The sequence below is a fragment of the Limanda limanda genome, chromosome 1 (genome assembly GCF_963576545.1).
Source record: "Limanda limanda chromosome 1, fLimLim1.1, whole genome shotgun sequence".
Classification (NCBI taxonomy): Eukaryota; Metazoa; Chordata; class Actinopteri; order Pleuronectiformes; family Pleuronectidae; genus Limanda; species Limanda limanda.
Window position 1 is genome coordinate 37,815,049 of NC_083636.1, and position 71,294 is coordinate 37,886,342.

Here is a 71,294-nt window from a genome sequence, read left to right on the forward strand (position 1 = left end):
AATACGAACGTCAGCCTCCTCGCTGTAATTCAAAGTCCCAAAATATCTGGAACATCTGACAGCGATGATATCCTCCACTTGGAAGAAACCCAAAGCACCCAGCTTCAGCTTCAACAGAGGGGGAATTATCCAGCAACACTTGCTAACAGGTAGAAAGGTTTTTAATAGGTAATAATTACATGATTAAGATTTCCGGAACACTCTACATGAACAGTTACTTCAATCCTGCCTCTTGTAATTAAGGAAGGACACGTGGACACGCCCCCGTCAATTTACACACCAACCAAAAGAGGTCAGTTAGGTTTGGTTTAAGAAACGTTTATTTTAAAGAAATCAATGTATTGGTCTTTTACTCCAGTAAACTTAAGGGCTTAAAGACCCATCATTCTCCAGTTTGACCTTTTACACAGCAGACGTGTCACTGCTCGGCTGTGACTTCTGTTTTTTCTGTGTGTTATCTGTGTTTCTGTAAAGTATTAATACCAGTGTAAAATAAACATTTATTGCTGGAAGGTGAACTGTCATCATTTAAACATGGCCTCCATGTGTACCAGCTCAGGTCTGTGTCTCTTGGTTGAGGACAATCTGAGAGTGATACTGATGTTGAGAACCAAAAATAATAAGCAGTACGAGATGTTGTGTCTTTTGTATCCAAGCAACACGGTTTGTTTAAATATAACAATTTCAATTGTTGCACAAAGCTTTCAGAGTCAGGGCATGTAGGGAGAACAAATAGGTTTCAGAAGGAAACACATTTCAACACAGAATATTGCATCTGTTCCTCCTCATCCCCCGACATAATAAAGGTCTCTTGTGTAGAACATGCAAACTACTTTATTAAGACTGGCTTTTTGAAGCAAGTGACAAAAGACAGAGGATTGGATTTTTATAAAACGTCTCAAAAACGGAAGAATAAAAATCATATATTGGTATCAGTACAAAGTATATTAACTGAAGCAGGACTGCAGAGTTGGAGGAATAAAATATTAAATGAAATATTGGTGAGTTTGACTATCCACAAATCCACTCAGCCACTTATGCAGTAAATAAAGGCAGCATATACAAGGTTATGTAGGGTGTGAGATTTGGAGGATGGAGACTCCAGGCAGCCTTTCCTCTTTAGATTTCTGACATCTGACCTCTACAGTAAGTTTCATTTCAAAAGCCAAACGCTGCCGTGGAGATATGAAACAGACAGACCTGGAAAAGACATAAAACTGCTCCACATCACTTGGTTTTCAGATGAGACGGAGACTGAAGCTTTGTGTGAGATGTTTTTTTCCCACAAACTGACAGTTTTATAAAGTTTCTTCAAGCTGTGCTCTCCCAATGTTGTTTTTCTGTGTGAAGATAGTTTTTTTTCTTCAAAATCATTCCTGTACTTGTCTTGGAGGCAATTCCACCACATGTGGCTTCCCTGTACGAAAAGTTGAAAACCAAAGTTTTGTTCACGTTTAAAATTTCCTCTATAGAGCATCAAAGCATCAAAAACAAAGGATTTTCAGTAAGAATGTAGAGAAACTGAAAGAACGCCCTGGGTAGTACTGCTCCGCCAACCAGTACAGTTTCAGTCTAGATAACAAAAGTGTCAGAATCATATGAGGTCACTAGGACCTTTAACCACTGTAATTGTGTCAATTAATCTTCAAGTCTAAATGAATTGTCCCACGTTCTTAAGATAAGGTTTTCACGAGGAAGTGATCTTTACCTTTGACCAAACAAATTCAAATCAGTTGATCCTTGTGACCCAGTGGATATTAGACACAGTTGTAATGAAATTCCCTCGGTTGGTTGTTCCTGATGTTTCCAGGAGGCGTGTTAAACAGTCGCGGAGCAAGCCTAACCAATCAGAGCAACAGAACGTATACAGTTCATCTGAATACTGTTTAGATAGCAGATTCAAAAGACTTCTCCTCATCTGCATTAGCAGGGTTGGTATAGATGTCAGGCTTTCCAAACATCTGTAACTATACTTGTCTCGTACCACTGAGCTTAAATTAGCCTTTAGAATCTCTCTAAAACCTTAAATTCCAAACACAACCCTAATTTGTGTGATCACCTGAATCCCTAACGTATCTATGAAGAAATGTATTCAAAAGTAGCTGTTATGTCTTCGGATGCATTTTAAACCTGCGGAAAGATGTCGACCTCTGTAAATAAGTAAAATGAGTCTAGAGGGAGAGAGAGGGAGAGAGAGAGAGAGAGAGAGAGAGAGAGAGAGAGAGAGAGAGAGAGAGAGAGAGAGAGAGAGAGAGAGAGAGAAGGGCATACATTTAAAGATGTGTGACTCCTTATGCTTTTTTTCCTCTGGGGAAAAAACTGAATAATTTATGAAGGAAAAGATGAATCTGTATGAGTTATTCATTTGTAGTTTATAATATACTACATTAGATTAAATAATTTAAATGTGTGGCTTTATTACAGTGCTAATTAAAACCACAGAGAATGCAAATATTTGCTTTAATACCAATGAGGAAGCAAATAGGCACGTTTTTTTTACCAGATAAGTATCGAGTGGATGGTTTAGAGTTAGAAGCAGCCTGAAGTGAACATCTCCTGTGTGACGTGCTCTGTGCAATGCAACTTTAAAAGCTCTCTCAGAAAGCACATGACGTTTCAGCTATGGTTGCCAATCTGAAAACAGAATGAACAAAGAGGTGTTAGTGTCTCTGTCTCTATCTGCTACAAACTACATCTAAATGCATTGCAGGAGGACAAAGAGTCATCTCATCTCATCGCCCTCAGTCACGATGCAGGCTGGGATAAGAAACACTTTTCGCACTGATGGCTTAGTTTTCACTGCCCGACTCGAGCTGGTGTTAATGTACTCAGTGTCTTTTTTTGTTTTGCAATTTGTCACAGCTACACGCCTCTGGGGATTCGATGGTGTAAAGATGGTCCAAGCCTTCATCGCCTGTTCATGCATTGAGGCGAGCTTTGGTGAACTCAGTGGTGGAAGGTGCTAATGCAACACCTATCCCAACTGGTTTCAATCCCATGATGAGGCTGACACACCTCCACCCATATTGGGATTGCTGCGCTGCCTCCTATGCATTATTTCCAGTTGAGTTAACTCATTGCTTTTACCTCAAACTTCTGATTACCAATAGATCATGTCATAGATAAATAAAGTAGAAAACTTCAAAATGAAAATGAGAGTTAAGAGATGGCCAGTATGGGGCTTGAACCCATGACCTTGGCGTTATTAGCACCACGCTCTGACCAACTGAGCTAACCGGCCCTGTGCACGTTCTGCTAGGTATTGTTATATCGGAGTTTGGTGAAGTGGAGCTGGCTGAAAAAGTTTGGGCTCGACTCCGGTTTGGGGGGGTAGTGGGACTGCTGCACTCCTTCCATAACATTGGTTTCTGTAGTATCCTTCCTCTAAATTTGAACTTTAACCACCAGAATACTATATGTACTGCAGAATTGTATGAAGCAGATAACTTTGCAAAATGTTGGAGGTATAAATTCAGTAAAATTTGCGTTTTTACCTTGCTCCTAGGAAGAGCTCCCTCTGCTGTCTGACTTCTGTTTATCTTCCAAATGGAGAGCATGATATGAAATGCATGAACAACTGAAAAGTTAGTTTATCATTTCACTTTAAATGAACACGTGGCTTGAAAATTTTGATATGTAATTTGGTTCTGACCCAATCACTTGTTTATTAGGGCCCGAGCATCTCCGGTGGGAGGCCCTATTGAAATTGTAAGGATTATTCTGAGCGTAGTGAATGGGCTTTTTGAGGGCTTTCCCATGCTCAAAAATGTTATAAACATTGCAGTAAATTAGAAATGTGTGAAAATTTACGTATTTGGAAATGGGCGTGGCAAAATAGCTCAACAGCGCCACCTACGGATAAGCCCCTCATTTAGCATTCACCGATCCTCACGAAAAAAAAGACGTTTGTGTATCATGACCAGACGCACAAAACAGTCTATCAGTGCATTATGAAAAACGCAACAGGAAGCCCGCCATTTTGGATTTAGCCGCCATTTTGGCCATATTCCACTCTTTTTCTTTGATGTACTTGTCGTAGGGCTTTCATCAGATCAACTTAAAATGTATAAGAGTGTCATCACAACAAGATGGAGATCTAAAGTTATCAAAATATCATTTTTTCGTCAGAGTCGCGACCTAATGACATTGACACAGAAATCGTGACTGAAAATCACAGCGCCCCCTGGCGGCAACAGGAACTGTCTTGTTTTTGGAACGTCTTACACTTGGATGTATTCCTCCTCATCCACTTTGACAAACCATGTCAAACTGTATCAAATGGGTCTCAAGACATTGATAATGAAGATTTAAGATTACTGTGACTTTTCGTTAAACACCATATTAATGGCGTAGCATCAAAGTTCATCAGCTCGCCATGACACGCGAAGTCGCTGTAACTTCCGTGTTCATGTGTCCATCTCCCTCAAACTACATGTGTGTATCAACAGCCCCCCCGTGAAGACTGTCAGATGAGTTTAAGGAATGGGTGTGTCAAAAGAACTGACTAGCGCCCCCTAAAGGGCAGCCCCGGCACTACGATACACCTACATCTACAAAAATCAATAGGGACATGCGCCTTTCATGACAAAGAAGTGTCTCTTGGATACATATGCTAGACCAAACAGGAAGCCCGCCATTTTGGATTTAGTGGCCATTTTGGCCATATTCCGCATATTTACTTTGACATACTTGTCGTAGGGCTTTCATCAGATCAACTTGAAATTTAGATGAGTGTCTTCACAACAAGATGGAGATCTAAAGTTATTGGAATTTTAACTTTTCGTCATACCATGTGACCGTGGCCTGGCGTCAAAGTTTGATTACATGCCATCAAAACACGAGCGTCTGTATCTCATGCATATTTGGTTCAATCTAGTCCAAACTAGACAAAAGACAAGAGACAAGAGTTGTGACCTGATGACATCTACAAAGACACCATGACTTAAAATCACAGCGCCACCTAATGGCTACAGGAAGTGAAGCGTTTATCCATGCCCCGTTGGCTAACACATGTAACGCGGAGAAGAGCGCTTGGTCATCAAACTCACTGTCTTCCTGACCGCATCAGACTAGAAACCGCCTGTGTGCTCGGGCCCGTTAGTGCTACAACGTAGCCCTAGTTTGTAGTTGTGTTCTATTCAAAAACAATAAAGTCTCTTCTGATATCGCTCATGTTGCAGGAGAAGGTTTCTACACGTGGCTTGAAGGTAAATACCCCTCATGTTTTTATCTTTCTGCTTATATATGAATGTATAAATCTGTAAGTGTTAATTTGTATTTATATATATATATATATACATCGATGGTCCAAGTCACAGTGAAAATGAAAATCCACTAAATCCTTGAAGCAGAATCCTGGTGTGTTGAACTGTTGTGTTTGCTGTGGGCTCCTCAGAGCACTGGGGCCGCTCGGTGTGGGGCCCGAACATAAGTAAAGTGGAAAAGACAGAGGACTTAAAAACAACCTTAACTTTTCATCTAGCGCCAGAATATCTGGGTCTAGCTTATTATCTGGGTCAGAATTTTAATTTATAGTTTCTGTTAAAATACAATTATAATTATAATAAATGGCCAAAATGGACACCAAATCTAAAATGGCGGGCTTCATGTTTGGTCTAGCACATCTATCCAAGAGACTTATTTTTTTGTCATGAAAAGACACATGTCCCTCTTATTTTTTGTAGATGTCGGCCAATCGCAGTGCGGGGGCTGCCCTTTAGGGGCGCCAGTCAGTTATTTTGCCACGCCCATTCCTTAAAACCATATGAATGTCTGCAGGGGGGGGGGCTGTTGTTACACACGTGTAGTTTGAGGGAGCTTGAACCTGTAACACCGAAGTTACAGCAATTTCGCCCTGAAAAAGCCCAAAATGGAAATGCAAATCCTTCGAAATACAACAGGGCCTCCCACCGCTCGGTGCTCGGGTTTTTTCAAACACATTCATATCAGTGTAACTATAGATTTCTGTCTTTACAAAGTGAGAACTAAATATGTGTGATAAAGGAAGGTCAGTGTTTGATTGACAGCTGATCTCTGTTCGGAGCAGAAACATCACCACGACGAACTTTGATCAACAAACATGGAGACAAAAGAAGTTAAAGATTTAAACACAGAATCTAAATCACTGCTTTTAATTACTCGAGTCTATTTGAGTTTACAGAACTCAGCTGTGTCTCCAACATAACAAACCCTAACTCCAGCATAGAGAGGCTGAGTGAATGTGGTCTGGACTCTGTGGAGGAGAGTCATGGTGTCAGAGACGCTGTAGAAGGACAGAACACCTGCACTGTGATCCAGGTACACTCCTACTCTGGAGGACGTAGGACCTGACACTGGAGTCTCGATGCTGTTGTAACGAAAGTTATAACTGTTTCCATAACAAGATAATGCCCAAGATGTATCATTGAATCCAAATATACATTCATGTGAGTGTCCTTCTCTGCTGATATTCTTGTATGCGACTGCTTCATGAACTCCTCCCCCCCCCACCTTCACCTCCACCTCCCAGTAACAACGTCCAGTCAGACTCTCTCTACTCAGGACCTGACGCCAGTAAGTGAATCTGTCTGGGTGATCAGAATAAGACTGAACTTCACTCATCCATGTTGCTTTTCTGTTTCCCTCAGATAATAACAGATGTGTGTTTACTGTGTTTGGATCCATTGTGATTTCCTGTGAATATATTAAGAAGTCAGCTCTGGTCTCTGGCTCTGGTTGTCGCAGTAAAACATCCACTTGAGACACAATCTGTAAAATCTCTGTCTCTGTCTCACTCAGAATGTCCTGTAGTCGACCTATGACCTGTGACACAGCTGCTGTCACGTCCTCAAAGTCCCTCAGAGGACGGATGCTGAAGCTGGATGAGTGTGTAGATTCACTGAGTGGTGACAGTGAGGGGTAGTTGTGTAGAAACTGGTTGTGATCCTCTGTGTCTAAGAGCTGCTTCAGTTCATGGTCTTTCCTCTTCAGCTCAGTGATCTCCTGCTCCAGTTTCTCCTGAAGCTCTCTGACTCGACTCACTTCAGTTTCCTGCTGGGATCTGATCTGCTGCTTCACATCAGAGCTTCTTTTCTCCAGCAGACGGATCATCTCAGTGAAGATCTCCTCACTAACATCCACTGCTTTATCAGCAGAGCCATTGACGGCCTTCTCCTTCTGTTGAAGCAGCTTCACATCTTTCTCTGTGTCCTGGACTCTCTGCTGGATTGTTTGTCTCCTCAGCCCGAGCTCTCTCTGCCTCTCAGTCCTTTCTGCTGCTGCTGTAACTGTGTCATGGCCTTCATGTTCATCCACAGAGCAGAGATAACAGATACAGTGCTGATCAGTGCGGCAGAACATCTTCATCACCTCGTCGTGACGAGAGCAGATGTTCTCCTGGAGTTTCTCCGAGGGCTCCACCAGCTTGTGCTTCTTAAATGCAGCTGACTGAAGATGAGGCTGGAGGTGTTTTTCACAATAAGAGGCCAAACAAACCAAACAGGACTTGAGAGCTTTCAGTTTTCTCCCAGTGCAGACATCACAGGCCACATCTTCAGGTCCAGCATAGCAGTGATCAGCAGGAGCAGCTTGGAGTCCAGTCTTCTTCAGCTCCTCCACTAGAGCAGCTAACATGGTGGTTTTCCCCAGGACAGGCCTCGGTGTGAAGGTCTGTCTACACTGAGGGCAGCTATAGCATCCTCTCTCCTCCCCTTCGTCCCAGTGGGTGTTTATACAGCTCTTACAGTAGCTGTGTCCACAGACAGTAGTCACCGGATCCTTCAGTAGATCCACACAGATCGGACAGGAGAACCTTTCTCTGTCCAGGTGATTTTCTTGCTGCTCCATTTCAGCTGCTGCCAGAGACTGTAGAACAGATTCACTTCCTCTGCACAGAAACAGATCTCTGCTCCTCCCTCTCTCGTTCACTTCCTCTTTTTCCCACGTTTTAACACACGTTTGAAAAGAGCAACAGTATGGTCGTACCTCTCCTCAGAAGTGATGACAAACTGTTTAAAGGCGGCTGCCTTTAGACAGCTCGTTTAAAGGCAGTTGATCAAAGTATAAAACATGTCACTTCCTGCAGCCAGCAGGGGGCGCTGTGATTTTAAGTCATGATTTCTGTATAGATGTCATCGGGTCACGACTCTTGTCTCACATGTCTAGTTTGGACTCGATCGGACCAAATATGTCTGAGATCAGTGGCGATTTTAGCCTGAAATTTCTGGTGGGGCAATTTTGTATGACGTCATGTCACCGTCACAAAAATAGAGGTAGCTGATTATTATAAGCAGTAGGCCTACATAGACCAGTAAGATATACCATGGGCTGCATTTTGAGTGTCAGCATGGAGCAGAAATCCTATTTCAATCACATTTCACATGCTTTAGCGCTCAGCCCTACACAAAGATGTTGCCTATAATACAGCATTAAAGTATCTAAAGTCATTTGAATTTTAACTTTTCGTCATACCATGTGACCGTGGCCTGGCGTCAAAGTTTGATTACACGCCATCAAAACACGAGCTTCTGTGTCTCATGCATATTTGGTTCAATCTAGTCCAAACTAGACATGTAAGACAAGAGTCGCTACCTGAAGACATCTGCAAAGACACCATGACTTAAAATCACAGTGCCACCTACTGGCTACAGGAAGTGAAGCCTTTATCCTTGCCGCAGTGTGCAAACGCATGCAACACGGACACGTACGCTTGGTCATTGAACGCTCTCTCTTCCCGACCGCAACAGACTTGATACCGACGATGTGCTCGGGCCCGTTAGTGCTACAACGTAGCCCTAGTCTTAAATTGGTTTTAGAGCCTATTTGCTCTTTTTTTTATTATATCCCTGCAACAGACTTTATTATCTTTATATTGTGCATAGTTGTTCCTAAGCCGTAGTAACTAACATCTTTAAAAGCTAAATCTTATTAAGGATTTGAACAATCCCCCAGTAATCTGTGTTTAGAGATTAGGGCAGCAGTTGTTGATTCATTAAAAACATTTAAATTAAATGTTTAAAAAATTAAACAACAATTTGCTGTGTGTTTGTGTGTGTGTGTGTGTGTGTCTGTGTGTTTGTTGCCCCGTGCCTGTAACAGTGTTTGTTTCTGTGTCTATTTTAATGATTAATGATGTGTATTATCTTTCAAGATATTTGTCTTTTCTTTCACGTCCCTGTTTGTAACCATTGTAAAAAAACTATTTTTGAATATAAATGATTATTTTCTAATATATTAAAACTATTGTTATTATGATTATTATAGTATAATGAGGTTCCAGTCACTCATCTAAATATTGAACCAGGTTTTGTGTTAGTCAGAAAAAGTTTGTTCCACCACCTCATCTTTCTTCCACTTGGTGAGCAGGAGAAGTCAGTGACAAGGACAGAATACAGATTATCACCTCTCCCAGTACAGGAGGACTAATTGATGATAATAGTGATGAATTATGTGCACACAGGTTTTAAACAATAGACTCCGAATGTAAATATAACAGATGGTTTATGGCGACTTTATGTCCAGCTGCTGCATCATTCACTGTGATTGACACCTGGTCTCAGAAGATGGACGAGAGGAGGGAATGGCTGCAGAATAAAATTAGAAGAGCCAGATGTGGGAGACAGGAAGACGGGAGAACAGCGCTGAGAAGTGATGGAAACCATTTAATGCAAACAAGTAATATTGTTGGAAATGTCATGTTATTATTGGACAACTGTGAAAAATTTCAGTAATTATAATTTTCTAAACAGAACACGAAGATGACGTTTCCCATGACTGCATCTCAGTGTCGAGACGCAAACACAAAAAGCTTTTTACACATAAAGTCACAGACAAAAACCAACTGAGTTGAACATCTTGAGCACGAAACTCATCCTGAAGCAGTGCGGGTCCCTTTCATGAATTCTGTCACACACGTGTGCGCACTCTGCATACAAATGGTCCGTGTGCATTGTCAGGAGAATATAATGAAGCTTCATGACGGCAACAGGCCTGATCTCACAGGACCACTACAATGTCGTTAATCATAGGAGCTGTACAGCTGTCAGAAAGCAGTCAAACCCCTGTGGTCTCTAGTTACGCTAAAATAATTTACATTAATTTCTCTTTGCTCTATACCCCATTGTGATGAAGGGACAGAGTGACTTTGAGGGTCACAAGGGAGCCAATCCCAGAGGACATGGAGTCTATAAGGGCCTGAGTTCACTAAAGCTGAACTCCATGCAAAGCCACGCTTCACCACAGGAGCAAATGTTTTTATTTTCCAATCTGTCCAGTTGTAACTTCTGGACCTTCACTCTGTCCACTTGATCTTAATCATGCAGGTTTTAGTTCCTTCTCATGGTCTGGTGTTGCCATCCCTGCACACGTGGAAATCACAATCCAGACTGTTCCTGTTTCTGGTTCTCTGGTGGTGGAATGAGCTGACATGTGCTATAAGCGCGGGAGCGTCCTTTTCAATCTTCAAGAATCTCTCGAATGTCTTCTTCTGAGAGCAGCTCCTCCAAACTCCTTCAACTCTGTAATATGTCTAGGTGCCCTTACTCAGGTCAGCTTTTTTACTGGATCTACACTTCAATTCATTGAACACATTTTGCACTCAGGGCTTGCAGCACACTTTCTAACTGTGCTCACACTTTAGTAATACATTGTTTTCCTAAACAAGCATGTTATTTGCAACCCAAATCTTTTATATTATAGCCAAACAACGACAAATTAAACTTTTATTTCTACTTTGCTCTTAAACCCCAATAATGTTTGGGTAAATTTGACCAGAAGAGTAACAAAGAGTCAAAAAATTCAAAAAAGTCCACGTAATATGCCATCTGAGTGTTGTAGTTGTTTTTAACCTACTGGCAGTTTCCTGGAGATCCAATTTGAAGTCCTCCCACTACTCCTCATGGTTGTGCTTCTACTCGTGAATCTCCATTTAACTCCACAGGACACGACAAGACAGATTGAAGCGACAGTAGCAAACCCTGTCTGCCAGTGCAGAAAAATCTGTCCAAGTTAGGGAGAGAGCAGGGAAACCAAGCAATGCCAAGGCCCTGTCAATTCATGTGAGGATGATAAACAAAGAGCTGCAGTCCGTCTGCCATCATTATATCAGAATCAGGCAGTGATCTCTGTGAGGAGGGAGGAAGGATTCTGCTCGGTCTCTGTATAACTGGTTACGGCTCTGGACATTCACTGAATTGCTCGATAACAAGATTTTACATGTGCTGGAATGTATATTTTAAGGGGGGAAAGATTGAGAAGATCCTCACATGTTTTCTTCATTAAATTCCTAAATTCTAAATTATTCAGAATATTTAAAGCAACACTATGTGACTTTTAATGAGCAACAGCGCCCTCTGAAGGCACGTGTGGTGATTAATCCTGTTAATTGGTTAATATATATAAATAAAAGAAATCCTCAAAGAGCTAATTACAACAAAAACAGCAATGGTGCACGATCAAATGTCCATGGATTGATCCCAATGAACCACCAGGTGCGTCCTGAGTCAGTTTCCCTCCCTCATATCTTCATCCTGATCTGCATGAGAAATCATTTCAGTCAAACTGACAGTTATCGTGAGGACGGCTGGAACTCTCAGAGGGTGAATCCAGGAAATTGAGCTCACCCTCCACTGGAATATGAGCAGTGTGGTTTTAGATCGCTGTTGTCGTTGCTTACAGCCTGTGGGTTTATGCAGAGGAGAAGAAAGTGGGCAGTGGGCGCCCAGCAGAGATCCAGCCCCGGAACATCAGAGGGACCGGAGAGAAGCGTGTCATCCGTCTCCGGGGATTTCCACCAGCAGCCAGAGCAACAGTGATGATCAGAGCACCACGTTCATTTGTAAACATCGGGTGTTGCTTGATTTCACTTCAGAACTCATCACACTTTGTATTCCACTCGTACATATATAAACAGAGTCCAGACGCAGTTTAATATTTTACTCAATCCAGCACTGCACCTTCGTCGTCATGGCAACAACCATACAACGACGCTTGACTCCTCACCCGTGTCCCAGTATAACATGTAGGACACACTGGGCTGTATATTGTTTCATCCAATCCTCTTTTCTCCGCCACTTATTTCAATGATTGATCCTTTTTTGGGGGAGAATCTCTGTGAAATGAGTAAATAATGAGACTCTGTTGATATCTATAATGCCCAATACAAGTGTAGGACAGACACAGACACAGACACATGCACAGACATGTGCACCAGCAGTATCACAGTATATAATGGTGTAGCTGTGGAAAATGCCACCATGTGCACATATTGACATGATAACAAACATCAGCTTTGAACGACATTTTTACACAAGACAATGTATTGACTGAGGATTAGACACAGATTGTCTTTCCTGTAAATAGCTCAATACCAGGAGTGAGTAGGTAAGTAGCCAGAACTCTGATGAAAGTACAATCAACTGGGTGCGTCTCTCTTCTTCTGTGTTTTCTCTATGTGACATTATCATTTCGATTATCTATACTGCTTATCCTTTGAGGGTCGCGGTGGATGGAGGTGCAAGATCGATTTTTTAAAATATATTTTAATCGGCTTCCCAGCGAATAATTCAACTGAGCAAGTAATCAGTTACACGATTATCTGCCCATGTTATCTTTACCGTCAGTTCTCCTCCGCACTCCCAGTCCTTCATATTCAAACATGCACATATGGATTTTCTTGCACAGCCCCCAGACGAGGACAGACAGGAAGAGGGTGATGAATGGTGTTTGATATGTGAGAAGCAGCTATAGACTTTCTCATACACCTGTCGACTTCAACACCGGCAAGCACTGCTCGGGGGGAAGCTCCATGTTTTTCTTTCTTTTTCCATCATGTTCCATTTGCAAATATAACCTCTCTGCTTTCCCCTGCTCACCACACACAGGGGAAGTGGGGAAATGATTTCTTGTCTATGCACAAACACCCTCTCTACAGCCTCGCACATAGGAATTCAGGTTTTCCAAAGGTGTTACCACGTATTACCACATCGACTGCTGGGGTGCAGGTGGCAGTTTTACCTCAGTGGTCACACGTGGAGGGTGACACAGGATTGGATTTTCTCAGTACTGGTATGTCTGGAACACCCTGTTTAGGTCGCTGCCTCTGCAACCTGATGTCAGAGAAGCAGGATACAATGAATGGATGGATGGACAAGCAGAGCAGTGGTAGGAGGCAAGTCAAAAATCTGATCAACAGACCCCAGGAAGTCGGATTTGAAGTGACGGCTGTTTAAAAAAAACACCTCAGAGTTGCACTTCAGAGAATCAAAGGGCGACAACAAAATCCAATGTTAAGCCCTGATGTTTCCAAATAGATAAAACGACACTTTAACATTGTCGGATATCGTTCTGCAGCGACAGGATATGCAGGAAAAGCTTTGGTAATTTTTTTTCCCAATAGTTTGCATCATTTGTTCAGCATTTCAAAGGAAGACAGTTGAGTAAAGATCATTAAATACAGCACCTTTCACAGAAAAGGACAGTTGTAGAAAGGATTCAACAAAAGAATCAGACAAACCACTTACACACATAAAGAGAACTAAGCAGTGCTTAATTTGTAAATCACAAGGTGCCGGAACGCAAAGTACATATGACAGCGCAGGGGTGACGAGACGGGCACAGGTCCCGGAACGCATACAGAAAACGGTGCTGAAAAAAACATGCAAATGCCCACTGACAATGCTGTGGGACTTACAAGCCTTAACTTCAATTAATATCCATGGTATAAATTTTATGACAATAATTTACAATTATTTTAGGCTATACAGCACAGGCAAATGCCCACATCAACACAGGTGGGACTTACAGTCAGCAATTCATTTCTCAACATATCTAACTTGTAAAACATAAAAAATAAAAGTTCAAAGCTTACAATAAATCACATAAATCTTCCATTATTATTATTTAAAGATTGGCACGGCGGCCTATTAATAGACAGTATGCTCATCATATTTAGTCCAAAACACCCCACATCACGACCATGTCCGGATTCTCCTCCTCCCTGTTTCGGGTTTTACTGCGTGTGTCTGTGGCAGTTCTGTGTCCTTTGGCCACCCACGACCTCACGTACGGGACTGGATTGAATTTAGCCAGGGGGGGTCCAACAAGATTTAGGAAGAGTAAAGATGATATGGTGGATGTGAAATTAAGTTCATTTGCGAAAATCCGCGCTCACATTCAGCACTCGCAATAGGAATGCTGTTGACAGCAACAAGTCACTCCATCAGTTCATCGGGGATGTCTTTACCTCCGAGTCTCTGTGTTTCCTGTAGACCCGTATGACTGCGGGCGGGTTGGTAATGTTAAAGCGCTGGCACAGCGACTCAACCTCAGTCTCTCCATACAGCGCACCTGCGTCCTCGGGCCAGTACTGTGCGTTAAGCACCTTCAGCTCCTCAATTAACTTGTTGCACAAGTTGCAAACACAAAAATCAAATTAGAGATTTATTACAAAACGTCACAGCAGCGGCGGAGTGTTTTTAGCCGCCGCCACCCCCTGCCCTGGACGATGTAGCGAACCTCGTCCGCGGCGGACCTCTTGTCAGGGGGGGGGGTGGGCGTGGCGGCGCCGGCCCACACAGCATTCGCGATCGACGTATTGGCAACTTGTAAGAAATCACTTTTTTTTTTGGCGTGACAAATTGGATGTGTGTCACACGCCGAAAGCGTGAGAGTTGTCAGCTCTGTATTCATATTTTTTTCTATACGAGAGGTACCGGATCAGCACAAATAAGTCCCGGAACACGGGCAGGCCAAAACCAAGAGGTGCCGGATCCTGTTCCGGCATGATCCGGCACAAATTAACCCCTGGAACTAAGAAATTGATTTTTAGCTTCTTTTCGAAGGCGTCCACAGAGACTGATGATCAATAGGAAGTGGTTTCCATTGTGTCGTAGCCATGGCAGCCATTTGGTTGTCCCCTATAAATCCTTGTCTAGAAGAAGTGACCTGCTGTGAGGTGGCAGCAGGACACAGAGAAACATAGTGCTCTGTAAAACGAGAACCGTAAAATTAATTCAGAATTTAATGATATATGTAAAGAATACAGAATGGGTGTGATGTGCATGGATCCAGTAAGTACCCGTGCAGCGCGGCCACTTAGCCAAACCTTAAATAACACTGAGATGATCCACCAGCAGACGACACGCTGCTTTACCCTGTGGCTGCTGAGGGAGAAAGGTAAGAGGTCAGCACAGTTATTTAGGTAAAGTGAAAACAGAGCAGCTGAACCATGAGTCATGTCCTTTTTATTTCAAGGTCCAGAGTCATTCAAGACTGAATAGAAGAAATGTGGCAAACACAAATTTGACTGAACATTCAAATGAGAAGGATTTAAAAACATCTGAAATAAAGAGGCGAGAAATTCAAGACATCAAACCAGTGGCTGGAATTATTATCATCAAAAAGTGATGACATTTGTGTTCTCTCATTTTTCTTTTTCAGCCGTCTTGCACTACTTTTTGAAAATTGCACCCTCACACAATAGTTGTGTTGGCCTTTACGTAGCATGCTCAAGTAATACAAAACACACAAACACACACACACACACACACTTTACATGCTTTACTTTCCAGCTCCGAGATGCACTTGCACTGGCGCAGAAAATTGGCAGGAATGTGAGAGGTTTGTTCTGATATGATCTACGAGATGAAGCAGTGGAGCTTGTCATTCCTATAATCTAATATGACAGCACCACCTCTAATCCATTAATCACACAACGCCACTCACACACACACACACACACACACACACACACACACACACAAACAAACTCGTCAGCACCCACCCGAACATACACTTCCAAATGAACAAAAAGTCACTTGAGTGAGACGTCACATCGACCGAACTTTTTAATCAATTAATGAAATTGAACTTGAAAACAAAAGGGTTTGTTTGTTTTTTTAATCCAGGATAATCCATCAGGATTCTTACTTGGTTAATTAATGTCATCATTGGGTTTTGCCTAATCTCTGATCCATACATATAATTGGTGGTTCAATACCCAACGGTGTCGCTGTGAGTAAATAGAAAAGTTATCATGACACCAACATTCCAAAATTAACTAGATTTAGCCGATAGTCTATAAAAATAATTTTGTGTGACCTTAACCTGAATAAGGTCAAACCTAATAATCGGATAAGGAAGTCACATTTTTGGGGTAATTGGGAGAAACCGCAGTTATAGACGCTAACATCGAAATGGTGACGCAGGAATGTCGGACGTATGACGCAATGTTATCGTGAGTCATAATCAGACTATGCTCTGTAACCATTAGCAACAAGAGAATGGGTGTATGTGTATTTTGTGTTTTTTTTTGTGGTCATTAAGAAAACAAAGCTGTATAAATGTAGCTCATTTACCATTTAACCCACGGCCCTATTATAGTTCTATTAAATTATGCAAATATCTTCATGTCCAATTCTCCACAGGCATTACTGAGATAAAAGAGCCAAAGGTTTGTTCAGCTGAATTACAAGAATCTTTCAAAGGCTCCTTTAAAGACAGGAACAGGAAAAACATTATGACACAGATTAACCGTTGATGTTGTGACTTCAGGCAAAGACGTGTCCCATTTGTGCTCCAGCCATTGATTTCCATTAATCCTGACCTTCATGAAAGTACAGGAACAAGGAGGAAGCAATAAACCTGCGATCGGAGGAACACAGGCCGCGTCTGCAAGTCGTTTGCATCAGCAACTAGATGCTGCTGAGCTCCATCAACCGTGCATGGGGCCAGTGCACTGTGGATCTCACAAGCAGAGCTGAGGACAAATGTTTGTCATCTAAGTTTTTCTTTCCAGCTTCCACACTGAGAGGTGATGACCCATGGATTTTTCACTTTGCCAAAAAACGGTGAGCCTCTAATTCAGAGGGGTTTAAGTCTCACTGTCCCTCAGACAAAGTGGACAATCTTAGAAATGGCCTCCCGACATAAAAATGTCACCTTCAAAGACCTTTCTTTTTTTTGGGAAGGTTCAGAAATTTGGGGTTTTGTGGATCGGCATTCTACCTTTTCATTTCCATGTGGTTTCACGCTGACACGGCTCAACAGAGGAAGATTCTGGATGGCCCAAAAATCACAGGCTGTGAGGTGATCTATTATATTGAAGCATCTCTTGCTTCTATTAGACCTGCACTCACGAACGCTTATAGAAATGGAGCAGGAGGGTTGACACCCAACCTCTTCTCACCCCGCTGAGGGAAAAGGAAACCAATCAAAACTCAAACTTCACTAATGTCTCCTCATATCAGGTCTAAATATATTTCCAACTTTTGAGGTGACTTATCTATTTATTTATTTCATCTACATCAATGTCCCTTATCGAAATCCACTCCAGTATTTTATGGTGCAATTTACTTGTCATTAAAAGCAAATTGTTAAAGTGAATGTTTTATAAATACAAAGTGATATATAACACTAGAAAACATATTAAAACTACATTTGTATGTTTTGATTTAAGCCGTTTTTAGCCACGCATCGAGCTCTATTGTCAGAACCACAATCAGTCAACACATTAAGCTGCTAATGAAGGCTCATCTGCTCTTTAAATCAGCTGATTACCACGACTGTGGGGAAGAGCAGGGACAGTGGAAAGACACAAACACAATTTTTATTTCACATTCATCACTGCCTTGGGTTTTTATTCACACCTCTGACAATAGCAGTGTTAGTGGGTATTTTCCAGCAGCAGGACTTAACTCTGATCTCTCTCTTTGTAACCCTCGGTTCCACTCTTCTGCCTGTGTTTTCCCCGAGATGATTTATTTCACTTTGCACTTCGCACTGAAGTAAAGTGAGGTTGGGGGAAATATGGTCTCTCATCCTGGCGCGTGGCAGGATCCTGCGTAGCGGCTCTATTTTTGTGGGGAAATTGCTGCAGGCAATGTCAGAGCCAAGCTTTCATGTAAAGAGAATCGCAAAGTTCCAGACTTGATAAGACAAAAAGTACGAAAGAGTCTCCAGATCCCTAAACAGGGGGAAACGCTTGAATTTTGACGTGGAGTAAAATACGACTCACAAAATGTCAAAATGTAGGAATAAATTGAAGATGACACCTTGATATTTTCATCTACCGAACATTAAGCAATTAAAGTAACAGTTCCGCCTATGAAATGTCAAAAGTGAGCGGAGAATAATCGTATTCTTTTTCTCCGGGAGCCAAAAAAAAACAACCTTTAACTGGCTTGTTTTGGCAGAACAGCCGTTCCTCAGGCGAAGATCCCCAATTTACAACGAGACACAACAGGGAGAAGCTGCAAATTGTCACATTTGAGAAGCAGGAACCAGCAGACGCTTGGCATTCTATGACTTCCACTATCACCTCTGAGCAGGATCCTGCTGCATCCTGACAAAGCGTCGGAGTGTAATAGGAGCTCGGTGGAGGAACTCTGCGAGGAGAAGGAGAGGGGATGCCGGAGGGTGGGGGGGGGGGGTTGTGTTTGCAGTGGCAGCACCGTGATAAGCTCTGCGCTCCGTCTTACTGAGGGGCTGGTTAGTTGAAGGAAGAATCCCTGAGCTGGGATTGGACAGGGCGCACTCGACTCAGCGGAGAGAGGAGCTGGCAAAGCGGCTCCACAGTGTTTGTGACTGCACCTGGTTACATAACGTGGAACAAGAGCCGGAGCTGCAGGGACGTTTCTGCTTCTTTCTTCTGAAATCTCAAGCGTGTCACACAATTAGAGCAAGTTTAGGTTAGTTATTTTTCAATCAAGTCCTCATTTCCACTTATTAGCAGATTTCTGAGGAGTTAAGAGGCTACAGACATGCTTGTCAGAATCCATCCTCCTGAGTGATACGGTTCCAGTGTGAGTGCATGTGTGTGTAGATGAATGTACATGTGTGTGTGTGTGTGTGTGTGTGTGTGTGTGTGTGTGTGTGTGTGTGTGTGTGTGTGTGTGTGTGTGTGTGTGTGTGTGTGTGTGTGTGAGCGCTGTGGCTTACTTCAGTTATCCCTCAGTAAATGTTTGTGTTACTGACTGCTGTCTCCCTCCAGTGCTCTGCTGAATGTTTCTCTCCCTGTACCAACTCTCGTCTGTCTCCCACCGATCGGAATTCGCTTGTTTGAGTTTGACATGATGGGCGACGAGGACGGTGCCCGTTTTGATTTGACTCTGGGAAGGCACAGAACAAGATCCAGACAAGAAGAGCAGCAGGTGCAATGACTGAGGTTTACTTACCAGCAGGTGGGTCACAAAGTTGGGCCATAAAAAGTGTCCTATTTCTACCATCCTCCATAGGGGGGAAGAGCATGTTTAATGGTCCAGTGTTTAAGATTTAGGTGAAAGGAATCTCTTGTCAATTGAATATAAAATGATCTTACTGATGTTTTTACTTGTGTGTTTGAAAGAGGAGAGTGAGGTGAGGGGTATTCAGATGCAACATGCAACTCCACCACTAGGTGTCACCAAATTCTACACGCTGAACCTTTAAATGCTATCACGTACCATAATTTCCTGGACTTAACCAAGATGATAAAGGTCCCCTCAGCTCAAAATGAAACTGAAGTTTTAATCTATATTCCACTTTTGTGAGTTTGGGTTGTATTTTTGCTCAGATCTGGATTCAGTCATTTCTTTCTCCTTCCTTTGCATAGAGACAACTTATTTATTTTTTTTACACTTTCACAGATTTCTCAGAGGAAAAAGTCATCGATCTGCACCATATTTGTTATCTATGAGAGTGTAGACTTTGATGCAGCTTGACTGGATTAATGGGATTATTGGTCTGAGCCAGACATATTTTCTACTCTAGTTTTCGCTGCATTGTGATTTGTAGCAGCTTTTGAAAGACAGACATCCTGCTGATACGAAAAGGATTTTTAACAATCTTCTGATGGGCAATTTCAAATTATGATTTTTTTGTTTTTATTGATCTGAACAATGTTTCTGATAGAATTTCATTGAATACGAACCCAGTGTTGAACTTCTCTTTGTTCACAGACTTCACCCAACAACAGGCGAGTTTTCTCTTCTTCTGATACTTTCTCTGTTTGAGTTGTGCTGACACTTTCTCTAACTCACATCGACTGCAGGGAAATTGGATTGTAAACAGGTTCAAAGTCCTGTCTCCCAACAAAGCTGCTTTACTCTGAAGTCAGCAGAAGAGTCTCACTGGCTTTAATTCATCCTTCAGACGTGCAGCCTGAATATTAGAAAACTCTCTGTGCCAAATCAAAGTGACACCGTGGGTTTCTGCTCCTTGACGCCACCTACCTGCAGGAAGAGCTAATGCTGGGAGCAGTACGACGTACTTCAGTGTTTATAATGTTGAAACAATGTGAATTTCATGCATGGAGTTCAAATATAAATGGAATGGTATGAAACTGTGATAAAACTAAAACATAAAAACTTGTCAGCTCCACTTGCTGGTCCTGCACCAGATTCTTACTCATCCTCAAAATCTTCACTTTTTCAAGTTTGCAATATTCTTCTGAAACTTTTATATAATTCAAGAGAGCTGTATTGTGTCGTCCATCTTTATTTAAATGGACTTTATTAATATTGCACTTATTTAGTCTTAATGACTCAAAGAGCTTTGCCATTCACTCATTCAGTCCTTTTTTGGGGTTCCGTGCCTTTCCCAGCAACACTTCATCACATGGACTTGGATGGAAGGGGATTGAACTAAACTTCTGGTTAGTTGACGACCCGATCTCCCCTATGAGCCACAGCCACCCACATACACACTTTTACATACAGTCTGATAAGCAGCTAGTCACCGATTCTCACGCCTTCACAACATGGAACCTCCAAACACAACAGAACAAAATAAAATGAGCCTGAAGAACCGAAACCCAAATGGACCTTGAATCATTGTCACAGATTACATTGTGGTCGTCACCGATGAGTCACCGTTTAAATTGTGTTTACTCAGTGCTTTAATTTAGAGGGAGCTACTTAATTAGTTTCTTCTGCTCTTACAGCCTGGTAAACAGATCATTTGGCTTTTATTGCTGTGAGGCTCTTCACACGTCAGTCCTCCGTTATTGATTCTTCCAGAAGTTTGAAACTAAAGTTAAAGCTCTCGTAAATAAAGCAGATGTGTGCGGTGTCTATTATTCGTATTTTTGCCTCTGAGGCTTTTGTCCTGACATTATTCTTCACAACCACCAACCCTTCCTCGAGCGCGTGGGAGCTGGAGTCCGCTCCTCTACATACTGAGAGAGAAAGTGAGAAATTTCCTTCTTTTTACTATCTGAATGCCGATGCCTGTATGAGAGCTGGATGAATGGAATACAAATGAGTGTTATATCTGCTTCATCTTCACTTAACCTCCCCTCTGCCCTCGCCATTCATCAAGAGGACATGTGCGGTGAAGAATGACAAACGCGCGGGGGGGGGGAACCCACGCCAGCGCCAGACCTTGGAGGTTCGCACGTCGCCACAAGTGGGTGGCAAAAAACGTTGAGACACTTCAGTGAGATTTCCTCCCGTTGCTTTCACATCTCCGGTTGTAAGAGGAGTCGGTGAAATACAGATTCTCCTCTGTGTGTTTCTCTGTCGCTTTCTCCTCAGAACAGTTTCCCTCTGTCCGACTTTCTGCCTCTGCGATTATACAGACAAGATAAAATTGTCACTTTCATCTACATGTATGTATATATATGTGAATTCTCTTAACAAATTTAAAATTGGGCTTTGACAATGTTTGCTTACTCGACATTGTGTAAATAATTATAACTTCTTAAATGCGTTTTTTCATTTTATTTGTTTATTTCATATGAAATACTTTGATTAAATGTAAAAGTATGAAAAAATCTGAGAAAACTTATAAGGATTAATTAGGATTTCAATGAAATTAACCAAATGGGTAAATGGGTAATGGTACTGGAGGAGACAGGGATTGAACCACTCTTCCTCGGATTAGTGGACAACCCTCTCTACCTCCTGAGCCACAGCCGTGAGACAAAGGGGAAGCAATCGGTTCTTATGATGTATTATATTAAAGCTGTATGTCAGCCAGTAAGAAGTGAGGATTCAGACCTTTGACAGTGATTGGACGTTATTTCCATTTTCGAAAGCCCGAAGCCAAAAAGGTGGGGGAGGCAGATATGGATAAGAATCATGAATCAACTCTAGAGGCCAATCCTCGCCACGAGGTGAAAAACAGAGAGAAGGACTGAAACTGAAATAAGCCCCTCTCTCCTCCCAGGTCATCACAGAGGATCACTCGAGGCGTTGTGTTGTTCCAAGGTTACCTGCGACAGCGCCACGTCGCCGCCGCGGCTCGGAGACAGAAACGATCCGGCTTGTTTAACGTTCTGCAGGACGCTGTGGGAGGGAAGACAAAGAAAAGTGTGATGGGTCTCAGCTCAGTTTCAATCAGCATCAGATAACAAAAGTAAACAATTGCAATTACAGTAATTCGTGTTGGTTAGACTTCGCTTTTGCTGAACTTGCTGCTGAAAGTAGAAATGTTTTTTAAGTCAGAAGGGGCACAGCGCCTCACGCAGGACTGCCACCTAGAGTTCAAGTCTCACCTCGCGTCACGCTTGATGGATTGAGGATCATCTGTGGGAACTCGGCTCGTCGATGTCAGTCCGTCTTGAAAGTTTGTGCTTTATTTTGATCCCGTAGCCGCCAATGAAAATGAGAGACGTTCCTTTAAATAGAAGGCTGTCGATCAGGCAGTCATGCACCAGCACCTGTTCGAGGTTGATGTCAGTCATCCAATATGTTTCTTAATCATAGGCAGTTTCTTTCAATAATATGATTAAGGGCCAGTATGTCTGAGGAAGTTTAAACCCGTCTGGTGTGTCCGTCTGTCACACTGTGATTTACAGCTCAAATCTCTCGATGAATAATTTACTTCTGATTTTTTTTTTTACCTGTACTTACTTTAACCTGTCAAAACTCAGCTTTAAAATGAGTAAATATTTATTTAAACATTCTGTAACCAATGCAGGGGCGTCCCAAGTGACATTTTACTCATTGAGGTAATAAGTAAAGTTTGCTTGACTTCTTTTTTTAGGTTGATAAAGAATCTGCATCCTGGAAGGTTTTACTGTGCAATAGGTTTTACAAATTTTTTCACACTTTCTCTCTACTTCGTGTTCCTTTTGTTTGTTTGCCAACTTTTACCAAGATGCGAGAACCAGAACCTTGTTGTCGGGAACTGAACAAAAGCAGCAGCGACAGAATTGTGCTGATGTTCATCGTCCTGTGATGTCAAATCTCTCAGGTTGACTCATTCCTCTTCATCATCATCGTCCCTCCAGGTTTGTTCTACAGCTCAAATGTCACTTGAAGCCTCTGATTGCTATTATTATTATCATCATTATCATAATTATTATATTCATGGTGCACTCAGATGGGAGAGGAGCTTTTCCAGAGTGTCCCTTCATTGTCCCTCTGAAAAACAAATGCACAAAAAAGTGTCTGTGCCGTTTTTATGCTAAAAATTTAAATCAAGAGCAATTTACATAAATGGTGCTGGCAGCTTGTTATAAAAGTTAATGAAACTGTGGAACCACATCGCCCGAGAGAAAATACTGACAACAAAGTCAAAGTCAAAGCGAGCCAACGCACCTTCCTGTCGCCATGTGAGAACTGAAGTGTCGCGTGACGTTTGGAAATATTTGAAAAACTAGTGGTTTTAACAGAAGTAAAGATGCTTCATGGCTTAAAATTTGGTTTTAAAATAAGAAAATTGTTTTAATTGCTGTTTCATGTGTAGACATCCTTTTCCATGAGTCTTTTGGACCAAAAAAAATACGGAAAATTTGCCAGGGAAATAGATTAAAACAACTTTCGTCTTTATCTGACAGCTAAATACCAAGGCTGTTCATTTCTGCATTTTACTTTTTGGGCATTTTACCTCAATGATTCATTTTGCTGTTGACATCATCGCAGGATAGTTGTGACACATAGATCCTCTGATGTGGTCTCGCTCATCTAATTTACATTTTATTTCCCCCTTCGACAGGATATGAGTAACTTGACCTTAGGCAGAATTTTAAGTGAAGTTATCTATCATCAGAAGCTGCACATAGAAAAGAGATTTTTCTTTTCAGCTGAGTCAGTCTCTGAACTAGAATGACACTCAGTAGAGTGCATATCTCCACCAAGGTCCAACAGCCTCCTCACGAAACCACATTTAAATTCACTGGATCCGCATTTTTACTTGGATCTGCACCAAATTGGACAAACTCATAAATACCATCCCCAGAGTCTGATTTATTTTATCAACATCCATGATCCAGGAAAAGGTTCTACATATTTCTGAATCTCCCTGGTGGAGGTAGTGAAACTAAAATAGATCCTAACTTAATGAGCAGCAGTGCAGCTGGAAGAGTTCCTCGGTTAAGAAAAGAAAATGTTAGTCTCACATTTACGGGTTTGAAAAGACAGAGAGGAGACTCACAGTTGTTAGTAGTAGTCTGTCTACAGGACCATTGCAACAAACCAGGCCATTGCCTGGGGCCCCGAACTGAGAGGGGGCCCCAGGGACAGGCTAGTTATCTCAGTCCACAGAAACAACCATTTTTTGAGAATGCCCTAAAACTCCATAATCAGCAATGCAACAGTATTGTGGTCAAAATGCCCCAATGAGGCCACATGCTAGGAGCATTCTGCCAAAATAATTTCAGACGTTTGGTTGAAGACTAGAACGTCTAAGTATGTGTGTATGATGTTTCTGGGAGTTTACACTTTATCTTTGCTGTTTGCTTTGTGTTGCTCGGGGCCCAAAATCCCTCAGAATGCTCCTGTCACTCTGTCGACCATGTATCAGGCGATTTAGTTGACCTGAAGGAGAGAGAAATCTTCTTGAGGGTCCTTGTTTTTTATTTTTAACCTTTTTGCATGTTGAGAACTATAACCTGACTCTTATGTGTGTGTGTGTGTGTGTGTGCATCGTCAAATTCCGCCGTGTCAGTGATGTTGTGCTTTGCCGTGTTCGCAGTTTAATCCACAGAACCCACATTAGGAGGGTGACAAAAGATTTAATGAAGACTGTTGTGCTCCTGTGAAGGACTCCCAAGGGTAGAGCTGTTTAGCGTTAGCAGCAATAAAATAGTTTGATTTTATTTATGTCATCAGGCGATAATGGATGTGTGGTGAAATTTAACACGTTCGCGACCGTCCAACAGAGTCAGGCGTTTTAATCGATGCCAGGCCGATATCCTGTTTGATGACTGGGCCCAGAGGAATTTCCATTTTTTCCAGTTGAATGTTTGTCACAGTCGCTCCTCTTTCACTCAAAGCAGCAATAAACAATATTTTTATACATAGAAAACGTGTGAAATGGCTCCTTCGTGGTTCTGCTTCATGAAACAGATGTTTTCAGTGTAACGTCGGCAACTTTACTGTGTGGTTTTACTCTCACTTTTCTAATCCTGACCTTTTTGGGCACATAGGGTCACGGTTTTCAGCCAGAATCTGTTAAACTCGCTGCTCCACTGTGAGGATACGACTTCCTACACCAGGTCAAACACAATGGTCAGCGAAAACTTCCAGAATGTTGTCCTACTGACTATATATAGACTTTATTTAATCTTAACAGGTTTAGAACTGTGAAACCCTGACGTATTATATACCTACATGAGTGACATAGGGTAGATGCATGTGAGGATTTTAATTTTTCAAACAGGGATTAAATATATGAGCTAACAATGCAGACAAAGACAGAAGGGGAAGTAAACATTTTTGATGGACTGCAATTCAGCATAATCTTTCAATATCCTGTTGTCTGGTTTGAAAATACCAGATTTAGACATTTATTCTTGAAAGAAAATTGAAAGAGAATCACCTCATTTTCCTGCACTGTGTTGACACGGTGTTGACATTATTCTTTCCTGTGAAGAATATCAACCCTTTGCCTCATGTTTCCTGTTACGAGCACAGCGAGAGATCCACGTTACAGAAAGCAGATTTATCCAGTTCTCATTTGCATCGCAGCTGCAACAGGTTGCACAACATTGCTGATGTGGACGGAAAGAACTTTGCGCACCATGACGCTAGAGGTCACAGATATAAACATGTAATGCACCAAATCATCACAAACAACCCTAATTTATGAGATTTACCATTTGAAGGCTTTTATGTTTACAGTTATTTATTTGCTGTACTCCACCCACTGCACGTTACACGGCTATTACCACATCCAGCTTTTAATCATGAAAAATAAAAAGGGAATTAAGCCGGACTGAACTGAGCGTAAACCTCGAACCCCTGCCCGCCTGGTTAATTAGCTGGTTCACGTGTAGGGCGCCTTAAATTCACCTCCCAGTTAACTCCTGCCACGAACAAATTCACCACACATGTCTCCTGACGACGTTTTTAATAGATAATGACATTTCTCATTTAAAAATAGTTGTATTGGTGCAGGAATATAAGTGAGTGTACAAGTGCGTGTGTGTGTGTCAAAGAGAGAGGCATATTCAAATCCTCCCAGTGGCCTGTTTGAAGTCTGGTGTAAACACTAACACGTTTATTATCCCATGAATAATTCAACATCACACTCAATAATATATTTCCAGGTGATAGTTATACCTGATCCGTGTATTTTAATTCTACCCATTCCTGCTTTGACAAGATTACACAGGGAGGAATCTGTCTGACTCTCACACACACACACACACATACACACACACACACACACACACACACACACACACACACACACACACACACACACACACACACACACACACACACACACCTAGAGTTAGGGTTAATTCTTAACTGTGAAAGCAGACATTCTGAAATCAGCAACAATCCAAAATCCACCCTGAAACCCATTCATAGACCCTGGGCAGATATAATACATTACATTACATTACATTTAGTCATTTAGATGAGGCTTTTATCCAATGCGACTTACAGTAAGTGCATTCAGCCCAGAGGGGACAAACCCAGAACAAGAATCAGTACAATACAGAGTTTGATGACATCAAAAAACCCTGAGGGAGATGAGTGAATACAAAGAACTCCTGCCAGAGAGGATTTACAATGCAAAGCATCCAGACCAGTGGAAAGAAGAGTTATCATGTTGACTCCTTTGAATTATTTCAGGGTGTCGAATAATTCTTCCTAGCATTGCTGTCTGAATGGTTGTTATTAAGAAAATAATTGCAGTATAATAATGATAATGATAATAACATTATTATTTATTTATTTTTATTAATAATACTCATCATTTCTTTCCCTTCTCTTTTCATCCTTGTTTTCATCTGATCTACATATTGGATGGAATTAGAGGTGATCACGACATTAATACATTTCAAACATCCCTGTCACAGAGATATCATTGGATCCACGGTGTGAGCAAGACAAACTATCTGCATAGTGAGATGCCTCCAGAGGTGAACAAGAACAATTTTGTTGTTTGCATCTTTGCCTTTTTGCATAAAGAGTTCAACAGAACACTGACTATTTTCAGTAGAAGAGGAGGAGCTGGTGTAACATTTCCCTAAAGCTGGTTAAGTTAGGTGTTAGTGGTGAACACTGGCACAGACAGTCCACAGAGCAGCGTCAGGATGGAAGGGTTCTTTATTGGTGTCTTGTGTCTCTCAGGTTAGTGAATTTTATTGTTTGTATGATGTCTAACAGAAAATCTGAATATTGAGATTAATTTGAGCCCTCATACATAACAAAAATAACTGGTTTCATCCTCAGGGTGCCTCACCTTCTCCACATGCCTCCTCCATCAGTACCACTTTGTGTCTGATGCAATGAATTGGACCGAAGCTCAGAGCTACTGCAGAGAGAAGTACACAGACCTGGCCACTATTGAAAACACTGAAGAAATGAAGAAACTTAACAACACAGTTTCTGCTGCTGGTAACAGCTCTGAGGTTTGGATTGGCGTGTACCGTCATATTGACTGGAAGTGGTCAGATGGGTTCAACAAGAGTGGAGCTGAATATATAAAGTTCGAACTTCCTGACCGTAGCTATTATGAAGCCAATCAGCTCTGTGTGTACATGATGAACGATGAAACATGGTATGATACTAACTGCGAGGAACAGTATCAATTTGTCTGCTACAGAGGTAATGTTGTGCTTTATATTGATCTTTACTATACTGCATAATGTATAAGATTTGATTTTGAAAACCATTGTGTGATCTCAACAATCCCTCTTTTGTTCTCAACTTAACTGCAGGAACATTGGAGGATTCTGACTTTGTGGCAGTGAATACAACAAAGACTTGGTTTGAGGCTCAGAGGCACTGCAGAGAAAACTTCACAGATCTGGTCACTGCGTGGAAGGACACTGACACTGACAAGATATTGAACTTGGTAGAACCTCGCTTACGGGCATGGATCGGTTTGTACAGTGAACCTCAGGTTTACTGGTCCGACGGAAGTAACTACTCATTCAGCTCCTGGTGTCAGGGTGACAACAGTCTTGGCTCGTTGAAAGTCGTATGTGGTGTTGCAGATTTGGAGAAGGGAGGAAAATGGAGGTTAGTTCCCTGTGAAGAAAAAAAACCAATTGTCTGCTACAGCATGCATGACAGCGTGCGTGGATGGTGCTTCCTTGAGTGAAAGAGAGAAAACACATCCATACATTAGAATAACAGTTATTGTCTCAATAGTGATTCTAATAACATTAATGCATTACTGAATATTCGGATGATGTTTGTTCTGTCTGTTGTTTCTTTACAGTGAGAGAAACTAGATTTTTTTTTATGTACTTGTATGTTATAACTTAATTAACCTGTTCTGTGATGTTGCTTCAAGACAAACTGACACTTTGGAATATTTTGACTCTGTCTGGTTTCAGACTCCTTCACTAATTCTCCTTGTGAATGAGATTTCAGGTCTTAGCACTCAGCAGTTATTTTTTGTCAGATGTAAAAGCAAAATTACAAAAAAAACATTTAAAATTCACTGGTTTTGGTTTTATGAAAACCCCTGTCTTATAGAAAATAGATTGGTAAGATTAAGTAGATAGACAAAAATGTGTAAATTGATAAATGCATCAATAAATATATGTATATGCAACATAAATAAATGACTTCTATGTTCTTCTATATTCTTTTTGACATAAAATACCTTGAGCAGCATACATTAGTAGCTTCAATAAATATATGTATTGAAATAGTGTCCACCGAGACATAAGGTTACAGTGGTTAAAAATCATTTTGCCACGGCAGTATTGATGATCATATTTTCAAGGGGGAAGGCTTTTAAGGCTCTTTTTTTAATCATTTATATTCAAATGAAAATATTGGATTGCTTTGGTAATGAATACAATCAAAAATATATTTAACAATAACATTTCACTGCTCATTAGAAAACATATGAGGTACAGAAACATAAAATAAATGGAACACTCTGTTATATTGTTGGTTCTCTGAGGGAAGAGACTAACTCTCCACTCTATCACATATTCTATATCTATATTCTGTATGGGGAATGATCCCCCTGCTCTCAAGGTGCGTAGACATTTATTTTATATACACCAATTACCCGGCCACGCCCTGCACATTCACCTATAAAACACCTGTGTTGGCGTGAAATCCATCGATAGTTTGATTGACACATGTCAAGAGGCCTTAGAGTGGGAGAGATCGGCTCTTCACTCAGAGAACCAAGGTTACAACGTAACCGAGCATTGTCTGTTGTATCGAGAGTATCTCTAAAACATTTTCCATATGTAAGGGCAACTATTTTAGACACCTTACATAAAAACACAATAATTATGAACTATGTCCTGTTACTTAATTTCCATTTCTTCTCTTTTCATCCTTATTCTCATCTGATGGATCTGCATATTTGAAAGAATCTGTGAAATTTCAGTAGAGGTGACCACAACATTTATAAATAAACATTTCAAACATCCCTGGTTCATAAAGTTTCCTCTGAAGAATCCTAGTTGTTTAGTTTTCTGAATGCGTCTTTTTAACGCTGTGAGCAAGATTGCTTAGAATGCAATTCATGCACGAGTGTCTGACTGCTAATGTGGCTGAGTGACACACACACACACACACACACACACACACACACACACACACACACACACACACACACACACACACACACACACACACACACACACACACACACACACACATACACACACACCAACAGCTGGATGCTTCGCTGGGGACTCATCATCAGCAATGTGGCAAAATTGCTTCCCAGCTGCCTGCCTGCCGACTCCTGAGTGTACCCGTCCGAGAAATCACTGCTAAGCACTGCCGAGCCTGCCAGCGAGCATGCATTATTGATTTTCATTGAAAACTGTTAACAAGAAAAAGTGTGGGCCCGTACTTCTCCGCTGGTGGATCGTGGCAGGGAGGTTGAGAGGTCAAATTCCCTCCGGGGCCACTTCTGGTTATGGGTAATAAACTTCTCCTCTTGTGGTGGTTTTGTTTTATTTCATTTGATCATATTGGCAACACCTGATTTTGAACTATTTATAAGGAGCATAGACATAATAACACTTAATAAATGGGCTATAACACATTTTAACACTCTAACTAATATGTAGCTTCAAGCAAATGGTAGAAAATGTAAGTTTCTGTATTTCTCAAACATCTGCTCACCTGAGGTAGTTATAAGGAGAAGATGTTGTTATTGAGAAACTACATCTATAATATTTCCATATACATAGTACATTGCGTATCAATAATATATTTTCTGTATTTCTCCTTAAAAATACTCATTTATTATTATTTATAAGTATTGAGACATACTTAACATTTAAAATGTGCCATATACCTCCATACAACTAGGTCAACATCATAATAACATTGTTATTAATATTGATTTTAGCCATAGACTGTATTTTAGCTCACTATATATGAAGCTATGTGCAAATTATATTTAAAAAAATAATTTCAGTATTCCTCTCCACTGAAGCAGGTTTAAAGGAGAAATCAATAATAAGCGCTAAACATAAATCCTATATGTATGTTATTATCAATGTTGATTTGATCTCAGTTCTTCTGTCTCTTTGTTCCCAGACAATCACTCTCTGCTGTCTGAGCTAATTCCCAGTGACACTACTAGAGATTGTTCCTCCAGAGACGTGGAGGCTGCTGGCACACGTCTGCTGGCAGAGAGGCTTGGCTGCTGCCTCTGTTTCTAACTTGAGTGTGGACTGGACACACTGGTAACTACAGTAATTAGCAGCTTTTTAAATGTCCGGCCAAAAATATCAGAATCTCCTGTGTCAGCCGCTGTGCACACGTTAGCCCGAGTTGTCTAAAACTCATTATGCCACTTCTTTGTTTTATTCCCCCTGCGCCTTTGTATTCATAAAGGGTAGAATAACTGTATAAATGTTGGCTCATACAGCATCAGCATCACAATATATAAATGATATATATATATATTACTCCACAAAATTGCTCTATAGTCTCCTTTGCTGACTCAGACGCCACAAAGTAAACTACCTGCTTCTGTGCCAGAGCATTTCTCAAGAAAGTGGAGGTAAAGTAAAATATCTCTGTTGTCTCGAAGATATTGGTTATTTATTATTAAAGGTGAATCTCCTTTAGAAAACCTGAGTCCATTGCATCTTATTATAATTTCTTAGTGGCCAAAGAGAGGAAGCTGTTCTCTATTTACCGATAATAATGTTAAAGCTACCTCTAGTGGCAGAGAGAGAGAAATACATCCAATTTAAAAAATCAATATGAAATTGAATTTATTTCACATCAAATATATTAATCCTATACAGAGGTATTTACCCGATTGGTTGCACAGCCTCAGAGAAGGATCAGGTCTCCAAGTCTCTCCTCAAATAAATAAGACAAGTAATCCAATAGAGAGCAGTAAAAATGAGCCTGAAGAGAAGCACAGGGGCCAAGATATCACACAAGACTCTGTTCTGTGTTATGATCTCTTCTTAGAAAAGGGAAACCTTCCCTTGTATAAAAATGAAGGGTCGTACTTGTCATAACTTTTATAGCAATTCCTGCAGTGCTGCCTCCTAAATGACATTTAAACACTCAAATTGGGGCTTTGCTCAATTTCGTTTATATGCAATAATGAATCCTGCTAAATAATAGACAAACTAACTAACTGGCCTCTATGGCGGAAGGAAATAATGAATCTTCTCTATTAAGACATTTAACTTTATCACTTTCTTTACACTTGTTTCCGTTTGGACCCATTAAGTGTTTTTATGACAATACACATCATAAAAGAAATGTGACTGAACAGGTGTTTGACGGTGAGATTATTGCCTGTCAGTGAGTGAGCAAACATCTCGCCACACCCCGGTAACTGTGAGGATCCATCTGCCTTCAGGATATCACCCAGACTTTCACAAACACATCAAATTCAAAATAACACAAAAGAACCGCACACTTTCTCTTGAAAAATGATAGAATAACTGAAGCCTGCTTGACTCGTGACCCCGGGTAAAACATTTCTGTGGATTTCACCGTTGCACTGAGAAACAGAGACGACATTTAGCACCCACAGGCGCCCGCTGCATTATTCATGAAAAGCATCACCTCCTAATGAGAGAGTGAAGGTCTTCGCCGGGTGTGTCAGTCATGTGAAAAGGCCGCGCTGCAGGTCTCTGAAGGATCTGTGATTTATTTCTCTGCAGGTTTTTTGGTCTGAGGCGGCGAACGCAGCGATCGTCACATTTCAACAAGCACAAATTAATTTCAACTTGTACAAAGAGACAAAGCATCAGAAACAGGAACAAGTCCATTCACATCCTGATTGAGCTGATGCATCAAATTCAAATATCCAGCAAATATTCTCTCAGAAGCTTTACAGTTAGATCTACAGTACATGTATGGTTCTCTGAGCTCAGAGTGGCAGCAGCCTGTGAGAAACTGTATGTTTGCATCAATAATCAGGTTGATAGATGTACTCAGTACCTAGGTCCCATTAAAAGCCCTTGAGACCCTCATCTCTGTGGTTCGTTAGTAATACTTCAATTACTGAAATTTTACTGAAACTTTTTTCCACGAACATTGACCGAGGAACAACAAAGAATGAAACAGAGTGCAGGGCTTTTCCCCAACATTCTGACATGAAATTCTAAACAAGGGTTTTACTAATGGTATCAATGTATTAATGAACCCATATTAATTAATCATGGTCAAAGTATAATTATAAAAATAAACTGTGTTTGTATAGCACCTTTCATACAAGTACCTCAAAGTGCTGTATATAAAATTGCATAAAATAAAAAAAGAAAGTGTGATAAAAAACTTCTTACAGTGCAGGATCTAGTCAAGAGTAAAGAAGAAAAGAAGGTTTTTAAGTTTTCTTTTAAAAACGTAGAATAATTATTATTATTATTATTGTAATTTTTTTACTGTATCAAATAACATAATATAATATTATGTTTTATTACATTATATCATATGTTATGTTATGTTATGTTATTCTATACTATGTTATATTGTAGTATATTATATCATATTATTAGTAATAGTCCTCAGCGTGTAGCTGCAGCTTTAACTCTCACTCAGGTGATGTGGTTGTAATGGATACGGGTTGTGTGGCTCTTCCGGGTGACGCGCCTGCGTGCCCGCGCTCTTCCTCCTACAGGTGTGTGCAGAGGACAAAGACGCTGCAGGAACAGGTGGAGTCCGATCGGCTACATAGCGAAACTACAGGATAACTATATCCGTTAGGGTTTGTCTTACTTCTCTCTGATGATGTTATAATAATAATAATCATAATAATAATGTGGCTGAACACAGGGAAATGATTAAGAAGTTTAACGACATGTTTTTAAAGACTTGCCCTCGGTGGCTGCGGAGGGAAATGGCTGTAACATCATCAGCGACCTATTTATGTGTTATGTTGTTTAATTTGCTGTAGTAGGTGTAAGTGCAGCAACAGGTGCAGCAGTAATAATAATAATTTGTATCATCAGCAGCAGTGGGATGATATGACGGAAACAACAGAGAGCAAAGTCAACATGGAGGAATACTTCAAAACGGTATACTCCCCACAGCTTGCATGGGTTCTCCTTTCTCCCTGTTATTGTCAAATTGACATATTGTAAGTGTGCAGCTACTGATTGTTTACAAGCCTGTGTGTGTGTGTGTGTGTGTGTGTGTTTGTGTGTTTGTGTGTGTGTGTTTGTGTGTGTTTAGGTGGGGGAGGTGAGAAGCCTCATTGACAAGATCTCCTGTCAGGCAGAGGAGGTGCAGAGGAGCCACGGTGTCGTCTTCTCCTCTGCAAACCAAGACCAGAGTGAGTGCAGCCGATCATCTTTACTCTTTGTGTTGTCGTAGTTTTTCTCCCCACGGCCGTAACTAGTTTTTAAACTGACAGAAAAGAGTGGAAATGTGAGGCGGTCACAGTTGTGCAGAGGATTTCAGAGATCAGTCTCCTCCTTCAGGGCAAACAGTGTCTGCAAATACAAACAGAAACAAACAGGCCTGTGGTGACACGTTACTCCTCCAGTTCATGTGTAGGAAAGTAGACTTTATGCAAAACCACGTGTGTTGGCAATTTACACGTCAAAACATAACATAGGACATACTACATGCTCTGTATGGGAGGCGATATATACAAACATTCTCCTAGACACTAACCTGACAATATCTATAATTAAAACCATCTCCAACAAAAGTTATCCACCAGGGGCGATTAAAAACAATGTCAACAGTGACTAGAATACAAGTTTTATCAATAGCTATACAGCAAAAGTTCAGTATACATATTTATATTGCTCATGCATTGTGTAGCATTGCAACACATCGCTGGTTTTAATCGTCTAATCTTATTTTAATCCATTTTTAAAGTTAAAATAAATAATAATGTGACTCTAGGAATTTGATTTTATTGTGATAACATTGTTGGCCGATTTACCCCGGTCTGTTATCCACACATTACTGTAAAGTCTGCCATCATGTGAGGTCAATCAGTACAGATGATATTGACAAAGCTGCCATTATTAAGTCATTGTTAAATCCATGAATTAGATCAAAGCATCTATTCATTCTATTTCTATGCAGTGAATATATTCTGTCGTGTTTAGCAAACAAACAAAGGCTGGAACTGCTGAACACTGAGATCAAGAAGAACGCCAACACAGTCCGAGCCAAGTTAAAGTGTGAGTTCCTTTTTTTTAATCACATGCTCTTGTTGATTTGTCTCGTACTGTATCTGAGATATAAGAAGATAAATGCAGATTAGAAAGGGTTTCCATTCATTTCATTGTGTTATTATGTGGCTGTATATAAACACTCATTTGTGTCAGTGAGAAGGAACTATAGCAGGTCCACTTCCTCAATTCCGGGGACTGTTTAGTTGGTAACACAAGATTTAACTTGCAAATGGACAGAGGAGGGAGGGAACTCCACCCAATGCTACTACGTCATCTGTATTTGTAAATTAAGAAACAATTACAGCTTTCACCAGCAGACTTTAACACTTTTATTTTTCCTCTCTGTCCCTTTTTTTTTTAGCTATGCAGAAAAACCTGCCCGTGGAGGAGAACGTTAGAAGATCATCTGTCATCGAGCGAATAGAGAAGAACCAGGTTTGTTACGACGTTATTTTTGTTAAATAAGTCCGATGCAGAAAGATGATTAACTCTTTATTACATGTGAAGACATCCCTCGGAAAAAGAGAGTGTGTTCCTTTACACACACACACACACACACACACACACACAATCACTACAGACAACAGCCTGTGCACATGATAACTAAACTGACTCCTTGTAAGATAATCTGCTGAATGATTCTACTGACTCCTCCCACAAGCACTCACATCTGACCCGGAGGTTTGCAGAGGTCATGCGCGGCTACCATAACTCCCAGATGTCCTTCAGAGAGAAATGCAAGTCACTGATTCAGAGACAACTGGAGATCGGTGAGTTTCCAAAAAACAAGAAACTGGAACCGAAACATTAACACTTGTTCTGCTGTGTGTTGTGTAAACGCAATTCCTGTCTAACAACAGGATCTTAACTAGCAGCAAAACTTGTGGATGTAAAGGTCTGTGTAGGAGTCACCTGCATGTAGGAATGGATGCCGACTGCTGCAAAGATTACCAGCAGAGGGCAACTCCACTGATTTTCAAAAATAAGTCTGTTTCTATAGAAGTCTATAAGAAAATTACACTTGATTAAAAAAAACAGTAAAATGAGATTATCTCTATGTTTCCCTAGATTCTTAGTTTGCTCCGTTTGCAGCATCACAGGTCGATTTATATATATATTTTTTTTAATTCAGTAGTGATACAGAACTTGTCAAAGGTTTTTGTGTTCATGCACATGGATCCTTTGAAAGTTTCCTGTCTGTTCTAGAGGCCTTTTGTGCAGCTGTGTTGTGCGTCCTCTCTCCAGGTGTTTTTTTTTACCTTCAGATTACACACACTCACAAGAGAGGTGTAATTCTGCCTTCCTGTGGTGAACATTAGAAATGCTTGTTCATGCTCATGTATAAAAACTGTGGCCTAAACCTGCACACTCCTGTTTAAAGTGATGCATTTATGTTGACTGTTAATCTAACCTGTACTCTTTCCTTAACTTTTGTTTCTGTCAGTGGATAAAGTGACGACCGACGAGGAGCTGGAGGTGATGCTGCACCGGGACAGTCTCACCATCTTCATATCTGATGTTGGTGGAATTTCATAAAGCTCTTTGCATAAATGGCTGTTCACTAGTTAGAAATACATGGTTGAGGTTAGATTTTGACGGAAAACAAGTGGTGCGTGTTTTGTTTCCTTTTCACAGATCAACTCCGACAGGCGGATTTCCAGCGAGGCTCTGAGCGAGATTGAATCTCGGCATCAGGATATCATCTGCCTTGAGTCCAGCATCAAAGACCTGCACGAGATATTTACTGACACGGCCATGCTGCTGGAAATTCAGGTAAGACGGCCGCTTCATTTGGATACGCTGATAAACACTGGCATGCGAGCAAAATCGGACTCGCGGCAAATTCTGTTTTTCTTCCATCAGGGGGATCTGATCAACAACATAGAGAAGAACGTGACGAGTGCTGCAGAGTACATAGACGCATCCAAAGCAGAAACCGGTAAAGCGGTCACGTACAAGAAGAACCCATATAAGATCGCATCTCTGCCCGACTTCTTCAAACCCTTCAGGAGGCAAAGCACTGCCAAAAGTGCAGCTGATCAAAACACCTGCGACCTGGACCATGACTGAGCTCCTGGACCCGTTTGAACATCGACTGCATCCAACGTGCTGATCAACATCAAAGCCTCGGAAAAAATTGATCATCTGGTTTCCTGTCTGCTGCCTCAGATGCCTCTTTGAGGAAGATATGACGAGGAAACTGTTATTTTTTTCAAATTAGCAGTTACTTTGAATTTTGAAATGCTTTAATGATCACCTGTAAAATTAAAATGCAGAGGCTGTGGTTGAACCTCAGCTTGTGACCCGGCCTGTGGACGTCTGAAAGGACACTTCGTTTTGTACAACAGCAAAAATAATAATAATTTTAATTGTTGTTACTTGTTTGCAGACCCAGGATTTGCCCGATTTCCATTATGATAATCAAACTGTTTTCTTTTAACACACTAACTCACTCACAAACAGCTTGTGTTGCTCTCAGTGGCCAGGAGGTGGCAGCACAACATCAGATGTGACTCAGAACCATGGTGATAAACTACTTTGCAGACCTGCCTGTCCTGTTTTTGTATGATGTGGTGTTTTTACAAGTGTAATGCTGGTGATTCTCTATGTGGTGATAAACTAATGACAAACCTGAATTGAAATCTGCTGTTTCTTTAACTTTTCATAAACCATCATCATCCATTGGATAATTCACATTTACCTCCACCTCAGTTGTGTAATTGGTCAACATTAGTATGCTAACATTAACTAATAGAACTATACTATTAACTATTTAGTATCATTTACTAATAGCACTTTTTATTAGTGTGCAAACATTAATTACTATTGCTAAATTTGTAATGTTAATAACTAAAAACTAAATGTTAGCATGCCAACAATAACTAGTAGTGCTACACTGTTAACTATTTAGTACCATTAACTAAAAGTAAAATTATCTAATATCACTAAACTATTAACTATTTAGTGGCATTAACTAAGCACTAAACCAAAAATCTGGTAAAACTCTCAAAAGACCTTTTTTTGAAGTGTGAAAATCTAGTGAAGGATTCCGAGTTTCCCTCTTGTGATCGACTGGTTGGTGATCTGGTGATTGGAAAGGTCAAACTTATCCTTTCATATTCATCAACCCATCCTGTGACCCCGAATGACCTCTCCTAACCACAGAGACGGAAACAACATGATGCAAGTGTCTCCTCATGTATTGATTTGCAGTGATGTTTTTCCTCTGGAGCCAAAAGGTGCCAGGAAAACATCCCTTGTATTGATATGTACAATAATTTATGCATTCATTATAATCCTCCAGTCACTTATGTATTTTTTTCTTCTAATTCACGATCCATTTCTGCTGGTAGAACTCATGCTGGCTGCTTAAAATGAGTGTTTGTATGTGTTTGTCATTGTGATCTGACCGGAGCAGAGCGTTGGGGACAAAACTCAGTCAAGCCTTCTCCTGCATCATGGGAAAACTGCCAAGATGAACCCATTGACTCTCTCTCTCTTTCTCTCTCTCTCTCCTCCTCCTCCTCCTCCTCCTCCTCCTCCCGGATTAGATTTCCCAGCACCTTTGCACTTTGCTGAAACCACTCATTTCCAAATGGGAAAGAATAGGAGTAAGAAACAAGGATGGTAATGTAATATCACAAAAGTCACGATCAGAGACATAAAGAATTCAAACACACAAGCCTATACGTAAAAATATGGTTTCTTTATTGGTTGTGTCAGCGCGGTGGGGCCCACAAAATAGGGCTGTGCCACAATTTAAAAAGGGCTGAGTGTGAAGCCAGGCTGCCTGCGTTGATTGACAGGTCATCCCTCCGTCTGTCGATTAAACAAACAAGGCTGAGGTGCTGAAAATGGCCCGTCTCCAGAAGAACCATTAATCAATCCTGCTGTTGGAATGGACTACAAGGATGGATGAGTGGAAGAGGAAAGGTTGATGGACGAAGGGTGGAGGGAGGGACGAGTCTCTTTTTCTGCCTCCTGCAGGTTTACTTCTTGGCTTTGCCCTGAGCGGCCACGGCCTCCATGGCCTTCTTTACGGTAGCCTCATCGCCGAGGAACGCCATGGGCTTCACGGGCTTCAGGTCCGCGTCCAGCTCGTACACGATCGGGATTCCCGTGGGCAGGTTGAGCTCCATGATGGCTGCATCGGACATACCTAGAAACACCGGCAGACATGCAGATCAGCAGATGAAACCAATACGATTCTGATAATGTAACTGATATGGTATAAAAGTGTCTGGAGCCCAAAGGCTTACGGGAAGGACAACAGTCTTATGTTACAAAACTAGTCAGCAGGGCAGGTTTTCTATCTGACACTCTTAGGGTTTGTACAACTTATCCTCGTCTGGCCACTCCTGGAAAAAGTTTAACCTTTCTACATAAAGGTCGTGACTGTAATGGGAACCAGACTCATGACCCTCTCCCCTGTCCCTGAGCTGGAGTGCGAGAGTCCCTGCAGGCTATTTATACTCCCTGTAATCCACAACTGTCTCTGAGTGTGTGTGTGTGTGTGTGTGTGTGTGTGTGTGTGTGTGTGTGTGTGTGTGTGTGTGTGTTTTTGCCTTGGCCTTGTTTGCAAATGCATTTCAATCTATTGTAAAACTGAAATCTTCCACATCTACCTCTCACTGCACCACTTTCCCCTCTGTTGTCCTGTACTGTTTTGCGTCCACCTGCTTCAGCGACTGACTCTGCGATGCTCACCTTCTAAGTGCTTGACGATGCCACGGAGACTGTTGCCATGGGCAGCGATGATAACGTTCTTCCCAGCTTTGATTTCGGGAGCGATGACGTCGTTCCAGAAAGGCAGAGCCCGGGCGATGGTGTCCTTCAGCGACTCGCACAGGGGCAGCTCGCCGGGCTTCAAGCCCTTGTAGCGCCGGGACTGGAGGTGGAGACAGGAGCAGAATGACAGTTTTTACATAACTGTCTGCAGAGTAGATTGATTTGGAAATTTGTGTTATTCATAATGAAAGAACAGTATCTCTAGGGAACTGTTAATAGTGTTTCTTCATTAGTAAACACCTCATTTCCTTAGGTTACAGTTGTCTTACCTCACTGATGATTTTGTGGTAAGAGTGCTCCTTGTCCATGGGTGGAGGTGGAGTGTCAAAGGAACGGCGCCAGATCTTCACCTGCTCCTCTCCGTGCTTTTCAGCCGTCTCAGCCTTGTTGAGGCCGGTGAGGCCTCCGTAGTGGCGTTCGTTCAGACGCCAGGTGCGGATCACCGGCAGCCACATCTGGTCCGTGCCCTCCATGATGGTCCACAGGGTCTTGACTGCACGCTTCAGCACGGAGGTGTAGCACACATCGAACTTGAGGCCTGCGTCCTTGATGGCCTGGGCCCCGCGCTTGGCCTCCTCCATACCCTTCTCACTGAGGTCGGCATCGAACCAGCCGCAGAAGCGGTTCTCCTGGTTCCAGACGCTCTCGCCGTGGCGCACGATAACCAAACGATGCACAGTAGTCATGCTTACAGTGATTCTCCTGAGTTAACCCAGACACAGTTCCCTCAGCCCTTCTAAGTTGTGCACACACACACACTGGACGACAACAGTGAGGCCAAACCAGCATACCAGCCTCCTTTTATAGCAGCCTGGTTAGTGGCAGTGAACAGGGGACAGGCCTTCTTTATTTTCCACCTGTGAGCGACACTCATGCACTGACGGACATGCAGGAGCAGCCAGTAGCGGCAGGGGTCTGGTGAGCTGGTGGGACATGTGCTGGACTCGAAGGCCAGAGGTCAGACATTAGGCCAAAATAGCAACATGACTTTTAAACTAAGGTCTGTGGAACAAAAGTGTAAAGATCAGCGTTGGTTGCAAAAAGGCAACTGGACTCAGCCTCAGATGAGTAGATTCATAAATGAAGTGTAGCTCATGTGTTTAGAAAATATCAAGTATATGTGCAAAGTGTATTTTATTATGTGTAATAACAAAGACATTGTGGTTCCTGCAGGTTTGATCTGTTTCATGACTGCCTCGGGGGGGGGGGGGGGGGGGATCCTCTTGTTTCCAAAACACAGTAAACAGCTGTGGACAGACTCGTCTGCTTTCTCTAACTCTACATGTGTGAGTTCCAGCAACACAACACCAGCTGCTCAAACCTCTCCTACTTCCATTACAAATATTCATTGTACCTGTGCTTGTTTAAAAGGAGCAGATACTGTTTCTAGAATGAAACGAATATAGTTTTCCTTCTCATGTTACACCAGCACATCCACTGGCTCTGTCCAGCCCGTGAAAATGATTTTACCCTTTTTCGCTAGTCTTGAAAAAGACATCACTGTCCTCTGTGCAGGAAAAACATTAAAATGCATCGTAACTGTCTCCTGCTCTACAAACAGATCAGTTGTAACTGTTGAAACCTTCATTGGACACAATCATCCATTACTTTATATGAAAAGACTAAAGGTAAAGCCTTAACTGAACTATTTCATTAAGAAATAAAATGAAGTTTGTATTAGATGGTGCTTGTGTGTTTATGTATGTTAATACACCATGTAGCACACATTGTGGTCCCTGTCCCATGTTGTCATTGACCAGCAGGTGTCCCCAGTGTTCAGGAAAAACCTTCTAGATACATCTGGTTAGAAAACATCATGAAGCTTCTTCTCATCATCACTATCTAAAGCTCCTCTAGAGATCATTGAACTACGTCATGGCTCCTCAGTGGTCAACAAATCAATACAAATATATACATGTTGTACGTTACAATACTACAAAGAGCATTATTATTATTATTATTAGAGCGTTATTTGTGTATGTCACCTGTAGAGGGGGCTGTAGTATCATTCAAACAAGTTTTGAGTGTCATGCAACATTTCAGGCTGCAATCAGTATGATTGATGATAAGTATTTTCATTAAAGAAAAGCATCTTGGAAATAAAAACTTGAAGTAAGAAAATGTTATATAGAGCTCTGTGCTTACATGTAAGGTAAATATGTGTATCTCTGCTATATATGGTACATGCATGTGGATACCTGCAGATAAAAAGGTCAAATTGCACCTTTGCAGTTGCACTACAACGTGATTATATTTTACTTAATGATTCATGACTAATGACTCTTGATAAATCCTACTGAAAATGTTGTGTCCAGCCGAGACAAAAATATTCTCTAGCATCTTCTCTGTTGAGGAGTGTCAGCGCTGTGAAACTTACAGAGGAGACAAAAGTGCTGATGAAGGTTGTACACTGAGCCACAGAGTCAAAGCTGAGGTGTCAAGCAAAGTCAATGTCTATTGTCCCTTTAAATCACGTTATGATCCATAAATAGAAATAAGGAGAAATCCAATAGTCCCCAGTAATAGTTATAATGGAAATCCAGACCTGCATCGTGTGATGAAGGGTTATTGTCTTGTACTAAAAAGAAAAGAAAAGTTCTCCAGAAAAACACGAAACATGATGTCTGGCCCATTGTTGAACATTAGATAATGTATGATGCTAATTATGCTAATTTTATCCCATTAAAGAAGCTCAGATAAACCAGGTATGTTCATCCTGTTCAAACATCTTGCAGATTAAGCTTCGTGAGTTTGTGGAACATCACTTTGACGTGTTCATTTTGTGTCTGGTTTATGTTTGGAGTACTTTTCTTGCCCCATTGTCCCAAAAAGTGATTAATGCATTTTTTTAATCCTGATAAATAACTAAACTAAATCATTAATATCAAACCATCATCACCAAGAAGACAATTCTTGATGTCTATTGAGTGTTTACTTATTTTTTCTCACTTGTGTGAAGCTGTCACCGGTTTAGCTGTGATCCTACAAATTAAATATATATTGATTTGATACTCGGGCTGATGCTGAGTTGTATTCACAGAGACCAGTAGCCACTTAGAAAATGGAACTTGAAGTGAGTGAATGTGTGTGGGAAGACAAGTTAGCTTCTCTGTTTCATTTCCCCAGATCCTGTAAGCACCCAATCCGCTGCAGATTAAAAAAAAATCACCCAGGAGCAGATTGTCATTCTGCTGTTCGGCTGGGAGAAGTGTCCACGGGGAGATTGTGTGATCACAAGTGTTACGATGACTCAGCCTGCAGCAGAGGGCCATGCAGCTCCCACTGAAGTCCCCCCCCCCACACCTCCCACAACACTAAGCACTGAGGGAGGGGGCTTTGTGCTGAAGAGGTAAATTACTGGAGCAGGTCATGCACATACACATACGCACACACACACACACACAGACATTCACACTTCCTGCACACACTCAAACACACACCCACAGGTATTGCTGCAAAGCACTGCAATATACATTCATTTATGCATGAGGCTCAAGAGCAAAACAAATCTCCCGACATTAATTTCACTGAGCCTCTGCACCTGCACCTGCACACACAGACACACACTCAGCTGTTTCATCCTAAGTGTTGTGGTTTTGTGTATTTATTAAGTAATGTTACACACACAAGACAAGTAGAAACATTACAGTCTAATAGATAAATATGGAAAACATATGACTAGAATAAAGTGTAATCCTTCAGTTATCCCCCAAATCATATACTATCATAATGCAAAGCTGAAAGTGTAAAGTAAACATTACTAAGAAAACTGAAAAAAAAAGACTAATTTAATCCAAGTAACAGATTCCACAGCAGAACTTATTGACTGTCACAGATACTCTCACATTGTGTTTGGGTGGGATTGTGTCACTGCAGGTCTTTTAAGGTTATGGCTGCACATCCACTCTCCACCACAAGGAGAGATGCTGTGTCATGGCTCTAAAAAAACAGCTTTCCTCCCCCTCTCTCTCTCTCTCTCCTGCAGTGAGGATACAACATAATAACACCTCTCACCCATCTATTTTCTCGATATAATTAATAAAATAATGCATCATAGTTATTTGCATTTGTTTTACTGTCGTTAAGTATCCAGGCTCAAGTTCTGTATTAAAACTGTTGTCATGATCTATTGTTTTTATATTCATTTATGTTTCTATTTCACAAACAAACTCTGCTGAATAGTATTTAAACCTTTATAACAAAATAATATATAATAATGAATCTCTTTTCTGCATTAGAATTGTCACTGCCAAAGAAAACACAAACAGAAACATGAAGTTTTACAGATATAAAATATATAGAAACATCTTTCTTCCCTTCTTTCCCTCTCTCCTTCTCGTTTACCTCCTTCGCTCCTTCCCATGGTTCCTCTGTCTCATTCCTCGATGTTGCAGTGTAAGACTATCGAGCCTGCGTTGTGGGAGTTGAGGTAAAGCGCGTGCGTCACAGCTCGGTGTCCCAGTATAAAAGCACGGGCTGCTGCAGCAGAGATCAGTTGTGGCTTAGACCTGAGCCCTGCGTACATCTCCACACACACACACACACACACACAGAGGAGAGGAGGAGCAGCCAGTGCTCCCACCACTCAGCCATGAGTAGCATCGGATATGACCCCTACTATCCCACCTCGTCGTATAGACGCTGGTATGTCGAGGCGCCCCCTCGTGTGGCGACCAGAGGGAGAACCCACTCCGTCTACAGCTCCCATGCCTCCCCGGTGTCCTCCTCCCGTCTGCAGTACTCCTCTCCCGGCCGGGGGCTGCTCTCCTCCTCCTCAATGGGATCGTCCCTGGAGCTGGAGCTCAGCCAGGCGTCCCAGGTCAGCTCTGATTTTCGTACCGTGCGCACCCAAGAGCGCGGCCAGCTGCAGGAGCTCAACGACCGCTTTGCCGGCTTCATTGACCGAGTGCGTGACCTGGAGCAGCAGAATCGTGCTCTGGAGTCAGAGCTGCTGCTGCTGAGGCAGAGGCACTCTGAGCCGTCCCGCCTGAGAGCACTGTACGAGCAGGAGGCCCGCTCCCTGAGAGCAGCTATGGATGAGGCCAGGGCAGAGCAGCAGGCTGTCCTGAGCCAGAGAGAGCGACTGGAGCAAACCCTGAGCGCCCTGCAGGGTCGATATGAAGAGGAAGTTCTGGCTCGTGAAGAGGCCGAGGGCAGGCTGATGGAGACCCGACGTGAGGCCGACCAGGCTGCTTTAGCCAAGGCTGAACTGGAGAAGAGCATCGAAACTCTTCTGCAGGAGCTGGCCTTCCTCAAGAGAATTCATGAAGGTGAGGTGGCCGAGCTGCAGTCCCAAGTCCAGCTGGGCGTCCAGGTGGCCGTCGAGTCTGAGGCCGCCGCTCCAGATCTCTCCGGGGCTCTCCGGGATATTAGGTCCCAGTACGAGAGGCTGGCGGCCAGGAACATGCAGGCAGCCGAGGAGTGGTTCAGAGGGAAGGTGGGTTCCCTGAGTGAAACTGTGGCCCAGCACAGTAACGCCGTGAAGAGCTCCAAGGACGAAGCAGGAGAGTACCGACGCCAGCTCCAGGCCCGGCTGCTGGAGATCGACGCCTGCAGAGGCCTCAACGGATCCCTGGAGAGACAGCTGCACGAGATGGAGGAGAAGCAGAGTGCTGAGATAACTTCCATGCAGGTCAGCAGGGCCCCTATGACATGACATTAATCAGTCAGATTCTTTATTCAAGGTTTTCATGTCATCATGTTGCATGTGTTATTTTCTAATGTCTTTACTTTCTTCATTTTAGGACACCATTGGACATTTGGAAGGCGAGCTGAGGGGCACCAAGCAGGAAATGGGCCGCTACCTGAAGGATTACCAGGACCTTCTGAATGTCAAGATGGCGCTAGACATCGAGATTGCTGCATACAGGTGAGAAGCCAAAGACATCCAGGAGTTTATTTTACTGATTATATGAGGAATCATGAACTTAAGGTTTTAGGTATTCACAAGGTCATTGAAGGTGAAAAGATGAATCATTTAAGGAAATAGTGCATCAGCTAATTCTAGCAAAGCTCCTAAATTTTTACTTTTATTGATAAATTTCTATAATGTATGAAAAAAGTAAATATAGGCCATTTTTATCTTAGTAAACATGGTCTAGGATCATGACCAGAAATGTTATTTTACAGTTAGAAGTGTAAACAAATGGCTGCTAATTGACCTATTTAAATATACAGGAAGCTGCTGGAAGGTGAGGAGTCCCGCTTCAGTGGAGGAGGTGCCGGGGGTGTGTCCTCTTACTACGGCCACTCTTTGTCGGTGCCCTCCTACTCCCGGCCCCTCCTCTCCAGCATGAGCTCTGGCCCCTCCTACCTGATGACATCCCGCCTGCTCAGCTCCAGCTTCAGCACCAGCGAGGGGATCATCTCCGCCAGCCACGCCAAGCAAGCTGAGGCCAGCCCACCTGGCGAGGAGGAGGAAGAGGAGGAGGAGGCCACAGAGGAGGAGGTAAAGGAGGAAGAGGAGGCAGAGGAGGAAGACAAGGGAGAAGAAGGAGGAGAGGAGAAAGATGAGGAAAAAGAAGAGGGAGGAGAGGAGGAAGGAGATCAAAAGAAAGAAGATGAGGAGGAGGCTACAGAAGTAGAGGACGAGGCTAAGGGTGACAAAGAGGGTTAGTGCATCTTTTTCTTTTATCAAATGTCATAATTGCAATTAAGGGTCACAATGACAATTAATAAAGTTATCTATTGATACAGGCGGTGAAGAGGAGGAGGTGACCGACGCTGCTGAAGAAGAGGGGGAGACAAACAACAAAGAAGACGGAGAGGAGAGTGAAGTCAAGGAAGAAGCACAAGAGGAGGAAAAAGCCAACGGAGCCGAGGACAAAGAGCAGGATGCAAAAGAAGAAGTGAAAGTTGAGAAGGAAGAAGCAAAGAAGAGTGAAGAGAAAGACGGGAAAGTAGAGAAAGAAGAGAAAGAAGAGAAAGAAGAGAAAGAAGATAAAGAAGATAAAGAAGAAAAAGAAGAGAAAGAAGAGAAAGAAGAGAAAGAAGAGAAAGAAGAGAAAGAAGAGAAAGAAGAGAAAGAAGAGAAAGAAGAGAAAGAAGAGAAAGAAGAGAAAGAAGAGAAATCCGATGCCAAGAAGGAAGAAAAAGCAGCTGCTCCCAAAACAGACGACAAAGCTGAAGTCAAAAAGGAAAAAGTGGCAGAAGAAAAGAGCACAAAGGAGAAGAAGTAAACCAGTAGTGTCAGTAAACCTCCGGCAGAACTGTCAACGTACAAAAAACCACAGCTTGATAACCAGGCCTCAGCGCTATCCTCTCAAACCGTGTTATCTAAACACTCCATTCAAAGCAGCAAATCAAGGTTATCTGCCTGCAAATATCCAGACTATAGTCCATTAATGTCTGCGTGCACATGTCCTGTATACGGAGAGTAAAGTGTGTGACTTCCTGTTGGTTCAATAAACACTTCTCAAAGTCATATGTGTGTCCTGGATTTTGGCTTAAGCACAAGTCCTGATTTAATACATCTCTACAGTGTTGATTTAGTTTCTCTGACATTTCTAGTATAAATGAAGCTAATTGCAATAAGTTCTGCTTTGTTTTCAGATTAGTTCTTACCAAAAATGTGGTGATTCAGCTTTTAAATGAATAAATAACACAATATGTTTTCAATGGAAGCATTTATAAGCAATAAAAAACCTCATACGTGCATACTGAGTTCAAACCACTAGGTGGTGCTGCAACATGTAACTGATGCTGGTTAATTAGAGCTTATGTTAGAAAACTGATGGAAGACTGTGTAAGCAGTTATCTTGTCTAATTGTGCTTCTGTTGCACATCTAGCATGCCAAGACCATACAGTCTATGATCACATCAATAAAAAACAAACTAAAGTCACTTTACCTAGAGTGATGTTTATCTGAATGAATATGAATATGAACATTGTTGTATAGAAAACAAACATACACGTAGATCATACATATTCAAATAAAATAGAAATGTTATCATATGAGGGATGAAGTAAAGCCAAAAATATGGGGAATCATACATTAATATGTACAGAAACATGTAAATGACTCATATTTTCTTAATCACGACATAAACAAAGACGGCCAAAGGCTCTTAAAACACATAATTGTGGAGCTCAATTTTTCGAATCAATTTAAATCAATTTTCAAAATCAATTTAACTCAATTTTACTAATAAATGTAACTCATAAATTTAAATCAATTTAAATCAATTTAAATAAATCTTAATAAATTTAAATCAATTTAAATACATTTAAATGAACCTAAATAAACTTAAAAACAGTTTTTAAATTAATTTTACTAGATTTTCTAAATTAGTTTTAGAAGTAAATTCCACTCAATTGTTTAAATAAATTTAACTCACTTTTCTAAATTAATTTAACTCAATGTTTCTAATTAATGTAACTCATAAAAAATGTATTTAAATAAATTTAAATAGATTTAAATAAATTTAAACACATTTAAATACATTTAAATACACTTAAATAAACTTAAATACATTTTTCGAATCAATTAACTCCAATATTTAAGTCAATTTAACTTTATTTCTGAGTTTATTTTATTAAATTTTTGACTCAAGCCTTCGCCGCACCTAAATGTACCAATTAGAGAGAGAGAGACATCACCTTTGCAAGACATAAAGATTCCTTTGATCTATGTCCATTGACACTCTCTGTCAGTGCAGGAGTGGAGTTGTTTGTTTACGGCTCAGCAGCAAAAGATTCATGGTCTATGTATGTCCGCGTTACAGAACATTGTGTTTTAATGCCGTTTAATCAAACTTTGACGCCACGCCACGGTCACACCGTGTGATCAAAAATCGATCTTTGAGTTAGTTTGTATCTCCGTCTTGTTGTGATGACAAGTTGTTCTGATGTAAGCCCTGGGACGAGTACCTCAAAGTAAAAATGTGGACTAAATGCAAAATAGCGGGCTTCCTGTTGCGTTTTTCCAATTGCACCTCAGACTTTTTTGTTTGTCTGGTCATGATACACTTGTGTATCGATTTTTGTGAAGATCGGTCAATGTGATCACGTTCCTGGGGTCTCGGGGGGCACCGTTGAGCAACTTTTGGTAAAATTATGAGCATGTTAAAGCCCTCAAAAAGCCAAAACGGAATCAATTTCAGAGGGCCTCACCTGTCAGTGCCTGTCAGTGCTTGGGCCCTAATGATCTCTTTAACAAACCCCTGTCTCACAATAACCTTAAATGACAGAAACTCTTTGACAAAACTTTATTTGATGTGGACTTTGACTTTTAATTTAGTCTGTGTCCTTTACACTAACATAACATATTACCCATGACCTTTGTAGCCCACCACCAGGGGGCAATCAAGATGTTCTGGCTTAATTTTCGGGGATCTGTCGTGTCATCCGTCTTTATATAGAGTCTATGGATGTGAAACCCTTGTGGTGGGTTTTAAAATTGTACAATATAGAGTCCTTCCTTGTAGTTTTAACATCTGTCGTCATTACTTATTGTCGCTGCTGACAAGACAAAAATTCACCACTGTATATGGTAAAACATATTGCATTTAAAATGTTCAACAGAGCATAAGTCAACTATAAAGCTTAATAGCTACATTTTAAAGATGTATTAACAGATAAGTAAAGAAATAAATCTCCAGGTTTTGTAATTCTCCAAAATGATATATCAGCACTAAAAATGTCATCAGAAATTATTGATAGTATTTAGTTAAAAACATTTTCTGGGATAAATTAAGGTACACTTTCGGTTGATAACTATTTTTAGAATTAAAGTTATCAGCAAAATGATTAGATTATTACCTGCTTTTACCAAATTATTATTTTTCAAATCTCAAATATTTATATGGCCACTTCCTCTGGTTGACTGCTAAATCGAAAATTATATGTAAAACTCTAAAAGGTCTATGAAGTTGTTTGCTGTATTTATTGGATTATTAGAACATTTCGAACATTTAATATTATTAGAATATTATAACATTTGATATTCATTAACATATGTGGGGTATCAGTCATCTACTGTAGTATTGTGTGTATGTATTAACTATAAAGTTGATTTGTATTAGATAATAGTCAATTGCCTTAAGATATAATTGGTTTGTTAAATACAGCCATACATGTAAATCTAAATCTAAAAAACATCTATACTTGAGATAGTAGACACATGTGCATGCAGTAATAAAGCATTGAGAATGATACAATATGACAAGACAACTTTTTTTTGATTCGTTATGACATTTATTGAGCAAATGCTGCTGGGAAATCGTTCATGATGAGTAAAGTCATGGGATTGCAAACAGTAGCACCTCATTTATTTCTGTATTTAAATTCAAGTCCATCCTATATGCATACAACAAATGCATGTATCAGCGCATTTACACTTAAATATATATATTTCTACATATATTTATATTTTATTTTTCAGTTGCACTCAAGTAAACATAACAGACACGGATAAAAAGCATGTTTAAGGCTAAGAGTTTCTTCAGGTTCGTTTAAGCTTCAGTTACTGAATGGATATGGTCTCGTGTTTCTCTCCACGCCGTCGCTTTCCTCACTACGCGTCGTGTGTTCGTTAGTGTCTCGTTGGCTCAGTTGGTGTCTTCGTGTGTCATGTAAGGCTTCTTCAGTAAAGCGCGTGTCTACGTCCGGGACCCTCCCTGCTGACTGTCGCCCCCCCCTCCTCGGAAAATCTATTATTAATATATCTCTCGCTCTGCCATCCACATCGCATGTATCCCTTTTACATATATATATCTACTCATTTTTACAGTGTATTTCTACCATACATACAGATAAGAGAGGAACGTACTCCCCTCCCCTGAGCTAGCATGCAGAGACCCCACCCCCCCTCCCCCCACCTGTGAGCTCGCCCGTAACCAGCGGAAAGGAAAGAAGAAAAATCGAAAAGAGGATAAAATGTCTCAGTCATCTGCTTCTGACCGCATCAGCAGCGAAGGCCGTTTCAAAGCTTTCACTCAACATGCATTTTTGAAACTTGTTGCGTTAGAGGTTTTGGCTTCTCTCTATGATTTTGTTTTTCGTATGATTGAGAGTGGTTATCTTTATTACATCGCTCTAGCTGTATGATTCTTCTTTGTTATGTTAGTTGTAGGTTGATTGCTTGTCTTCGCGTCCCCTCCCCCCCCCCCCGAACCTCTGACGCCTCCTCATCCCGCCGGGAGTCCGCCGTCTGGCCTCCTGCTCAGTTGCCCTCGGTCACCTCCTTGACCGACTGTGTGGAGTGCTTCTCCGTCTTCTTGGTGGCCACCACTGTCTCCTGCACCATCTCTTCTACCTCCTTCACCGTCTCGGTCACGGTGACGGACTTGGTGACGTGCTTGGAGCCGTCCTCGCCGGTGGTGATGGTCTCCACGGTCTTGGTGATCACCACCTTCTGGCTGGGGTCGTCCTTATTGACGTCGTCCACGCCGTTAGCGAGCGCGTCGTCTTCCTGGCCCTCGTCTTTCTTCACTTCCTCTTCTGGGCTCTTGTCCAAATCGCCGTTCATGGCAACATCGGTCTTTTCTACCTTCTTGTCTTCTGTTGAGTCGCTCTTTTTCTCGGGTTTCTCTTCAGCAGGCTTAGGAGCGTCGGGCTTCTCGGTCTTAAGGGATTCAGGTTTGGAGGGTTCAGGTTTTGGGGATTCAGCTTTTGGGGATTCAGCTCTTGGGGATTCAGGTTTTGGGGATTCAGCTTTTGGGGATTCAGCTCTTGGGGATTCAGGTTTTGGGGATTCAGCTTTTGGGGATTCAGCTTTTGGAGATTCAGCTTTTGGGGATTCAGCTTTGGGAGATTCAGCTTTAGGGGATCCAGCTTTTGGGGATTCAGCTTTTGGGGATTCAACTTTGGGAGATTCAGCTTTAGGGGACTGAGGTTTTGGGGACACAGATTTCGGGGATTCTGACTTGGGGGACTGAACTTTTGGGGAACCAGGTTTGGGAGATCCGGCCTTCGGTGAGCCTGCCTTGGGAGACTCAGCCTTAGGAGATGCTGGCTTGGGGGACTCAGATTTGGGAGACTGGGGTTTGGGGGATTCAGACTTGGGGGATTCAGGCTTCAGGGATACAGGTTTTGATGCCACTTCTTCCTTCTTGGTCTCAGGTTTTGCAGCTTCTGTTTTCGGAGCTTCTGCCTTGGCTACCTCTTTTTCTGTCTTGTCATCTGCTTTCTCATCTTTTACTTTCTTCTCGTCTTCCTTTTTGCTTTTTTCTGAATCCTCTTTTTCCTCTTTCTCGTCTCCGCTTTTGGATGCTTTGTCATCATCCTTATCATCACCCTCCTCTTCAGCACCAGCGTCCTCCGCTGCTTCCTCCTCTCCTCCGCTGCTCTCCTTCTCTCCATCCTTCTCTTTGTCAGGAGAGGCTTTAGACTCAGGAGCTTTGGAGCACAGAACTGTCTCCTCAACCTCTTCCTCCTCTCCTCCCTCTTCTCCTTCTCCCTCTGCATCATCCCCCTTTTCTCCCTCATCATCTCCCTCACCTTCTTCTTCCTTCTCTCCTTCCTCTCCACCTTCTCCCTCATCGCCACCCTTTGCCTCATCTTCTTCTTCCTCATCCTCTTCCCCCTTATCGGGTGCGCTGGAGCTCACTTTAGCTTCAGTGGCGCTAACAACTTCCTCCTCTTGTCCTACCTCTCCTCCATCTACTTCACCCTCTTCATCCTCACCCTCTGCTTCCTCATTCTCTCCACCATCCTTCTCCTCTTCATCCTCCTCTTCCTCTCCTCCCCCTCCGAGCGTGGCTGACAGCTCCTGTGCTATCTCAGCCAGGGCCTCATCCAGGTCGGACTTGTCATCCTCCACCCTGGTCTCCTCGATGATCTCTTCCACAAACTTGTGCTGCACCTTCAGCTTGGAGGATTCCGATTTGGGCTTGGAGATTTTGGCGGGAGTGATCGGCTGGCGATAAGGGAAAGTGCTGAAGTGGGTCTCCTCACCCTCGAGGAGTTTCCTGATAGGAGGAAGAGAAGAGATTCCATAAAATGTCCATAAATGTTATTTCTAAACTGCGCCTCACGTGTCAGAGGTAGATCAGTAAATACCTGTATGCAGCAATCTCAATGTCAAGGGCCATCTTGACATTGAGGAGGTCCTGGTACTCGCGCAGGTGACGAGCCATCTCCCACTTGGTGCTCTTGAGCTCATTATCCAGCTGGTGAATCGTCTCCTGGGGAAACACGGAGCAAAAACAATGCATGGTTGATTAAATGCATCAAAATCATGCGCCGGCAAATGATGTGCAGATTGTTCCCTGTGCATGGAAAGACTTTTATATAGACTTTAATATAAACCTTCTTCTGTGAATGTCCTTGCCTTAATAATACAACTCAAATGAATCTTCCTCCCTTTTTGTTGTAAGTTATTTCATGTCCATTCACCTCTGCTGTTGATTTAATATATTCTGACGCAATACAGGATTCGAGAGATGTGTGTTCAAGGGCAACCTCCACACTTGTTCAATGCACACACACACACACACCCACGCTCCAAAATCTCAGTGATGAGACCCAAGGACAGAGCCAATGAAAGCATCCACCCTTACCTCTGACTCAGCAAAACAGAGAGAGGGAGAGAGGGAGGGAGAGAGAGAGAGTGAGTGAGTCTGCTGCAGTGTCTCCCTCCCAATCCTTTTCCTATCACTTGTAAATCTCTCTCAGGTCTTTTGAGGACGATGGAGTCTCAGGACAATTACGCAGCAGAAAATGAATGAAACATTTCACAAACACTCAACTATGAAGCAGAAATGTGATAAAATCACGAACTTTGCTTTGTGCTTGATCACCTCAAATAAAAACTGCGTCACCAAGAAGGAAATTAATAAATGTTGTGCACGTTAATTCACTCTATCCGTTATCTTTATAACAGCACAATCCCTCATTATTAAGTTTGAAAAAAAGCACAAATCATATGTTTTAATCACAAAACATGAAATAACAATATAAGGTGTGAAAGTTTGATCAAACTCAAGCCGGTTTTCTCTCTTTACGCACGGCTGCGTGTCTCTCACCTGCAGGCTGGACAGGTCGCTGTTGTGTCGGTCCTCGATGTCGTTCAGCTGCCGCTCCAGCGAGTCCCTGGTCCCGCGCACGGACTCCAGCTCCACGGTCTTGGACTGCAGCTGGCGGCGGTGGTCGGAGATCTCGTCCCGGGCGGACTTGATGGCGTCCTTGTTCTGCTCCGCGGCGTCGGTGAGCTTGGAGTAGCGGCACATGAACCAGTTCTCCACCTGCTGCAGGTTCTGGTTGGAGTGACCCTCCAGCTCGCAGCGGATCTCCCGCAGCGCCTCGGTGATGTCGGTCTTCTGCAGGTCCTTCCTCTCCATGGTCACCTGGGAAGCCTCGATCTGCGCGATCAGGTCGCTCACCTCCTCTTCGTGGTTGTTGCGGATGAAGGCGATCTCATCCTGCAGCGACTGAACTTTCTTCTCCAACTCGGACTTCACCAACTCCGAGTCGCCCATGTCCTTCTTCAGGACGCGGATGATGGCCTCGGTCTCCTCCCGGATGCGAGCCTCCTCGTCGAAGCGGTCCCTGAGCCGGTGGATGTCCTCCTCGATGTGGTCGGTGTCGATCTGGATCTGCGCCTTGTCGTGGTGGATCTGCTCCAGCACGGACCGCAGCTCCTGCAGCTCCTCGTCGTACAGGTCTCCCAGCTGGGAGCGGGACACCTGCTTCTGCCGCAGCGCCTGGATCTCCGCCTCGATCTGCTGGTTCTGGGTCTCCAGGTAATGCACCTTGTCGATGTAGACCACGAAGCGGTCGTTGAGCCCCTGGAGCTGCTCCTTCTCGTTAGATCGCTTGTACTCTCCGTTCAGGATGGAGGTCTGGCTGTAATCACCGCTGTCAGTGGAGCTGTAGCCGCGGGACACCGGCATGTTCACGCTCCTCTTGTAGGACACGGTGGAGCCGGGGCTCGATCGGGACCAGGACTGGGACTGGGACTGGGAGCGGAAGCCGCTGGAGGGGGTGGCGGAGCGGCTGTAGCCGTAGTTGGTCGTCCTAGTATCCATAGCTCTTCTGAAGGGACTTCCTATCGAGTCCACCGGGTAACTCATCCGGTAAGACTGCCGGAGGGGATGTAAGAAGGAATGAGAGGGGGGCCGTCCAGGAGGAGGTGGGAGTGTGTGAGTGTAATGTAGGTGAGGGGTGTATGGCTCTCACAGCATCTATGACCTACTCTGTCTGCCCCTTTTATATCCCAGGCTCAGCCACTGACAGGGAGAGTCCAAGCACTTTAGTTCCGTCCAGTGATGGGAGGGAGGGGAGGAGGGAGGGGAGGGGAAGGGAGGGAGGGGAGGGCGCGTCCCCCTCAGGCTGTAATGGGACGAGGTCCCACTCTGAGCCACGTGGGCTGGAGGATACATGTCTCCAACTTTACATGGATAGCGATATAGATAGATATATGGATGAATAAATAGATAGATAGATAGATAGATAGATAGATAGATAGATAGATAGATAGATAGATAGATAGATAGATAGATAGATAGATAGATAGATAGATAGATAGATAGATAGATAGATAGATAGATAGATAGATAGATAGATAGATAGATAGATAGATAGATTGATAGATAGATAGATAGATAGATAGATAGATAGATAGATAGATAGATAGATAGATAGATAGAGAGAGATATAGATAGATAGATAGATAGATAGATAGAAAGATAGATAGATAGATAGATAGATAGATAGATAGATAGATAGATAGATAGATAGATAGATAGATAGATAGATAGATAGATAGATAGATAGATAGATAGATAGATAGATAGATAGATAGATAGATAGATAGATAGATAGATAGATAGATAGAAGATAGATAGATTTATGGATAGATGATAGATAGATCGATACATTGATTGATTGAGATACATTCACCTTGAAGAATCATTCCAATTTGAATTTAGACGAGTGATCAGTCACTGCTGAATTGGTGCAGTCATTTCAGCACCATGGACAGCAAACAAGGTTTTTCCTCTTTGTGTGTGCGTATGTGTGTGTGTGTGTGTGTGTGTGTGTGTGTGTGTGTGTGTGTGTGTGTGTGTGTGTGTGTGTGTGTGTGTGTGTGTTCTTAGTATTACTCATGTTGTGGGGATCTAAATCTGTTAACACAGTGACATAATGGGGATTTGCCTTCCTTATGTCGACAAAATGCAAGTCCATCGTATATTGCATAACTTAAATCATACAATTTTAAGGTGAAGATGTGCATTACGATTAGTTTACTTTTAGGATAAGAACAGGTTTAGTTTAGGGTTAAATTAGAGTGTGGGAAGTAGCTACTTATGGTTAAGGTTAGTTAAGTCTCCAGGAAATGACTGCGTTCGGATGTTTTCACCTGCAGAGCATTGTAATGCTGTATCGGGGGAAACATTTACAGAAACACTTGATTAACACAATATAAAAGCATCTTCCTAATTTGAATGGGAGACACTTCAATGGAACACAACCCTGGTCTGGTGATTCGGGTCTCACCGACTTTTATTGATCTCCTATCAACCACCGTGCTTCAGACTAATCGCAGGTCACGCTGATCAATGAGAAATGATTAAAAATCCCTGGAGCTAATGCAGCAAAATCAGCTGCATCAGTGCTTTCTGAGGATGCTTCAATTAGTGTATTTAACTCTGTATAAATCAACACGCTTATGGTGCAGCCATGTAAATCCTGGGTCATTTCAGGTGAACGTTCAGAACAAGGGGCGCTAGGCTCAATCTAAATGAGTAGACATTTATAGGACTATGTTTGAAAGTGGACCCCTGTTAAATCCCGCTTGTTATGGATCTAGAAATGAGAGCATGAAAACTTTTCACTTGGGCCTTTGCTATAAATCACCTGTCTACATTTCCTTGTTCCTGCTTTTCATCGGCTTTCCACTGCGAGCCTCAGACGAGCAGAGCTAATGCATCAGGCCAATTTTAGATCGCTCCAGAGACAGAAAGACAGACGGAAAGAGAGAGGGAGAGAGAGAGAGAGAGAGAGAGAGAGAGAGAGAGAGAGAGAGGGAGAGATGGTCACAATGACGATGTCCTCCAGTGCCTATTTTAAGCACTACTATGAATTGTAAATGGAAACGATAACATTCCAGATGCCGCATTCCACAGTCTCCTCGCCCGCTGCAGTGACCGTGCCCTTGACCACTGCCTCACATCTCTTTTCAGGATGTCAGACGATTTAATTTCATCGCTGGGCCGTTCGCTGGGTGCTTTTTTGGACGTCCCCTACGAGGCAGATGTGGCGCGATGTACACGACCGAACGAGGGTGTGTGTGTGTGTGTGGGCTGGGCGTTCGACAGCGGAGTCCAGCTCCAGAGCACTGCAGAAGGGTTGGAGCGCTGTCAAGTGGCACTGCAGCACAAACAGGCTCCAGCAGCCAGACCAGCCCATCCCAGTGAACCCCCAGCCAGTCTGCCACCGGCCTCCAGCCTGCAGAGTCTACAGAGTCGATGAGGGTGTGATTGAAAGAGGTCAAGACACTGGCGTCCTGAGGTCACATGCTGCAGAGGCATGTTGTTATTTATGCTGATTCAGGGTTTAAAAGGAGAACATGACCTTTGATTTAGCTGATACATCGTTGAGTTGCACATATCATTAGCACCGTCGCAACTTTTATCAACAGCGTTATGATGAATTTGATGATATATGAAGTCTGTAAACTATATATACCCTTCAATATTGAATAGACCGACAAAGTTATCAGGGCAAAACACAAGGTTTCAGATTTCTAGGCATCCATTTTAGAAACTGCTCATCCTTTGAGGGTCGCCGATCCCAGCTGACATTGGGCGAGAGGCGGAGCTACAACCCAGACTGGTCACGACATTTTGCAGGACAAGAGATAAACATTAGAACAGGACTAATTCATCGTCAGCAAATAGCCAATGACTGACACAGGGAGAACACACACCCATTAAGACCCCAGCTGAACCAGTGGAACCTTCTTGCTGGGAGGCGGCAGTGATAATCAATGCACCACCATGTTTTAGGCTTTGATTTTCTTTTTTTTCAATTTGAAGGATTTCTGTTGTTCTGGTGGGGGAAGTCATCAAATTCACAGATAGCCTAGTGAGTCCATACTGGAGTCAAGCTAATATATATACACCCATCACATGTAATTGAAATATGGGGCTTTCTTACATTGTCTCTGACTATAAGCATATTATGTGAAAAGCCAGTGGAGAAGAAAGAACATTCAAATAGAGAAGGAGGCATCGACCTTAATTACAGTTTTCATTGATGCTGCTCTGCCCACTGTGTGTGTGTGTGTGTGTGTGTGTGTGTGTGTGTGAACTGGAAGATTAATGATCCCTGTCATGAGTGATGTCAATATTCTAAATGCTACACATCATTTTGATATGCTGTATGTAGTTTAGTCATACTTAATCGTTGGATACTTAATTATGTAGAAAATATGTAGGCTTTAGTTTTCTGCTGCTGCAACAGTCTGCAGTCTTCTGTGTTGTTTTTAAACATGCTTTAAGAATCCAGCTGCAGAGATTCAGCCACAGGATCATTAAAATAGTTCTAACACTGAGGCTTTGCTCACAGTGGGTGTTCCAGTTCATTCTGAAAGTCTTGGGTGGAGTTAAGGTAAAGTTTTGCTGCAAACTGGGTAAACTGTTTTTTATTGGTTTGTGCAACAGTGAAAACTGGTGCAACAAAGTGGGAAGCAAACTGATGTTTATGTGTGTCTGTGTGTGTGTGTGTTTCTTTCTTCTTTCTATCTGTGTATCATGTTCTATTCTTTCCATTGCTCCGCAGCCTCCTTCCTGTTGTCTCATTCTCTCCCTCCCTCCTCTTCTTTGTCGCTCCCTTCATAACGTTAGTGTCCTCCTTCTACATCTGGTATCTTTTAACTAAGTTGACCACGAGCAAATACACCTTAGGCAACGTGGGCTTTCAGTTTATTGGGCATGATGACGTGTTACAGAACACATTTTCTTTTCCTTTTCAACGTTTGACTACGTCACTGTCTTTGTGCTTCGGTGTGCGGATCCTTTTGTGCACATGTTTGCACTTCAGAGCCTTGTCTGTGCAGGATTTAGATTATTGCATGTTCAGCTCCCACTTGGGGTTTGTTGTATATTGATTTACATTGATTGACATTTGTCACAGAGGTTTTCCTCAGAGGATCGGCTGATACACACGTTGGTGAAAAAGGGGCGTCCCATTAGTTTCTAGTGAAGAAGAAAGGTCAATATTCAAGTTCTTTGTTGAACAAAGCTCCGTGATTCAAAACCACTGGAGACCTCTCAGCAAAAATGTTGACACAGTAATTAATTGTGTTTTTATTAGGAGGGGGCTTCACTCATGTATTTATAGTGATAATAAGTTTAATGCAGCAGAATGGTGAATCTGATGTGTTTCTAATAGTTGCCTAAATCCATAATTGAGATTAGGAAAAAGAGGGATGTTTTCATTGCAGTTTGTTTGTTTTTCCACTGACTCTCAGCAGGATGACTCAAAAACAACTGAACCAATTTCCATTAAACCTTTTGGAACGCCGGAGCGTGACCCAAGGAAGAACCCATTACATTTTGGAGCAAATCCAGGATCGGGTGCTAGCTAGTTAGATGCCAATGTCGTTAGTCTTTGGCTTTTAATTAGTTTTGTTTCCAAATGGAAACTGTTGAAAATCTAACTGAATTACTTATCTGTTAAGAGACTGTGGAATAAGTTGTTTTTTAACCAAACTTAAATCTGTTTATGGGGAATGAAAAGAGGGCATTAAATGTGATGTGGCATCAAAGTGGCAGCGGGGATCATCAGTCTGAAGAGTCCAACAGTAAAAGTAGCAAAAGCACATTCGTCTCATACTTTTCTTTGCCGGAAAGTGCATCATCTTCACATTTGAAGCAGCCGCAGAAACATGTTATTTGCTGCCTGAGCCATTGTGATGGTGCTTAAAACCTAAGACTGCAGCATTCTGCAAAAGGGCAAACAGCTCTGTTGGCTCTGGGGATGGATCTGTGAGAGTTGTAAGGTTAAGAGGAGGAGATGGTGAGGTAACGCAGGGCGTGACAGGCTGTATAGATGGCTGTATGGGCTGATGGTGGGTGGGAGGTCTGATCGGGGGTGGGGGTTGGGGCAGTGACGATATCGTGAACAGTGGCAGGAGCGAAAAAGAGCAACAAGAGAGGCGGGTTGCACGGGAGGAGAGAGAGGGAGGGGTTACACCAGGATCTGCAGTTTATCTGCAATGCATCAGTAGCTCTCTCTCTCTCTCTCTCTCTCTCTCTCTCTCTCTCTCTCTCTCTCTCTCTCTCTCTCTCTCTCTCTCTCTCTCTCTCTCTCTCTCTCTCTCTCTCTCTCTCTCTCTCTCTCCCTCTCTCTCAGATACAACACATCTTATGGGTGACCCTCCGTGGCGTGTACACAGTTAAGTAACCACAGAAGGAAAACTGTGCCACATTCTCCTGACACATGGGGAAATACCGGGCGAGCGGCCAAAACGTAGCTGTGTTACCTCACATGCACTTCAAACACAAACGTAAACATGCCATGAGAATGCACGTGCGCTGAGCGTGGCAGAGTGTCAAGAGGAAAAAACGTGGGTCATTCAGTGATAGATTTATGTGGACACATTATTAATGGGAGTCAGATGGAAAACAATAGTTGAAGATGCACATGCACATTGATCATTTGCTCTTATGTAAAGTTATGGAATATCTTTCAGGTGGTGCTTCGTCAGCAGGAGACGCTTCAAGCTTTCAGTAAAAACGTCAACATTACTTTTAAACTTTTGCTTTTTAATAAACAAAGTGCAGGAGTGTAGTATAAATCTGTTTGCTTACAATGCACACACAAACAAACACACACTTATTTCTGTGCTGATTAACCAGTGATTTATGTTGTTTCCAGTAAAGATGAATCATTTCGACTCTAGTTTGATAATCAGACTCTTTATTCATGTTGTGAATTATGATGATATCATAATGCAGCCTCCACCATCACTTACCCTGATAACTTTCTACTATGTGTTCAACATACTACACCTCTGTGATCACACGGCAGCCAGCAGAGGGGTTAGCATGACCTTGACCTTCAACTCTTAAGAATAGCATGAAAGCCTCAGTAGTAGTAGTATAGCTTTGTTCTTAATATTTTAAGTATTATATATTGCTTCCGATGAGTTTTCACCGTCCATTCTTAGGGTCAGTTCTCCCACTAGTTTATGAAAGTGAAGTTGGCCATAATCACTAATTTATTGATATCCCATCCCAGCATTGAAGAACTGAGACAAAAACCTGTTTCCGACACCAAAGCATCACTGATCAAAGACAGTTTTTGAAACAGGTTGCACTTCTTGCATCATCTTGCATAAAACCAGTGAAATAAGCAATAAAAAAGGATTTGACGTTTATCAAAAGATCCCTAGTATGGGATCTTGAAGTTAATCTGTAGCCTCTGCTTTTACCGCTCTACCAATACAGCTGCAATGCTTCCTCAGTACATGTGGACTGTTTACTGTATGCACGTAAAGTATTTCCTTCAGCATGTTTGTGCTCTGCCGTGTTGCGATATGAGCTCCTGTCTGGTGTCAGCATATATTGATTTTCTTTTTTAAATTGTTTGCATATGTCACAGTTTGCAAATATATGCTGCATCGTGCAGGAAGCTGCTCTTCAGGGTCATTCGAAAACAACAAGAAGAATCCCATGTGGTGTTGAACACACAGCTGTCACACACACACATACACGCCCACATGACAGGAACTCGATTATAGTACACAGCAGATTAGTGTCATCTTAACTCTTATTCTCACTCACGCCCGCAAGGCCCGAGTTAAATCTTTTTAAGCTGAAGTCAGCAGCTTTCCTCATCTGGAGGAGGGAGTGAGTGATCAGCGGAGGACAAACAGATTAAACAGAATTAGCCCACTGTGAGACCCCTATTTAATTATCCCATCAGAGTGGGTTTCCACAAAATCTGACTGGGGCTCCGTGACCTGGCAGTTATCAGGATTTCTATACAGAGAAACACTCATCGGAGGGTAAACAATATAATTACTAGGTGGGTCGGCCTTCAGGTCCGTTTAGTGCCGGCACCATTATGTTGCAAAGTACCTGAGTCATGCACATGATCTATAGTCATCAGGAAGAGGCTGCAACCCAATATTCATGAGACAATTCCCTCTGAGAATCTGTGTGTCTGTGTGTAAGGACGTTCAGGTCGTTGAATCTCTGCAGCGGTTTTCTCGTCTGTCTGTGTCTCCGCCCACCTGCGATTCCTCTCTCTTCTCGACAATCAGCGAAAAACATACATTTCCAATTTCACATGTGAATATCATGTATTTCAGTCACTCGTGTCATACCAGCACACGTTCAAATCCCAGAGATTCCTTCCATCCATCCCTGATTCCCCGGATCACCTACAGTGGTCTGACATCATGTTTCTAATCTGCAGAGTCACTCATCACCCTCTTCCTCTGCAACCCTCCTCCCTCCTCTGCTGTCTCCCAGACGCAGATTCACCGTCTCTCTTTTTATGTCTCTGTGCCCTTCCATCATCTTTTTGACGTTTTTATGTTTCACCCTCTGTGGGATCGTCTATTCGCTACCTGAGCTTCAGGAAATTACTTCAGTGCGATTTTTATTACTCCAGTAATTGCTCTAGCGCGGCGGACAAAGGGGCGAAGGAACCGGAGTTTTGAATTTGAGAATTCTGAAATTATATTTGCAAAAGTTGCTTGATGATATGTTCGTCTGTCCGTCCATCCCTTTTGTTTTCTGCTTAACCTTTTAGGGGTCACAAGGGGGTGGAGCCAATCCCAGCCAACATGGGAAGAGGCGGGGTGACACTCTGGATTGGTCAGCTCGAGCCTTGAGTCTGTTAAAGAGACGACTCATCATCAGGATGCAGGAGACGAAACAGATGCTAAACTCTTTGAAAGAGTCATTTCATCACATACGGCTGCAGATCAAAAAAAACACTAAAGTGAAATGACAAATTGGGTTGTAAACAGAACGGTATCGTTTTGTTTATGTCATTGAAAGACACTGTTAAACCCTTTTTCTCCCCCTTTGACTTGCATGACTCAGCGGAATCCAGCAACGTGATGAGTCATCAGCTTTTGCTCAGTGTGTGTCTCTGTTTGTGTCACGTCTAAAGAACGGCACAGCAGGTTCCATTCTATGTTTTAAAATAACATTTCATAGCGGATACTTTAAAGCAATAACGTTAAAACAAGAGGAGCGAATCTGCAGCATATACAATATTCAATAGGTAGAAACAGTAGAAAGCATAAGGAGACGTTTAAAAATTCAGCTTAGATGTAAAAAAGAGAGATATCGGTCACATGAGACTAAACAAAACCTTGTCCATTAAAAAAAGCCCTTTATTTTGTGGATATACTTGATCCAGCTGATTCTGAGGCAGCTCACGTCACGCTGGGATGAAGAGCAGCCTACACAGGTCTGGTCACATCCCTCCGACTCCACACCCACAGATTTATTTCATATTCATTTTTGATGTCTTCGAACCGAACATCACTTGAGGCAATTAATCAGACGGCACGCAGCTTCTTTCCACACGAGGACGAGCACTGTTTGGTGCCCTTTTTTTGTGGCTGTCGTGAACTCTTTTATAGCTGTATGCTCATAAATCATTGAAACACTGTATTTCAGCCGTGACTCTGGCAGCTCAGTGTGAAGCATAAAGACAAGCCGAGGCATAAAAACACAATTTAACAAGCGGTTCAGGGACAGTGCCTGTTGATGAGGTGCTGGAGGACATTCATCTAAAAAAAAATCTGCTGCGGAACAGCTGTTTGTTGTGTTGTTTACACTATTCCGATTCCTTAGAGGCCTAATGACTGCGTCAAGACATAATTAAACTGTCTGGGTCTAAAAAGTGCGGTGCTTTGTCATATGTGTTTGTGGAGCAGAGTGTGTATGTGTGCTGTAGGTCGGCCTCAGCACTCGGGTTATTTCAGGACAGAACAGTATTTCTCTGGGTCTTGTCAGCGAGCTGCTGGAGAGGCGGACCGAGGCGCAGCGAGGAAAGTGGAGTCATGCTGCAGAGGCTGAGCTGCAGAATCATGATGGAGCCGAAGGAGGGAGGGACAGAGGAGGGAGGGGAGTCAAAGAGAAGGGGAGAGAGGGAGGAGAAAGAGGGTGAACGAGTACTGAGGTTTAGAAAGGTGTGTGGTGTGGTGTGTGTGAGTGGGTAGGAGGTTACAGTTTATATCAACAGGTCCTTTTATCTGATACCACAGAATTTGGTATTCCCTCTTGAATGAGGAATACAACTGTTTTCTGATCCGCCTCTTACCATTTCTAACGTCTGGGTAATGTGGTGGTGATTTCTGTTGAATAGAGAGCAAAGTCAATGTCAAGTCAAACTGATTTACATAAAGCCGAGAGAGGACATTTTCTATAATCAGTGTACATGGCCTGATAGGTGAAAAGATGCTATTAAATGTGATTCATAATTTAAAAAAACACACATTAATCTACATTTCTGTAATGTCCAGTGTTACCAGCTATTGTTCAACTACACTCCAGATGTTTCTACAGCATTTTACATTTCTATATCTCTAAAGGTTTTTTATCAACCTATTTATCACATTTTAAAGTTGATTACGTGAACAGCAGCATTAGAACAAACGGTGGTTTATTTAAACATGGACCTGATGTTACGTCTCACCCTTCTCAGGTTTTCTGTAGTTCCTGTTTTATTTTGAAATTCTCTTTTAGTACCTGTGGCTGTTTGACTTCCTGCTTGTTTGTTTCCTGTCTCTGTAATGGCTGTCTCCTCCATGATCAGTGTCCCCCTCTCCTCCATGTGTCTTCAGTCCCCTCAGTCTTTCTCTACCTGTCAAGTTGTTCTCTTTGCCCAGGACTTGTTTGTGAGTACCAGCTGAAAACTGTGAGTTCTATAAGTTCTTCAGACTTGCTTTGTGTGTTGTGTTTGAATCTCATGTGGGTTTTTCCTCTGTTCTGCAAGGCCGGGTTCTTGTTCTCTCTTTCACCTAAGCTGCTCTCAGACCTGCACTCAAGTCCAGATACATGTTTCCAGAGGGGTTTAGTATGTGAGAGAATAAGTTTCTCCCAAAGTTTTCCAGAACTTTTCCTGCCTGTCCATAGAATAAAGCGAGAAATTTCTGGAAATTGTTAGGCATGCCGATGATGTTTCTAGCATTTGACAGACGTGAAACTGGACAAATATCTCAGGAGAGGTGTCACACATGTAGATAAGACACAGACGAAGATTCAAGCACTTTAAGCAATATTATAATAATGTCCTGCCTCATTTTCCCCTTTTTGTAATAATCTGCGGCTTTGTCCAGACTAAATTTTCCAGAAACTAATCAGTCAAACAGGAGTTTAAAAGATCCTGGTCCATAAACTGTACACCTCAGTGTGTGTACTTGTTGTAGGTACTGTGGCCTATATTCTATTTCCAGTACTTCAGTGTTGCATTGAGGTTACCTCTGTGTTTGAGCCCCTTGTGCACGTCTCCTGCAGCACAACAACCAACGTGTCAACTTTGGTTTTTGGGGCTGTGAGATTAAAGTGATTGTGATTCAGAGAACGACAGGAGGTTAACAACGACTACATTTATTTTCTTACAGTAATAGGTTCACTAACACGGCACCAGTGTGGGGCGCCTGCAGCCAATCCTGCTAAGTAGCACTTAGTATTCTGAGACAGTTTGTAACCCCTCAAATCAGAGACTGCCTGCTGGAGTGTGTGTGGGTGGGACTCTCTCATTGTACATGAGATATACAATAAAGTGTAATTAGGGAAATTAATATAACAATCTTATAAAGGTTTGTGCGTGTTTTAGCTTTTCCCATAGAGTCTGCATCAAAAGAGCTGAAAGTTGAAATAGAAAAGCGTCTCATTCTTTCTCTGCTCTTTATCCCCTTTTATTTCTTCTTTTTCTCTTAAAACCTCTAATAAAACAGTCACTATCTACAAATAGCAGGTTTGAAACTATAGTATATTGTATATTTTTTATTTAATATACAGTGTTTGCAAAGAAAACCTCATAAAATTCTGTCGATTGTATAGTCATGAATTTAAGTATATTTTTCCACTTCTTCCTATTAGCCTAAGCTCTGCTGCACATCTCCCTGATGTCGGCTCTTCTTCACTATCTAACACTACCTTGTAAATTAAAACACGTTTTCTGCTTGTTTCTGCAGAATTTACTGCATTTACTCGCTGTGCTTGCTCAGTCTGTAAAGAAGCTAGATGCAGAGATGCATTAAAGGAAAGGAGGGATGTAGGAGGAATAGAAGGACAGGATAGAGGGAGGGAGGGTGTTTCCTTAACGCCGATGAGTCATGGTGGTTGGATCCTTGCATCAGCTTTTGTGCCTCAGCGTTGCTTTTATGTGAAAATCCCTGAAGTTAGTGCTTCTCATTTTTTTTAAAATGAACACACTCTGCAGTCGCCTTTCCACTAATCTCACAACCAGACCCGTTTCTGTGGTGTGAGCTCTGCACTGTGCATTTGTTTCAAGGGGCTGATTTGCACATTTAAATGACTTAAATTAAACCAGATTTTTTTATTTATTTTACGTCTCTGTGCTTTATACTGTTGACTGCATTTCCCTGCAGGGAAAACAAAAATCGAAAAATAATTAGAAAGCGGTCATTTCCATTCCACAATAACACCAGATTAGGAAAAAAGACAGATTTATATTACTTCACTTGTTGAAAGGTATTTTAACAACTTATTTATTCATTGTAAAATACACTGTGATTGCACTAAAAATGCAGTTTTTAGATGCTACTGTAACAGAGAGGGCCAGTAGACAGTGTGGTCATTAAGTTTTTGGCAGATCGAGAGGTAGAGTGGACTTTCTCTCAGGTTTTATTATCATATACTTTCTATCTCCCAGTGTAGATTCAGATATTATTAGGGATGATCCCTTTATGAAAGTCACATATACTCTATATAGAGAGGACATCAACTGCCATATTGATGTAATAAGGGGGGAAAAGCTAAGCATGACATTTTATTTTTCTTTCTCCTGTAAACCACTAACCTCTCTCTCTCCTGCTGCTGCTGCTGTAAACTGGGCCATGAGCTAGACGGGCTGAGAGGTAGTGAGTCGTAGTGTCACGGTTGAATAAACCGTCTCCCTGGTTTGGAAAATGAAACCAAGGAGTCACGCAACCCCGGCTGGTGAACGGCAATTACTGAGGTCAAGTTTTGCATATTTAATGAGATTGAGACAGGCTGCAGAAAACTGCACTCTGGCAAAGCGTGAGCGTAGAAAAACAAGAGTTGGTGATCCAGGCACTAACGGTGCTATTCTCAATAGAGATGTGTTTAATTAAGGATGATCCGATATTCTTTGTCTCTTCCTGAGGCCGAAACCTTGTGTTTGCGTATTGGCCGATACTTATCTGATACCTGTACCTTTTAGTAAAATTACTTTTCATATAACGTATTTTGAAACGAAATGTGTTGTGAAGGGCAGTTCGCATGTGTTTTGTAACCCGGCAAACTTTACTCGGACAATAAATCGACAGGGGTTTGTTGTGTAGAAATATGAATGCAACAAGTGTGTTGGTTCACTTTCTTGCTTTGGGGCTGTCCTTGTCTCAGTGGTTTCCAAAGTTTGCTGCTGCAGTTCGTCCTTTTTAACCTCTGCCTGAACTTCTGCTCTTTCCTGTGATGGTTCTTCAAATACTTTATGAGTTTGCAACCCCCCTCAAACTGAAGTGTAGCGTACATGAGGGACTTTCCTCTGTGATATATTGTCAAATTGTTTGATTTTTAACTTGCTCTGGCTGACACTACCAGAAATCACTTCTTCTTCGCTGTTCGAAAAACAGCAATTGCCAAAGAGTCGCAGTGCAGCGGCAAAAAGTCATATGTGAGAAAAGAAACTAATATTCTTTAAAGATTTAGTATCAGATCGGTTCATGCCTCACCCAGTATTTTCAGCAGGATCTGCAGCATTTCCAATGCCTGTATCAAAACATTTTTTCAATGTGACTTTGCTCAAAGCTAGAACAGTAAACAAAGAAAAACTTTAATGTCCGTCTTTCTGAATCAGTGCATAGATGTTGGACATATATTTGGCCTCTCTGTGTAAATTGTGGCCCCTTTTCAGTCTCTGATTAAGAAAACTCCTAGAACCACTACTTGTTATTATGCAAAAAGTTTTTTGAGAGAGTTACTTCTCGGAAACATGAAAAGAACCGAAAGGTAGTCGTCTGAGCTCCAGGGGGGAAAGTGGGATTCGGTATCAGAGGCACAAAAGATTCAGACATCCCATCACACACTTTTTGAGCACATATACTCCACGACGAGGAAGCGCATGTAAAACACCCGGAGATGAAATATCACAAGCTTCTCTCCCTGAGTTTTCCTGACTCGCTTTGATGTCTCAAAAAGTGCCAAAACGGTTGGTGTTCATCCAGGAGAGATGCAGCAGCTTCATCAGCATATCTCATTTCCTCTGAAGAGAGAGGGCGAGGCAGGGGAACGACAGGATCTGGTGTGTGTGGTCGGGTGTTTTTGCATTTTAGGAGGGGCAGGTGTTCCCTTGTGTGCCACAAGCAGGAAGTTTCTTCTCTAGGGTCTCTTGCGTTTTTTTTTCAGCTCTTTATTTTTGTCCCAAACATGTGTCGTTGTTTTTCTCCAGACTTAAACAGCAGTTTGAATCAGTGTCTTTGAGGAACTGAGGTGAACACTCTCTGCATATGAAATATTTACAATATTCAAATATAAAATTAACATCCAACATTTTTTCATGAGGTATAACTAAGTCTAAGGTGAATATATACTGTACCTTAGAGCCTCGTGTATTTCATTGTACTGTAGGCGGTTGTGTATATGTGGTTGTGCATATGTCACATGAAAAATGATAAACTGCATTTCTATATAGAGCAAAATGAACTTTTATCCATCAGGGAGATTTCGGGAATCAGTATCTTTCAAAAAGACAACTTGGCATGTGGACTGGAGGAGCCAGAGATGGAACTATTGATTTTTTTGGTCAGTGGACGACCTGTTTTACCTTGAGATCCACAGCTACCATGGGTGAGCCACGCCCTGTTAGTTACACGTGCATGAACTTCCTCCTACCTGCATGTGTGCTGCTGTATAAGCTTGTGCATCAACAGTATAGGTGTTAACATTATCCGTATGCCTGTTATTGTAGTTGTATACCACAGTGTTTCTGACATTATCATTACCACAGAGAGCCTGGAGATCTCATCAATATTTAAGAGGCAGATTCAGTGGTGAGGCAGGTCTGACGCAGTCGGGCTCCAATGCTGGAAAACCCTGAATTGTAAATAACTGCATCAGCAACAGAGCACACGCACACACGCACGCACGCACGCACACACACGGACACACACACACACACAAACACACACACACAGGGGAGGGATGGAAATTTGACTCCTTTTGTTTCAGCTCGAGCTGAACTTCAAAATCGTATATTTCCTCAGAGCGAGTTGGCAAGATATAAAAAAGAAACAGTTTATGCACCGAGTTTCGCTGAAGTATTAAATATCATACATCAGATTTCCTGTGTTTGGTATCGTTGCTCTGTGAAGTCTGCATCGCTTCAGTCCTGTGTCTCAATGAAGGTACAAATGTAAGAAGTATTAAAAATGTAAACATGTAATCGCTGTAAACCATTTTTTAATGCAGGACGGATTCAATTTCTTGAGGCGAAACTTAAGTATAAATTTGTTAAGTACACTTTCTTTTTTGCTCAATATGCAAAGTCAAGAAACCAGGAGCTGGATTCCGTTTAATGCTAAATTATACTTATCAAACTGGTTTTAAAGTCTAACTTTAATTTTATTTTTTAACTGTATAACATTTATTTGGGGGTGGGGGATATAGGACTAGTAAGGATTCGGGGTCAAGTCCCACAGAAGTCTGGAAGTCTATAATCGGAAATGTAAAAGAGCCAATCCAACGCAGGGTGAATGATCGGGTTGGTAGTGCCACACGCAGGTTCATGGTTATTGAATCCGGGTTTGGCCAGGGTGTTGGTAGTCACATCTTTTACAGATAGTTAAGCTCCTTCAGCTGAATTGTGATTTGTGAAAATGAGCTTTACAAATACAATTGGTAATGCAACAGGTAGCTGACTGACACAACTTTTTACATTACGTTACATTACATTTAGCTGACGCTTTTATCCAAAGCGACTTACAATAAGTGTATTCAACCCCGAGGGTACAAACCAAGAACAACAAGAATCAAGAAAGTACAAATTCTTCAAAAATAAAGCAAAACTACAAAATGCTATAAGTAAGTGCCATTTAAGTGCTACTAAATTGTTCGTTTCATTTCACTTTTCTTTTATACCAAGACTGCAATGGACTCTGGTTAGGGCGGCATGTTAGCTCTGTAGTTAGCACTGTTGCAGCTTGAGAGTCCTTGGTTCAATTCCCGGTTTGGTGTTTCTGTGTGGAGTTTGCATGCTCTGTGTCTGCAGTTTTCTCGTAGTACTCCAGCACCTTCCCACAGTCTAATGACACTAAGCTAATCGGGGACTAATTGGCGACCTGTCCAGGATGTTCCCTTAAAGGAAAATGGAAAAATGTATTCATGTTAGAAAAGGGAAAATGACTCAAAAAAGTAAGATGCCAACACAGAAAAAGTTTGTGAGAGGTACAAAGTCTTCTACCTCTAAACTATCTTCCCCTCTGGCTCTCTTCAATCTCTCTCTCTCTTTTCTTTATGTCCGCCTTTGACTGGTTTTTATCCCTCTCTCTTGACTTGTGCTCCCTCTTTCTTTCTTTCCGTCTCGTTTCCTTTAAAAGCAAACACAGCTCTCTTGATAGCAAGGGCAGCAAGCGGCACCATTATCAATTACTCCCCGTCTCCTGCACCAAATAAACCCCCCCACCCCTGCAGACACAGCACATTTCCCTGGCCCCGGAGAGAAAAAGGGAAAGAAAGAAATAAAGAAAGAAAACAGGAATAAAAAAGGGATGAAGAAAGGGAGGTATACAGAGAGGAAATCAGAAATGGAGATATAAGTAGCAGGACAGAGGAGGTAAGAGGAGAAAGATGGAGACGGGCCTGTGTAGAGAGGACGGTAAAGAAAATGCTTACGGCAACAAACATTATATTGCTGTCTTAGGGTGGGTTGGGTGATAAGGGAGCCTCTTGCACATTGTGGCTGTATACATTGCTCTGTTTGTGTGAGTGTGTGTGAGAGAGTGTGTGAGTGTGTGTGTGTGTGTGAGTGTGAGTGGGTTCTGTCCTCAGTTGACCTGCATGCCGATACATAAACATGCAGGGTATGAAATAGAATCGGAGCAGTTTTTCAAGATCTGCTGGTGATGATTGATCATAACTGCAGCATCGAACACAGAAACGTTTGCATATGAAGAATTAATGTCCATTTTCGGAGGTTTATTGATCGGTGATCTATTGGACGCAGAAACACAGCAGCTGTTAAAACAAGTAGAAATGACGCAGCAGATTGTGAATTCCTGTCTGAATCCCTTTTTTCAGTTAGAAGTTAGAAGTATCACTAAAGCTCTGACTTATGATATGAACAGAGGAGAAGAATAAACAGCAGCAGATGATGACATAAGAGATGGAAAAAATGAAGACTGATCATAATTCAATGCACCACTTTCCCATT

The 71,294-nt window shown here is 42.0% G+C and overlaps 5 protein-coding genes and 1 non-coding gene across 6 annotated transcripts; 2 read left to right on the forward strand and 4 right to left on the reverse strand.

Moving 5' to 3' along the window:
• Window positions 1-3,167: 3,167 nt before the first annotated feature.
• trnai-aau (transfer RNA isoleucine (anticodon AAU)) lies at window positions 3,168-3,241 on the reverse strand. The gene has a single exon. It is a non-coding gene; the product is annotated as a tRNA-Ile (tRNA).
• Window positions 3,242-6,144: 2,903 nt separating this feature from the next.
• LOC133011743 (tripartite motif-containing protein 16-like) lies at window positions 6,145-7,824 on the reverse strand. Its single transcript, XM_061079591.1, has one exon. The coding sequence runs from the start codon at window positions 7,822-7,824 to the stop codon at window positions 6,145-6,147; it is 1,680 nt and encodes a 559-aa protein (XP_060935574.1).
• Window positions 7,825-33,459: 25,635 nt separating this feature from the next.
• Window positions 33,460-37,571, forward strand: LOC133005391 (syntaxin-2-like). Its single transcript, XM_061075058.1, has 9 exons — window positions 33,460-33,475; window positions 33,776-33,838; window positions 33,996-34,095; window positions 34,886-34,960; window positions 35,316-35,389; window positions 35,616-35,724; window positions 36,399-36,472; window positions 36,590-36,727; window positions 36,818-37,571. Exons 2-9 carry the CDS (start codon window positions 33,788-33,790, stop codon window positions 37,022-37,024), a joined length of 828 nt encoding a protein of 275 aa, XP_060931041.1. The 5' UTR covers window positions 33,460-33,475; window positions 33,776-33,787; the 3' UTR covers window positions 37,025-37,571.
• A 1,372-nt stretch (window positions 37,572-38,943) lies between these two features.
• On the reverse strand, window positions 38,944-40,428 carry pgam2 (phosphoglycerate mutase 2 (muscle)). Its single transcript, XM_061075069.1, has 3 exons — window positions 40,012-40,428; window positions 39,662-39,842; window positions 38,944-39,113 (listed from the first exon to the last, which is right to left on the reverse strand). The coding sequence occupies exons 1-3, from the start codon at window positions 40,426-40,428 to the stop codon at window positions 38,944-38,946; spliced, it is 768 nt and encodes a 255-aa protein (XP_060931052.1).
• A 3,905-nt stretch (window positions 40,429-44,333) lies between these two features.
• Window positions 44,334-46,920, forward strand: nefla (neurofilament light chain a). Its single transcript, XM_061077428.1, has 5 exons — window positions 44,334-45,374; window positions 45,487-45,611; window positions 45,920-46,353; window positions 46,439-46,590; window positions 46,756-46,920. Exons 1-5 carry the CDS (start codon window positions 44,334-44,336, stop codon window positions 46,918-46,920), a joined length of 1,917 nt encoding a protein of 638 aa, XP_060933411.1.
• Window positions 46,921-50,904: 3,984 nt separating this feature from the next.
• nefma (neurofilament medium chain a) lies at window positions 50,905-54,754 on the reverse strand. The gene is made up of 4 exons (XM_061077218.1): window positions 53,708-54,754; window positions 52,743-52,867; window positions 51,844-52,651; window positions 50,905-51,570 (listed from the first exon to the last, which is right to left on the reverse strand). Exons 1-4 carry the CDS (start codon window positions 54,752-54,754, stop codon window positions 50,905-50,907), a joined length of 2,646 nt encoding a protein of 881 aa, XP_060933201.1.
• Between the last annotated feature and the right edge of the window lie 16,540 nt (window positions 54,755-71,294).

Excerpts from the sequence above, each read along its gene's own strand:
- LOC133005391 (XM_061075058.1), top strand. The coding sequence starts at position 33,788 with ATGACGGAAACAACAGAGAGCAAAGTCAACATGGAGGAATACTTCAAA. Across the intron at positions 34,096-34,885 it reads CTCTGCAAACCAAGACCAGA|CAAACAAACAAAGGCTGGAA; the intron begins GTGAGTGCAGCC and ends TGTCGTGTTTAG. Across the intron at positions 34,961-35,315 it reads AGTCCGAGCCAAGTTAAAGT|CTATGCAGAAAAACCTGCCC; the intron begins GTGAGTTCCTTT and ends TTTTTTTTTTAG.
- nefla (XM_061077428.1), top strand. The coding sequence starts at position 44,334 with ATGAGTAGCATCGGATATGACCCCTACTATCCCACCTCGTCGTATAGA. Across the intron at positions 45,375-45,486 it reads CTGAGATAACTTCCATGCAG|GACACCATTGGACATTTGGA; the intron begins GTCAGCAGGGCC and ends TCTTCATTTTAG. Across the intron at positions 46,591-46,755 it reads AGCAGGATGCAAAAGAAGAA|AAAGAAGAGAAAGAAGAGAA; the intron begins GTGAAAGTTGAG and ends GAGAAAGAAGAG.
- pgam2 (XM_061075069.1), bottom strand. The coding sequence starts at position 40,428 with ATGACTACTGTGCATCGTTTGGTTATCGTGCGCCACGGCGAGAGCGTC. Across the intron at positions 39,843-40,011 it reads ACCACAAAATCATCAGTGAG|TCCCGGCGCTACAAGGGCTT; the intron begins GTAAGACAACTG and ends CTCCACCTCCAG. Across the intron at positions 39,114-39,661 it reads CATCGTCAAGCACTTAGAAG|GTATGTCCGATGCAGCCATC; the intron begins GTGAGCATCGCA and ends CGGTGTTTCTAG.
- LOC133011743 (XM_061079591.1), bottom strand. The coding sequence starts at position 7,824 with ATGGAGCAGCAAGAAAATCACCTGGACAGAGAAAGGTTCTCCTGTCCG.
- nefma (XM_061077218.1), bottom strand. The coding sequence starts at position 54,754 with ATGAGTTACCCGGTGGACTCGATAGGAAGTCCCTTCAGAAGAGCTATG. Across the intron at positions 52,868-53,707 it reads GCGACCTGTCCAGCCTGCAG|GAGACGATTCACCAGCTGGA; the intron begins GTGAGAGACACG and ends GTGTTTCCCCAG. Across the intron at positions 52,652-52,742 it reads ATTGAGATTGCTGCATACAG|GAAACTCCTCGAGGGTGAGG; the intron begins GTATTTACTGAT and ends TCCTCCTATCAG.